Consider the following 72,089-nt stretch of genomic DNA (forward strand, 5'->3'; position numbering starts at 1 on the left):
ATCTGGGAAAGATTTTAATTCTCCCTTGCTGATGAAGCTTAATCTGGCAGAGTAGGTTATTCTTGGTTGAAATTGTTTATCTTTTAGGACTTTGAAGATAGGGCTCCAAGCTCTCCTAGCCTGCAGTGTTTCTGTAGATAAATCTGCTGCTTTTCTAATTGTTTTTCCATGGTAGGTGATCTGGTCTTTTTCTCTTGCTGCCTTTAGGAGTTTTTCTTTTATGCCTACTTTGTTTAGGCAAATTATTATGTGTCTAGGAGTTGGTTTTCTCATTTGTTGTCTTGCAGGGGTTCTCTGAATCTCTTGTGTTTGAGTTTTTTGCATCACTGATTAGATAAGGGAAGTTTTCTTGAATGATCTCATGGAAGATTTGTTCCAATGTGGTCTCTGTCTCTCTTTCTGCCTCAGGCAGACAAATTACTCTTAGGTTAGGCCTCTTGAGGTAATCGCTCATCGCTTGAAGGTTTTTTTTTTTCTGTCTTTTTGAGCTTGTTTTCTGTGTTTTCTGAGAGTTTGGGTTATTTCTACATTTTGGTCCTCAAGCTCTGAGATTCTTTCTTCTGCTTGGGTAATTCTGCTTTCCATGCTTTTCAGTTTATTGTTTATTTCATTCACAGTATTCTTTATTACTGTTATCTCAGATATCAGCTCCTTTCTAGTTTCTTCTTGAGTCTCCTCAGTTCTTTTTAATCTCTCCATTAATGTCTTGATGTCTACGTTTGTATTTTGAGACCAGTCATTCTGGGGGCTCTTCGCTGTTTGCATTCCAAAGTCAGTTTTCTCAGTGTCTGCCCTCCCAGGAATCTGGGAGAGACCCATATTCTTCTTTTGGTTTTTCTTCATTTGTGTAAATTTTTCTCTCTCGTCCCTTAGTGGATAAAGTTCCTGAGTTCTAATCTCCAGCCTCTCCTCTCTGTTTCTGTTGCAGGGAAATCTGTGATACTGGTCTCTATTCAGCGTATGGGAGGAGCTTTGTCTCCTGTTTAATGACATCATCATGGGAACCGAGGTGGAGGCTCTGATAGGTGGGTGGGGCGATGCGATGTAAATATGCCTTGAAAATGGTGGAGGTGGTGGTTTTACTTTCACTTTTAGGGATGCTCCTGTGGGTCTCTAGGCGGGACCAGCTGCACAGCTGGGCACTGGGTCCAGGGTGCCACCAGCAGGCTAGGGTGGAGGAGAAGGTTGGGCGTTCCCTCCTCTGGAGCTGGAAGCCTGTGATGGCACCCTATGCTGGCTTAGGGTTCTGCCCCCTTATACAGGTTTGTGGTCGCACATGCTGAGTGCCTCAGCCAGGGTGGGCCCGGGGCTTCAGATCTCCAAAGTTCCAGAAGGCAAGTGGTGGCTCTAGGTCCCTCCCAGGGCACTTTAGCCAGAAATGGGACTAGTATCTCTGAGGGGCAGGCTCTCAGAGCCCCCCTGCATGACCGGCAGCTTGGTGCTGGGTGCTGGTCATGATGATGTAGCCAGGGATGGAGCTGGGATCTGGGATTTGGGATTCCCCAGCCAGCCAGAATCACATATAGTGGAGCAGCTGCAGTCCGGCCGTGATGTCTGGCCCTGCATGGGACCAAAAGTCCCAGTGCGGCTGGAGTGGGCAGGGTGGTGCAGGAAGAGAAGTAATAGTCTTTTTGGGAACTCAGGTTCGGAGAAACTCATGGATACACCTATGCCATCGCCATCTTCAGGTCGCCACCTCTAAGATTCGTTTTTGCATAAGAAAACTTGGCATGCTTTGAAACCTCACTACACATTATGAAAGAAACTTGATAGTTTCTCATGTTTTGTAAAAATTCAATTGCTTCTTGGCCTTTTGGCTAAGATTAAGGATAAAATTTATATGACATTGTCAATAATACACTATGACACTGAAAGGAGCCTTTTTATATTACCCATTAAAAAAGTACTGACTGGGTTCCATGGCTCATGCTTGTGATCCCAGCACTTTAGGAAGCCAAGGTGGGAAGTTTGCTTGAGCCCAGGAATTTGAAACCAGGCAACATAGTGATACCTTGTCTCCACAAAAAAATTAGCCAGGCATGATGGCACGTGCCTGTAATCCCAGCTACTCAGGAGGCTGAGGTGGAAGAATCACTTGAGCCCAGGAGGTCAGGGCAGCAGTGAGCAGTAATTGTGCCTCTGCATTCCAGTCTGGAATGACAGGGTGACAGGCAATCTACTGCACTCATGAGTTAACTTTTCATTTTCTCTATAGAAAAAGATCTACCAAAATACTTCTAAGAGAAGTAAATGATCAAGAAGTATATAATATGCAACCAATAAACTATAGCAAAAAATCATGTAATTAATTAATGAAATGTATTATTTTCCTGAGTTTTGTAATGTGTTGCATTTATTATTTTTATTTTATATTTTTGTGTGATTCTTTTTCACATTCTAAATAAGCATTATTAGATATTTTGTATTATTATTCTTTAAAAGAATCATTCTCATTACATAAGCTTTAGGCACCAAACACTTTATTTTTCAACCTTATACAGCTGATAAACATCACACACTGGAGTATTTAATTTATAGACAGGATATTTTCTATTGGAAAGCTTTATGGGATCCCCAAATCAATCAAAACAAGGATATTGGAACACATATGCACAGTGCCTTACCCAGAGCTTGCATACAGAAAAGCAAAATAGATTTCATCTGTGATTAATATTAATAACACCTAAATATATGCAAATATCAAAAGCAGTCTTGAGTAATCAGAACTTTTCTGCCAGAGTGTCTAATACCAGTTTGTTTTCAGGCATTGCTGCTTCTGCTTCATTTTCCTCTTCATCTGGCACTAGTTCAGGGGCACTCATCTCTATTCAGTCATCTTCTGCTAATTCCTGTGGTGTAATGTCGACTAGGTTTGAATTTCCACAGTATCTTTATCTTGAAACTCTTCACCCTCACCTTTTTTGCCATCTTCACAGTTTCTTTTGTGATGTCCTTGATCTGCTCTGTGATAAGCCTAGTGAAGTCTGCATATCTAGACACAGTTTTCTTCAATTGGAATTTATTGTTTTAGATTTGATGGCTTTCATGAGATTTTCTTCAATGGATTAATTCTCTCCAGACTTTCATTTTGTTTTCTCTGTTGAGGTTCTCTTCATAGTGTCAACAGTTCTTTGTTTCTCTCTCTCTCTCTCTCTCTCTCTCTCTCTCTCTCTCTCTCTCCTTTCTTTCTTTCATGATGCTCAAGTTCATCTTTATTTTATTTTATTAAATTTTATTATAGAGATATGGGGTACAAGTGAGGATTAACTACATGAGAAGGCTACATGTCGGTGATCTTCACTCTCCCTGGTGGTGGACCAGGTACCCTTTGGGTTGTCACCCCACCCTCCTTCTTCCCTCCCTCCCATAGTAGTGCCCAGAGACTGATGATCTCTCCCTGTACTAGTGTGACTAATATTCAGGGTCTACTTTTGAGTGAAAAAAACGCAGTATTCAGCTCTTTGCTTCTATAATAGACCACTGAGTATGATGGTCTCCAACTCCATTCAGTTTGCTGCGAAATCATGATTTTGTTCTTTATGGCTACGTAACTCTATCATGTATATGTACCACATTTTCTTTTTCCAGTCCACTTTCGATAGGCAATAAGGTTGGTACCATTTTTTGCTATTGTGAACAGTGCTGCAATAAACATGCATGTGCAAGTGTCTTTTTGGTAGAGCAATTTATGTTCCTCTGGTATATTCCCAGGAGAGAAATTGCTGGATCATATGGAAGGTCAGTTTTTAGTTCTTTTAGGAATCACCACACTGCTTTTCATAGAGGTTGAACTAACTTGCACTCCCACTAACTTGTAGAAATATTCCCTTTTCTCCACATTGTCACCAGCATCTATTATTTTTTGATATATTAATGATAGACATCCTTACTGGTGTTAGATGGTATCTCATTGTACTCTTGATTTGCATTTCTCTGATGATTATGAGGCTGAGCATTTTTCATGTGTCTGTTGGCTGCTTGTACGCCATCTTTTGAGAAGTGTCAGTTCATGTCCTTTGCCCACTTTTTGATAGGGTTGTTTATTTTTTTCCCTTTCACTTCATTTGAGTTCTTTCTAGATCCTGGATGTTAGGCCTTTGTCAAATACATGATTTTCAAATATTTTTTCCCATTCTGTGTACTGTTTCTTTATTCTCTTGATTTCTTTTGCTGTGCAAAAGCTTTTCAATTTGATGAGTTCCCTCTTTTCTATCTTAGGTTTTATGGCATTCTCTTTTGGGAACTTGGTCAAGAATTCGTTGCCTGCTCCAATGTACATAAGGATGTTTTCTATGTTTTTTTCTAGGATCCTTATAGTTCGAGGTTTTACATGTAGGCCTTTTAATCCATTTTTAACTGATATTTTTATATGGTGATAGGTAGGGGTCCAGTTTCATTCTTTTGCCTGTGGTCAGCCACTTTTCTCAACAACATTTGCTAAATATAGTCTCTTTCCCCCATTGATTACTACTGGTGGTTTTGTTGAAGATGAGTTGGTTGAGAGATCATGTTTTTGCTTCTGGAATCTCTGTCCTGTTCCATTGGTCTATGTGCCTATTCCTGTACCAGTACCAGGTTGCTTTGGTTACTGCAGCCTTATAATATAAAGTTGGAAGTATGATACCTCCAGCTTTATTCCTTTTGCTGAGGACTGTTTTAGCTATTCATGGTCTATAAAGTACCATGTGCAACGAACCTTAAAAGGTGCTTATGATCCCTGATCTCGAGGCCAAATTAGAGACTTTGTGCCTGGGGAAATGTAGACTCCTTTGACACCTTCAATGCCAAACCCATGGATCTAGGTGGCCAGAGGCATAGTCCAATTTTTAAAAAATATATTTGAAAGGTAGCCCCATACTGGAAGGGTACTTCCCAACTTCAGTCAAAAGCTTCAACAGAACCAATCCAGCAAAAATGTTCCCCTTGTCCAGGCATTTTTGTTATACAACCAAAAACTAGCAGCTGGTGTTTATCTTTTCCTTTCAAAACTTGGGGATTAGCAACTTTATAGATAAAGGCAGTCTTATCATAAATTCAATTGCATTTGTACAAAACAGCAGAGTTACCCTATCCCTTCATTCCTTAGATTCTGGTGCTCACTTCTCTTCCTTACTAATAAGAGTCCTTTGTGGCATTGTTTTCCAGAAGAGACACTTTTAAATGCATCAAAAAAAAAAAAAAAAAAAAACTTTACAGACAGCTGGGCATGGTGTTCACTCCTGTAGCACTTTGGGAGGTATAGATGAGAGGAATTCCTGAGCCCAGGGGTTGGAGACCAGATTGGGAAACTTGACAAGAATTTCTCTCTACAATAAACCAAAAAATTAGCCAGGTATAGTGATGTGAACCTACAACTCCAGCTACTTGGAAAGCTAAGGCAGAATGATCTCCTGGGCCCAGTTCAAGGCTGTGGTAGCCATGAGCATACCACTGCACTCCAGCCTGAGTGACAGAGTGAGACACCAACTCAAACAAACAAACAAACAAACAAACGAAAACCCTGTTCAGGCAGGTGTCCTTTGTCTTCAGTGATTTTCTTAATGGTGTTTGGAAACGCCTTTGCTGCCTCTTGGATGTTAGAAGCTGCTTCTCCCGTTATCCTGACATTTTTAAAGCCAACCTCGCTCTAAAATTATCAAAAATATCTTTACTTGCTTCTAATTTTCCAGCTTTAGATTATATTCACCTTCTTTTTGCTTTAAGTTGCCATATAAAAACTTAGCTTTTTCCTCGAATCATCTTAGAATCTATAGATATCCCTTTCTTATAGTAATCCTGCACCCACCTGAGCTGCATTGTCTTTTTTTTTTTTTTAGTTTGAAAAATTATAGTTTATTTAGAAAGTAAATTAGAGAGAGAAAGAGAGACAGAGGATATTCACCTCCCTAAGGTATGGGAGGAGTCCAAAGCCAGGAAACATGGCCTGGCCAGTGCTCAAACAGCCACAAGGCCACACATGAGTTTAACAAATCAGTGGCCAAGCTTCATTTTCAATAAGAGATAAAAGGATATTTTGCAAAAAGTGAAAGGTTTTCCCACTTGCTGCTGTAGCTACATTTACAGCTTCATGAATTTCCTTGTGTTTTTTTTCCACAATGGCCTTTGCATTGGATTCATTTATCTTCCAATGGGCAACTACAGTTGCAGACTTCAGTCTACGATACGTATCAAGTCATTCAGCTTTTTCTTGTAATGTCACGACTTTCCTCTGCTTCTTGGAAGCACTTCCAACACCACTAGTGGCGCTTCCTATGGGTCCCATGGTGTCATTCAAGGTTTACAGTATTGCAGTGAAAAACACATGAGAACCGTGAGAGATCGGTGTTTACTGGGATACATAATTTACTGGAGAAAAGAATGGCTCACTTGGAAATGATTTGTATTATAAAGTGACATTTTAAGAGGATACTTACATTTGAGCTCACCACAATAGCAACAGGAGGTGGCTATGAAATTATTGGTGGCCGAGCTCAGTGGCTCAGCCTGTAATCCCAGCACTTTGGGAGGCCGAGGCGAGTAGATTGCCTGAACCCGTGAGTTCGAGACTAGCCCAGGCAAGTTGGCAAGACCTCATCTGTACAATAAATCAAAAAATAGCCAGGCACAGTAGCATGCGCCTGTAGTTCTAGCTACTTGGAAGGCTGAGGTGGAAGGATTGCTAGAGCCCAACCGGTCAACATTGGAGTGACAGTGAGCATGACATTGCACTCCAGGCTGGGTGACAGAGTGAGACTCCGACTCAACAAAAAATAAATTATTACAATAGTGTAATATGTACTGCAGTTAATTCCATGCAGTTATCTAAAACTGCATCTTTACATTTATTTACTCTTCATTGAGAATGGCTCTATGTACATTTTGAAAAATTTTAACTTTTTTTTTTTTCTTGAGTTGGAGTCTCGCTCTGTCGCCCAGACTGGAGTGCAGTGGCCACTCCCAGTCACAGCAGCCTCCACCTGCTGGGCTCCAGCGATCCTTCAGCCTCAGCCTTCCGAGTAGCCGGAACTAGAGGCGCGCGCTACCATGCCTGGCTGATTTTTTTGATTTATTGTAGAGATGAGGTCTCGCTGCCCAGGCGGGTCTCGAACCCACGGGCTCAGGCAATCCACTAACCTCGGCCTCCCAAAGGCGCGGGATTACAGGCTGAGCCACCGAGCCCGGCAAATTTTAACTTTTAAAATAAATGTGTGCATGGTAATAATTAATAACATGCACTAGTTCCTACACATATTTTATGCATTCTAGATGTAATGTTTCCTTATTTTTCTTTCAGTATTTCTAGGTTACACAATTTGCTTGCAAGTTTTTTCAAATTGTCACAAATCTCTAAAGATATTTTCAACATATTTATTGAAAACGCAATCCACATATAACTGGACCCATGAAGTTCAAACCATGCTGTTCAAGGGTCTATCATGTATGTTTAAAAGCTAGGAACCTTAAATATGAGATAAGTCCAGTTCAACTACTTATATCTAGCTTTTGTAACTCTGAACAAGAAATTTATAGGTGGGGCAAGCTCTTGGGGGTGGCAGAGGCGAAAGAGGTAGAGGAGGTGGAAGGGGAGGCAGGCACATTTGGGGTAACTTTATGGAGATGTAGTGTAATTTCTGTCTGATTTTTTGCTTTTTCATTTCTCTAAAAATGTTTCTATATGGCACCAATCCTCCTTCCACCATTTGCTTTAGTTTTAGTGTCAGTATTATAAAAGGGTGCATGTCATAAAATAAATCAAAAGCGGTCTCGAGTAATCAGAGCTCTTCTGCCAGACTGTCTAATGTCAGATTGCTTTCTGGCACTGCTGCTTCTACTTCATTTTCTTATTCATCTGGCACCGGTTCAGAAGCACGTCTCCATCCTATCATCTTCTGTTACTTTATCTGGTGTAGTGTCTATTAGGTTTTAATTTCTCCAACATTCTTATCTTGAAACCCTTCACCCTCAACTTTTTTCTTTATATCCACAGTCTCCACCTCTAATATTCAGAATTCCATCTCAATAATACTACCAAAGACTGGAGTTCTTTTAAACTTTTTTTTTGTTTTATCGTTGATAAGCTGACTTGCTCCTCAAGTGCAAGATGACCACAGCAGTTTTAAGTATCACATCAAGATGACTTCAGCAGTGTCTGTAATCACAATTACATTTTTGAAAAAGAGTTTTTTCAGTCTCACTCCTATACATTAAAAGAAGAAGAAGAAGAAGAAAGAGCTTCAAAATGTTGATGCCTTTGGTCTGAAAATTATATTTCTAGTCAATGGCTACATGATTAACTGAAAGCCATCTAATTTTTAAAGTTGATTGCACAGAATATAAATTCATCCATGAAATTATTACATATTTATTGAGTACTAGTATGTGTAATCACTACTCGAGACACCTGGAATATAACAGTGACCAAAGAAGACAAAAATCCTATCTTTATGGAATTTTTAGGGGACACAGATGCAGACAGTAAAAAAAAAAAAAAAAAAATATGCAAGTAAATATGTAATACATTAGATGCTGATGAATGCTAATAAATAATGAATCTGAGTGGATTGTGAGCCTGTGCAGTCCTTTGGAGAATATTCAAGATAAATAGTTTTTGTTAAGAGGATAAAACTGGGTTTTAAGTATGCCATATGAAAGGATCCAGAGGACAATCAGACAAGTGGATTGGAGTTTCAGGTAAGAGTATAGGAAGAGATACCGTTTTAGAAGCAAGAAACCCTGAAGTGCTTGTTGAAGCTTTTAGGATGTGAACCCCTAACACAAGAGAGTAGTGATTCAAGAAAGACAGAAAGGTTTTACATAAATGCCTTCTCTGGAGAGGGGTAAGGGAAAGAATACATTCTCTAGATGTTTGCAAGGGACTCACTATCCTTAGGGTAGCATGAGGTTCTAGTTAAGAAAGGAAGTAGACTTTCCAGGGTATTCTACCTAAATGAGCATCTGACACTCATTCAACCTACAGTATTCAACTTTGAAGATTTTTCCCAGTGACTGAATAGTCAGCAAACAAATATGCATTGCCTTCAGCAAGACAGTCTTGTGGCTTCTGTGGTGGAAGTTGTTTTTTCACATCAAAAAAACGAAATGTAATATTTGTAAGAGGTAGAATTGGAATGTGAGTATCGTTTATTTTTTAGAGCAGTTTAGGGCGCAGCAAAATTGAGAATATAGAGTTCCATACACCTGCTGCGTCTACACAAGGGTAGCCTCCTATACTGTCTGTATCCCCCACCAGAGTGGTGCCAGTTATTATGGTCAATGAACCTATACTGATCCATCAATATCACCCAAAGTTCACAGTTCACATTAGGGCTCATTTTTAGTGTTGTACATTCTATGGGTTTTGAAAATGCATAATGCCATGTATCCACCATTTTATTACTTACGGAATAGTTTCACTTTTTTCCCCCATGTTCTACCTTTTTTTCCCACCCCTCAGCCTCTGGCAACCACTATCCCTTTTATTGTTTTTATAGCTTGGGAAACAACTTTGTGTTTTTCAGAATGTTATTTTGTTATGATTCTACAATTGCAGCCTTTTCAGATAGGCTTCTTTCACTTAGTAATATGCATTTGAGATTCCTCTGTGTATTTTCTTAATTTCCCTTTTAGTGCTAAGCAATAGTCGATTGACTGGGTATACCACAGTTTATCCATTCACCTTCTGAAGTACATCTTGGTTGTTTCCAAGTTTTAAAATTAAGAATAAAGTTGCTGAAAACATCGTATGAAGCTTTTGTGTGAACATAAAGACATTTTCTACTCATTTTAGTAAATATCAAGATCATATGGTAAAACTATGCTTACTTCTGTTAAAAAAAAACTGCTTACCTGTCCTCCAAAGTGTCTGTGGTATTTTCTCCTTCCACCAGCAATGAAAGAGCATTTCTATTGTTCCATCTCCTTACCAGCATTTGATGTTAACAGTTTTCTGACCATTCTAATAGGTCTGTAGTAGTGTCACATTTGTGTTTCAATTTGCATTTCCCTGATGACACATGTTGTGAAGAATCTATTTCTATGTTTACTTACCATCTGTGGTAATGTCTCCCTTGGCAATGTGTCTGTTCAGGTATTTGACTCATTTTTTAATTGAGTCATTTATTTAATTAGGCTTATACCTAATATTTATTTTGGAGGGTACTATTGTAAATAGTAATTTGTTTTAAACTTCAAATTTTACCTATTACTGGTATATAGAAAAGTGATTGACTATTGAATGTTAGCCTTTTATGCTGTAGTATTGCTATAATCATTTATTAGTTCCAGGTGTTTTTTGATCAATTCTTAGGGATTTTCCACATAGATGATCTTAGTTTTTGCACACAAAGACAGTTTTATTTCTTTCATTACAGTCTATTTACCTTTTTTTTTTTTTTTTTTTTTTTTGTCTTATTGCACTAGCTGGGGCTTCCAGTATGATACTGCAAAGGAGTGATGACATGATGAGAAAGGAAAAACTTGCCTCGTCCCTGATATTTATGGGAAGGCTTCTAGTTCTTCCTTGTTAATTTTGATGTTAACCGTGTTATTTGTAGATGTTCCTTATCAAGTTGAAGAAGTTTCCCTCTATTTCTAGTTTGCTGTTTGTTTGAATCATGATTAGCATTGGATTTTGTCAAATGCTTTTTTCTGTATCAATTGATATGATCATGAGATTTTTCTTCTTTAGTTTGTTCATGTGATAGATTACAATTGATTTTTTAAATGTTAAATCAGTCATGCATACCTGGAATAAATCTGACTTAGTCATGCATGGCATATAATTATTTTTTATATGTTGGTGAACTGGATTACTGATATTTTGTTAAGTAGTTTTACATATATGTTCATGAGAGATATTGGTATGTTATGTTCTCTTCTTGTAATGCTTTTGTCTGATTTTGGTATTGGGATACTACTGGTCTCATAGAATGAATTAAAAAATATTCTTTCTGCTTCTACCTTCCAAAAGTGATTGTAGACAATTCATATGATGAGTTCTTTAAATGCTAAGTAGAATTCACTAGCAAACTCATCTGGGCCTGACTCTGTTTTGGAAGTTTATTAATTAGTGATTTAATTTCTTTAATAGATATAGGACAATTTGGGTTGTCTATTTCTTCTTGTGTGTATTTTGGCAGATTGAGTTTTCTAGAAATTTGTCTAGGTTATCAAATCTGTGGCCAAAGTGTTGGTCATAGTATTCTTTTATTATCCTTTTAATGTCCATGGAATCTGTCTCCCCTCTCATTTCTGATATTAGTTATTTGTGTCTTCTCTTTTTTCCCTAGCCTGACTAAAGACATCAACTTTATTGGGGTTTTAAAAAGAATGAGCTTTTAGTTTTTCAACATTTTTTTATTGATTTTACGTTTTCAATTTGATTGGTAACTACCATAACTTTTATTTATTTTCTTGTACTTACTATGGATTTAACTGTTCCCTTTTTTCCCCTAAAATGAAAACTTAGATTATGACTTTAGGTTTTTCTTCTTTTCTAATATATGCATCAATGTTGTAGATTTTCCTCTAAGCATTGCTTTCACTGGATTACACAAAATTTAAGTTGTATTTCTAATAAGCTTAAAATAGGTTTACATTTCTCTTGGGATTTCCTTTTGACCCAAGTATTATTTAGAAGTGTGCTGCGTTGTCTCAAAATGTGTGGAGGTTTTCTACCTATCTTTTTATTATTCATTTCTAGTTTAATTTTGTTGCAATCTGATAGCATACATTATTTAATTTTTATTTTATTTTATTTTTGAGATAGTCTTTTACAGTCACCTAGGCTAAAGTATAATGGCCCAATCATGACTTTCCACAGTCTTGAACTCCTGTACTCAAGCGATCTTTCTGCCTCAGCGTCCCAAATAACTGACAGTACAGACATGCAACACCACGCCTAGCTAACTTTTTTATTTTTTGTAAAGATGGAATCTCACTTTGTTGCCCTGGCTGGTCTGTCTCGAACTCCTGGACTCAAGCGATCTTCCTGCCTTGGCCTTCCAAAGTGCTGGGATTGCAGGCATGAACCACTGCACTCAGCCAAATTTTTATTATTTTAAATGTGTTAAAGTGTGTTGTATGACCCAAAATGTGATTTATCTTGGTATATGTTCCATGGAATCTAGGAAAGAATGTGAATTCCGCTATTATTGGATAAAGTAGTCTCCTTTCTTAGTATATCAATTGTTGTTTAGTGGCTATTCTAAAGTTTATAATGTACATTTACAACCAGTCCAATTCCACTTTCAAATAACACAATCCTGTTTCATGAATAGTGCAAGTTCCCTATTGTAACAAAACACTACTAATTATTTCCTCTCATTTTTGTATGATTACTGTCATTTAATTAATTTACACATAAGCTATAATACTTTAATAAATTATTGTTATTATTTTGAAAAAATTGTTATCTGCTACATCAATTAATAAGAAACAAACATTTTCATTCATCTACACTTATTCCTTCTCTAATGCTCTTTCTTTATGTTGATCCGCATTTATAATATATATATTTTTTCTTTCTCAAACTCTTCTTTTAGCAATTTTTGCAAAGCCGATCTACTGGACACAAATTTCCTCAATTTAGTTTGTGTGGAAAAGTCGTATTTCTCCTTCACTTTCGAAGGGCAATTTTGTAGGCTATAGAATTCTATTTGGTGAGTTTTTTTTTTTCTTCTCAATACTAAATATTTTACCCTACTCTTCTTGTTTGCATGGATTCTGAGAAAAAGTTGAATATAATTCCTATTTTTGTTCTTCTATGTTTATCTCTGGTTTCTTTTAAGACTCTTTTTATTTTAGGTTTTCTATAGTTTGAATATGATATGTCTAGTTGTAGTTTGTTTGTTTTTGGCATTTATTCTTCTTGGTGTTCGCCACACTTCCTGGACCTGTGATTTGATGCCTGACTTTAATTTGGGGGAAATTCTCAGTCATTATTGATAGTAATATGCTTCGTTCTTTCTCTCTTCATTATTTTGTTCTTCTCTTTTACATATACCTTTTATAGTTGTCTCACACGTCTTGGATATTTTGTTATGGCTTCTGTTTTCAATATTTTTTATTTGATTTTCAGTTTTTGAAGTTTCTATTGATATATCCTCAATCTCAAGAATTCTCTCCTCAACCATGTCCTGTCTACTTATTAATCCTTAATGGCATTCTTCATTTCTATTACAGTGTTGTTGTCGTCATTTTTCTGTAGCATTTATTTTTTATTATTTCTTGGAATTGCCATTTCTTGGCTTGTATTACCCATATCTTCTTGTGTGTTGTCCTAGCATAGTCGTGACTGTTGTTAAATTAATGGTATTATGATTCCAACATCTCTGCCATATTTGAGCTTGATTTTGTCTTTTCAAACTATGCTTTGCCTTTTAGTGTGCCTTCCAATATTTTGTTGAAAGACAAGCATAATGTGCTAGTGAAAGAAACTCAATAAGTGGTCATGTGACAGTAAAGGGCCAGGGGAGGTGAAGCATTCCACAGTACTATGAGTGAGCTCTTTCGGTGAGCTTGTACGTCTGAGCTCGTACCTTTACAAGTGCCTCTCATTTTACCTTTTCCTCATCTTAAATGGGACAGGATGACTGAAGAGTGCTGGAACCGAGTATTTCCCTTTTCTTCTGTAGATGTTTAAGAGAGAGCTGGAATCTTGTACTTCTCTTCCCCTTATGGAAGGCTAGAGCTAGCTGGATGCTGGTTCAGTTCAGCTAGACTTGCCTAGTTCAGTTAGCCTCTAATAAAATCTCGGTAGTTTGGGCTCTGATAAAATGGTTTCTCGTGATTACAGGCTTTGTTAAGAAAAACAGTATACTCTGGTGTATTTCAAGATGATTACTTTAAGAGCTGGGCAGGGCAGCTCATGCCCATAATCCCACCAATTTTGGAGACCAAAGTGAGAGGATCACTCGAAGCCAGTAGTTTAAGACCAGCATGACAACAAAGTGAGACCCACCTTTACAAAAAATTTTAAAATTAGCCAGGCATGATGGAACTACTCAGGAGACTGAGACAGGAGGACCTCTTGAGACCTGGAATTTGAGGTTATGGTGAGCTCAGCTAGAGCTTGTCTCTATTAAATACATAAATAAAATGTAGATAGATAGATACGGATATATTACTCTATCTGTCCATCTGCCAGAAGCCCAAGGGGATTTTCCTCTGATAGTCACTGTGAGGACCTAGCAGAACTCCAGGAAGTAAAATTCACAAAAGTGTAGGACCTTCTGGAGTTTTTGATTCTCAAACCTTCCAGCAATTAATCAATTACAATTCAGGTTTTCCTACCTGGGCACTGTTTCTCATGGAGGTTTAGCCTGTGCATTTCTGCTCTTCTCTGTATGAACTTTTGAATATTTGGAGTAGTGGTTTGCCTAGTCACTTCACTTCTTTGACAGTTCTATGAGTGTTGATTTTTTTCAGTTTGTTCATACTTTTACTTGTTAGAATGAAGTGGCAACCTCCAAGCTTCTTTACATGCCAGGTTAGAAACTGGAAGTCCTACGGTTAATATTTTGAGGATAGGTCTGTTCTCACCCTGCCCATTCCTGTTCACCCAGTTCACATTCTCTTGCCTTTCCTTCTCCCTTTGCGAGATTTCTAAGTCCAACACAAAGATTGTATTCAATCTAGTCTAGGTCATGTGAATATGCTAAACAATCATGAAACAATGGAAAAAATAGATAAATCCACCAAGGAATTAAGATATTTTAGAAAAAAAAATATCAGTTTTTTTTTTTTTTTGCAAAACTTAGAAATAGATTTTTTGGGTGTTTTTCGTTGGTTTATTTGAAAGAAATTCCTTTAATTTAAAAAAGTGTATGCTTTTGTTTAAATCCTCAAAACTATTATGAGTAGCTGGGAATGGTAAGTAATCAGAATTTACTACAGAACGAAAGCAGACAACTTTTATAAGTAGCATTTCTGCCCTTCAAGGAACAGATATACTCAGTTGCACAACCTTGCTAAATATCTCTTAAGAATAACTCTGATGCAAAATGACAAAACTCTTTGTTCAGCCAGCACGTCATAAATGAACAGGACATGGGGCAATCTCCACTCTCTACGTGAACCCCTAAACTCACCAAAGTAGGAAGGAAAGAAATGGAAAGGGGCTCCTCGCCTGACATAATAGATCTGAGCAACCTTTCATGTCTTAGTGGTTAAAACCCTGTTCAAAGAAATGTCTCTCTTTAAAATGTTTGTTTATAAGTTAAATATTGTACACAAAGAAAAGTTTATTTGGAATTTTGAACATTAAGAGTCTTTATTGTTCATTTTCTTTTAACTCACATGAATGGTTCATCACTTCAACTACTGCATATTTCAATCTTTTTCAATATATTCATGAAACTTAAATCTAAACTGAGCACTACAATGTGAATGTGTAAGAACATTGTAACATTAAACACAAAATCTGTCTGGCAATTTTTCCAGCACCTTAGAATAAAATAAGTTGACAAAAATTCAAGCAGCAGAAGGGGGCAGTAAAACTCAACAGAATACTCTGGATGATTTTTAATATTCTTTTGCTCTTCATACAGAGAATTTTCCAACAAATTTCAGAGGTTAATAAAAAATGTTGAACAGCAGATACACATATTTGCTTCAAATATACACAGAAACATTGAATATGTACAAACATGAGAGCTATAATTGTTACATAATCAAAACCTGCTTTTTTTTATGGTGCACAATAATCATAGTACTTTTCCATATAGAGCAGGTCTAGCCATCTTAATTTACTTTGGGACATTTAATATCTTTTCATGACCAGTATCACAAAATGGACTTATCTATTTTATTTTAGTGTCTCAATTTGTTAATATTTTCAAATAAATTATGCAATATTTTTTCCTTAAGCCCATATTTGGACTTCTTTTCAAAACCGTATCCATCCTTAAAGTCTCAGTTTCTCCTTGAACTCTTCTCTGATTTATAGGTACATTGAACTCTCTTCACTCTATCCTGTTGTGTAAGTTAGATGAAACAAAGTAATTTGACCAAATAGATATTTTTTCATTGAATTTCCACTATGAGACAGAGCTCAAATCCTTTGAGTTTCAAGTAGCTTAAATATGATTATTCTTCATGCCCTGTGTTTTCCTCACATTTGAATTCAGAATCTCTTTACAAACAACAGAGCACACTTCTATATAAAGTAGGTATACAATTAATATCTGATAAGGATAATGATGATGATGACTTCAAAATAAATTCAGGATTATAATGCACATGACATCTAACCTAAGCTAGAATTAGTAGCCCTAACTCTAAATTTAACTTGCTCATTTAAATTGAAACAGAAAATTGAAAGTATTAAAAAGAAAATTATCATGTTCTTAGTTAAAAATTCATAAAGGACTCAATACAATAAATGAGAGTACCCCAAATGAAATGATTAAATATGACCAGAGGAGATAAAGGTTTACTAGATAAAATAGAATTTTAGTCATTTGTGACTTATGTAGAATCAGATGTGTACAGTAAGCAGAATGTTTTTAAAAAAATTCAAGTGAGTATCTTTTTAAAAAAATTTTTCTGTAAGACTTCTACAAATTGAGGTTCTGGTGTAGCTTTATTTCAGGTTTTATGACATCCTTTTCCTTTAATGCTAAGAAGCTATGCCTTAACTGAATTTTCTATTCAGTTTCACTTCTTTGCTGCAATTATTTTTCTTGTATTTGCCCTCACATACCCTCACATTCATATATTCACTTGCCCACCACTAAAGACAGATATTAAACAAAAGCAAAAGAAAATGAAATCCAAACTCTCAAAATCTCCCTTCCATCTAATTAATTCCTCATCAAACTCTGTTCCTAACTGAGAACAGAAAATTAGCCCTAATAAACCCAGATCATTGAAAGGTAAGTGCAATGTTGTATTTTGATCTATCTTGAAAAAGTGGTCAGAAAAGACCCAAAAAAGGAAACTTTAAAACTCTAATTTCTTTTATTGGTATCTCCTTAGAAGAGCCAGTGGCCAAAATGATGAACACCACGCAACAGTGAAAGAAATGCATGAAGGCAGACGTTTTAGACATTTAGCGCCGCTGCCTCCCTTGCCCAGCAGAAGACAGGAAACTTTATACTGGTGATCCTGGAATTCAAATTAACTATTTACGAGGCAACAGTTTAGGAGCAGTATTGTGGAAGAAAATTTACCTTTTTTTTTCCGCTCCAAGAAACAAGGTGAGGGTGAGGGTGCGGAGAATAGTATTTCTTTTATGTATTTATTTCTTTAGACACCAGGTTTCGCCCAGTCTCCCAAGCTGGAGTGCAGTGACTCACCATAGCACACTGCAACCTCGAACTCCTGGCCTGAAGCGATCCTTCCGCAACAGCCTCACCAAGATCTAGGATTACAGGCACACAACTCTACGCCCGGCTGGAGAACAGGATTTCTTATATTAATTAGCAGAATAAACGTTAAAAGTTAAGGATGCGTGTGTGTGCGCTGCACACACAGAAGGTTAAGAGTCGTCACGACTCCCACCGCGCGCCCCCAAGCCGTAGAGCCCGGCGCGCGCGGGGATTCCCCGCGCTGTGGGATTTCGGGGGCCGCCCGGGTTTCCAGAGCGGAAGCCCAGTGTCCCTTTTCTCTCCTCGGTGTCCCTCCCAGGGTGATCAGCCCGGGCACCGGCTCTCAGAAGCGCTGGGGCAAAGACTGGGAGAGAGGAAGGGAATCTGGCGGAAACCTGGACGGGGGGGGGGGGGGGCGGGGGCGGAGGAATCCGGGAGGGACAGGGTGGATCAGAGGGGTGGAGGGACAGCCCGCTCTGCACGCACCTTGGGGCAGCTTCCCGGGTTTCCGATTTTCTCGTCTGCTTGGGGGAAGAAAAAAAAAAATCCTGCTCCCACTCGGGCTTACGCAATGTTTCATGGGGAGGGGGTTAAGGCGGAAAGAAGCCGTCATGTCGTCACATGGGCTTGGTGTTCAGACATAAAAGGAAGGTTCCCTCCGTTAGCGTCCAGTTGTCAAACGACTTGCTGCCAGGTCGGGAGCGCACTCGGACTCAGCAGCGCCGCCCTCCGCCCTGCAGCCAGATTCCCGCAGACGCGGCGCCTCGCCCGCCACGCGCCCGGCCACCGCGATGCTCGCCCGCGCCCTGCTGCTCAGCGCGGTCTTGGCGCTCAGCCACGCAGGTGGGTACCTGGCTCGGCGCCCTGGGGACTCCCCGCTTCCGCGCACGCTGGCATAGCTTCCACTCTGGACGCTCGGGTCCATCCTGGTGCCGAGACGACTCTCCCAAGAGAGAAATTGCGTGGCTTGGGAGAGAGCTTGGACCACTGGAGTCCCAAAGAACTCGGTGGACACTCCCGCCTTGCCCCAGGCTCAGCTCAGCAGGGACCGGCTGTTCTTTAACCGGTCTGGGACTCACTCTCATCTGCTCAATGGGGAGAGTGATACTGATGTGCAGATTGACATTATGATAAATAGAATCTGATCCATATATGTCAATCTTGGCGTGGGAAACCTCCTGGTAGGGAATAGAGGAAGTTGTTTTAAAAACTCTAGTCAGTGCTGTCCCCCTAGAAAAGCCCAGAATTACTTCTTAAGGGAAGCAAAATGTTTTGAAATTTTTCCTACATTTTGATTAATGTACTGGATCTATACATTTTAATTTTGAAAATGCTACTTATTCGGGCTTCTTTAAAATGCTAATTTGAACATACAAAAACTTACTAGGAAAAAACTTAGTAATATGATTTACTAAGTTGAATATTATTTCACCCATATTAGAGTAGGAAGTTTGAATTTCTATGTTTTAACTATTCTGTGAGGCAGGCTTTAAAACAATTATTTTCTTGACTCCCTATATATTTCCCGAATTTATCATTGTACAGTTGACTCATAGTTAGTAAAACAATTGAAGGTTTAAGTTAAGACTAAGACACTGAAGAATGATTTATATGCTGTTCTTGCTTTTCTTGTAGCAAATCCTTGCTGTTCCCACCCATGTCAAAACCAAGGTGTGTGTATGAGTGTAGGATTCGACCAGTATAAGTGCGACTGTACCCGGACGGGATTCTACGGTGAAAACTGTTCAACACGTAAGTTACCCTCAGGTGTCATCATTTGGAATGGAGTTAAATATAGTTTTACAGATTTATGTCTTAGAGTGATGCTCGCCCGCGCCCATTAACTTCTCCCTCCTTTGCTTCCTCTTCTTGCAGCTGAACTTCTGACAAGAATAAAATTACTCCTGAAACCCACTCCAAATACAGTGCACTACATACTTACCCACTTCAGGGGAGTCTGGAATATCGTCAATAACATTCCCTTCCTTCGACATGCAATTATGAGATATGTTTTGACATGTAAGTACAATTCTTTCTAAGGTTTTTAGCTTCCTCAAAGAAAAATGTGCTTTATAATCCTGTAGCTTACTTAACCTATTTCCAAGCTTGTCAAAAGAACTTTAAATATACATTTTTCAGTTTGCCTTCGATTTTAATGGCCCCAAATACTGACATTTAGTTCCATTCTGTTCATACAGTCAGAATTCTACTCACAGCTCTGCATATCTTTTCTAACCTGCACTGCTCTGGTCAATTTGCAGAGAGCATATGGTCCAATTGTTTATTGAATGCCCATGGACCACAGAATTGTTCTGAACATGTAGCATCCATTAATAAATGTTAATTTGAATTTGAATAGGAAGAAAATCACTTTCTGTAATTCTACAGTGTCATGCCCAGTCATTTCTGTCATAGGCCTCTTGAGTAGTGAGTAGATGGTTACCTGAAAAATTAGGATTGCTAGATCATAATTATCTTGTGTAAAGTGTATATATTTTATTAAAGATATATTTTAAGTGACAGATTTTAAAGCACAGTTGTTTTAAAATGAGTATCTTTGTTGGAGTTAAGTTCAATCTCTAATGCCACTTTCCACATTTTATAATAAAAATGATCACTGGTGTGTTTTGCATGTGGGAACAACTGAAGCATTTTTTTCCCTTGAAAATTTCAGCCAGAACAAACATGATTGAGACTGTACCAACTTACAATGCACACTATGGCTACAAAAACTGGGAGGCCTTCTCCAACCTTTCCTATTATACCAGAGTCCTTCCTCCTGTGCCTGAGGACTGCCCAACTCCCATGGGTGTGAAAGGTGAGTAAGACAAAGCCATCAGAGACTGCAAGAAGGATTGGATTACTCCCTAAGAAATCTGGCCTCAGGCTATGATTTATTTGTTAACAAAGGTAGTAGTTTTCCTTTATTGTGGATATCTATGGATATTTGTTTAAAATATGAATCTATGTAAACTATTCTGTGAAAGTAAATGAGCATCTTGGCATGTCTTAATACTTTCAAATTTTTTCATAAAAACTGAATTAATACCAATTAAAATAGATAAAATTATTCAGTATGAAGTTATTCGCCTATATCCTAGCACTGTCATTTATATTATGATCCTATTCACAAGTATACATGTCTTATAAATGAAGAATTCTTGGTACATTGATAGTCATTGTCTGCCTTCTTGAATATATAAATGAATTCTTATCTTAGTTTTCTCATTTTTTAGGGAAGAAGCAGCTTCCAGATTCAAAAGAGATTGTGGAAAAATTTCTTCTAAGAAGAGAGTTCATCCCTGATCCCCAAGGCACAAATGTGATGTTTGCATTCTTTGCCCAGCACTTCACACATCAGTTTTTCAAGACAGATCATAAGCAAGGACCAGCTTTCACCAAAGGACTGGGCCATGGGGTAAGACAGAGTTAAATCAGAATTATAGCAAGTCATAGTGATGTGCTAACATTTAAAGTAGGTAGATAGATAATAATTCATCCTCTTTTAAAAGAAAGTCTTATCTTCTATTTTAATTCACTGGTTTAGTAAAAATATATGCAGAGGCATGTACACACACATATATACATTCATATACATATATATACAGATATTATTATTTGTAATTTGTCCCCTATAGTTTTAGTTTAAAATATTAGCACTCCAAGACATATCTTCAAAAACATATTTGTACTCTGATTATGCTGTTTTCAATAGTATAAGGTGAGATTTTTGTAGCACTATTATATTTTGAATTTCAGTTACATAGCTTCAATTTATTGATAAGTTTTTTAATAAAGAATACCTTTTCTTATACTTTTTAAAGAATTAACATGTTTATAGTGAAGTGTATGCAATACTATAAGCACATTGTAGTATACTAATTCCTTTAAACACAGAGACACATAGTTTTGTAGCTTTAGTAATTTGTAATTCGAGTGTAGTATATAATAATTAATATGTACTAATTAGTAATTTGTAGCTATAAAAAAGTATGTCTTATTGAAAAATTTTAAAGAATGATAAATCATCAAATTATTTAGTGATAAAATATATGGTAGACACTTTATATAAAAACAACTTCGAAAGCAGCAAATTAAAATTTTTCATAATTTTCTAGGTGGACTTAAGTCATATTTATGGGGAAACTCTGGATAGACAACATAAACTGCGTCTTTTCAAGGATGGAAAGATGAAATATCAGGTATGTCTCTTTTGAATATTAAAGAATTAGCTGTGACTTACCACTTACACTTATATTTTAAAATCCCTAAAAATGTGTTTCTTAGCTGTTTAATTAACATTCATCTATTGTTGGTATTTTTTAGGTAATTGATGGAGAGGTGTATCCTCCCACAGTCAAAGATACTCAGGCTGAGATGATCTATCCCCCTCATGTCCCTGAACACATGCGGTTTGCTGTGGGGCAGGAGGTCTTTGGGCTGGTGCCTGGTCTGATGATGTATGCCACAATCTGGCTGCGGGAACACAACAGAGTGTGCGACGTGCTCAAACAGGAGCATCCAGAATGGGATGATGAGCAGTTGTTCCAGACAACCAGGCTAATACTGATAGGTAAGCAAGAGGAGATAATGATTTCAATGAGATCCCTTCCCCAGAGAAAACGAAGTAATTTTGAGTCACTTATGCCATGTGGCAAATGAAAAATCACACACACTATCTTAATTCAGTCTGTGAGTGTGACTGGTAGTATAATAACCTTTTGTTTTGATATTAACAAGGGAAAAAGAAGTGACGAAATAGGTAATTAGCAAAATTACCTTTGAATCGCTTAGAATTTTGTGATAAAAGAATTAATATTTTAATTATTTATTATGTGCAATTAGGAGAGACTATTAAGATTGTCATTGAGGACTATGTACAACACTTGAGCGGCTATCACTTCAAACTGAAGTTTGACCCAGAACTGCTTTTCAGCCAACAATTTCAGTACCAAAACCGTATTGCTGCTGAATTTAACACACTCTATCACTGGCATCCCCTTCTACCTGATACTTTTCAAATCGATGACCAGAAATACAACTATCAACAGTTTCTCTACAACAACTCGATATTATTGGAACATGGAGTTACCCAGTTTGTTGAATCATTCACCAGGCAAATTGCTGGCAGGGTAAGCATTATTATTAAAAAACTAATCAATAGATTAGTCAGTATAACTTTAGAATTTGTCACAGAATTTTTTTTTAACTTCTAAAAAAGAGTAATTAATTATATTACTAGAAAAAATTATTGAAATAAGTCTAACTTTTTTTGAAAAGTCTAAACTTTTAGTCTACTGTTGTCAAACAAATAGCAAATTGTATTCCTACCTTAAAAATAGATGTTTTCAAAAACTACCTATAGTCTTAAAGAAATACATATTTCAAACTGGAATACCAGCATCATTTCTGTAATTTAAAAAGGCAAATTAGTTCTAGACTACTGTCGCATTGAATTTTAAGCACAGCTCCTGTTGAAAGGTATGTAAGCGTTTGTCCAAGAAATGAAAATAGTCTCAACTGGTAGTGTCAGTCTTGCCTAATGGGTACCTGAGGAAAACTTTTAAAATAGAAATAGTAAATATCCCTAAAAATCTTGTTTCTCAATCGAATCTATTTTTCACAGGTTGCTGGTGGTAGGAATGTTCCACTTGCAGTACAAAAAGTATCAAAGGCTTCAATCGACCAGAGCAGAGAGATGAAATACCAGTCTTTTAATGAGTACCGCAAACGCTTTATGCTGAAGCCTTATGAATCATTTGAAGAACTTACAGGTGAGAAATAGTGTCTAAACTTCTTAAAAGAATCACAGGTCAAATGGAAACAACAGAGAAATTGAAAGCAAACTGAGCAAAGGAGGAAAACTATTGTTTATTTTGTTGTTTTACATTGGTTTTATCACCTTCACAGGTGAGAAGGAAATGGCTGCAGAATTGGAAGCCCTCTATGGTGACATTGATGCCATGGAGCTGTACCCTGCCCTTCTGGTAGAAAAGCCTCGTCCAGATGCCATATTTGGTGAGACCATGGTAGAACTTGGAGCACCATTCTCCTTGAGAGGACTTATGGGTAATGCTATATGTTCTCCTGCCTACTGGAAGCCGAGCACTTTTGGTGGAGAAGTAGGTTTTAAAATCATCAACACTGCCTCGATTCAGTCTCTCATTTGCAATAACGTGAAAGGCTGTCCCTTTACTTCATTCAATGTTCCGGATCCGCAGCTCATCAAAGCAGTGACCATTAACGCAAGTGCTTCCCGTTCTGGACTGGATGACATCAACCCTACAGTGCTGCTAAAGGAACGTTCGTCTGAACTGTAGAAGTCTAATGACTGTATTTATTTATTTATATGAACCATGCCTTTTAACTTAATTATTTAATAATATTTATATGAAACTCCTTATGTTACTGTATAACATCTGTAACAGAAGTCAGTACTCTTGTTGCAGAGAAAGGAGTCATACTTGTGAAGATTTTTGTCACTACTTTAAAGATTTTTTTTCAAGTTAAATAGAAAAAAGTTTTCTTTTTTTTTATAAATCAGGAAAAATGAGTTTTCACATTTTTACTTGAATTTCAATTTATAATATAAGAAAAAGGATGTTTGAACACAAATACTGTTCCAAGATGGCAAAATGCTGAAAGTTTCTATACTGTCAATATTTCCAATGTATCTTTCATGATGCTTTAGAAGCAGCTAATGTTTGGAATTCATAAGTATTTGGGGGCATCTTTCTGTCATCAAACAAACAAACAAAAAGCCACAAGTGCATTTTTAAATGAATGTCTAAATTGGACATTACCAATAATTTTTATTTTTTAAAAGCAGTATTGAAGCAATAGTTTGAAATTTCTAAATTAATAAGGTAAAATCACTTTTCAAAAACTTCTTTTATTTCCTAAACTAAACTTGTACCTATATCAATAAAAGAGGCTGTCTTGGATTTGAATCTTTAAATTAGTATAAATTATATTACAATTGCTTGTTAAAATAGTTCATAAGAGATGTTGCTTTTTCACCAGGAATGGAAACTCCATTTTCTGCAACTGTTAACTTCCTTTTAAATCAAAATGCCAAATATATAATGGTGGTGGAGCCACTGCAGACTTACCTTAAAATATTTTATTTTGAGAGATTCCATAATTTGTTTATATGACTGGTAACAAGTAAAATCTACAGCAGCAAATGAGTCTACATTTAAAATAAGGAATAACAAAGAAGAAAAGCAAACTGTCATTCCAATTTGGGTTTAAACTTTTGATAGAGACTTTATTTTATCCTTGTGCACTGCAGATCTGTATTTTGCTGTGAGATTAATGAATTACCATGCTATACTTGGATAACAGCCTGTTTTCTTAGATTTTCTGTTGTACAGTATGATTTAGCAGTCCATATCACACTGCAAAAAGTAGCCATGGCCTCATAAAATACCTCTTCAAAATGCAGAAATGCATTTCACACGTGAATTTTGTCTGAATCTTGATAAGCCAATTCAGCATATGCATTTGAATCAAGCCTGGCTACTTGCATGCTGCTCCTTTTATGTTCTTTTAGCCATTTTGCTAAGAGAAAATCTCTTCTGATCATTTTATTTCTTCTGTTTTGATTAACTGGTTTTAAGATCAGAGATCGTCTTTTTTTGGACTCTGTATTTTCTTACCTGAACAAGTTTTCAGGAAAACCTCAGCTCAGGACTAGGATTTAGCTCCTCTTAAGAAAAATAAACGGGAAGAAAAAAAAAAAAGGTCCCTTAAAAGAAAAGAAGTATACGCTTATTTTAAGTGCAGGGCAGAAAATTTTATTTATAACATTCTAATTATCTGTAGCCCAAGGAACCTACAAAGACGCTAGTGCCTCAGAAAGAACAGTGGGAGTTTTGTGACAGGAAGAATGTTACATTCCTATCTAATTATTGCCCTTTCTCAGTTAAAAACAAAACCAAACAATTTCTAAGAAGTTCCCAGCAATAATATTAATGTCGATAATTATAATACTTCTTTTCCACATCTCATTGTCAGCTGACATTTAATGGTACTGTATATTACTTAATTTATTAAGAATTGTTATTTATGTCTTATTAGGACGTTATTGTTATAAACTGTATTTAAGCCTACAATCATCGATTTTTTTTTTTTCATGATGTCTGAATCAATGAATCTTCTTTGGGATTACCTCTTTGAATTGTAATGTCAACAATCAAAAGAAGTGATTGTATTAAGATTTGTGAGCAAATGTTTAGAAGTCAAACTCTGGCTTATTGAGATTGTTTAAGGTTAGAATTTGTGTGTTTAGGAGTGACCTCTACGCCAGCCTACAGGGAACACCGTCTCATTAGCCTGACCCTGCCATAAGACTGACCTTTTATACATTTGTGAAGGAACTGTTGATGCTTCATTAACTTATTCAGCCATAATTTATTGAGAAAATATTCTGTACAAAGCACTGTGGGTTTTAATATTTTTAAATCAAACACTGATTACAGATAATGTTAGTATTTGTGTAAATGAAAAAATATGTCTTGAAAGAAAAGAGAGAAAATGAATAAATTTAATTAAAGAGAACTAACTCAGGATAATTTTTCTTTAAGATTTTAAGTTTAGAAATTTAAAGTTAATAAAGAAATAGTCAACATTAGAAATTTTTATATAAAAAATGATTAACTTCACTGGTTTTTCCCTGAAAGAAAAAAACTTAATTTGTTATTAACATCAACCTGCTAACTGAACCTGGGCATTTAGGTTGTGTATGTGAATGTTTCAGTGCCTCAGACAAATGTGTATTTAAATTATCTTGTGTAAAATATAATTATTGAAATAAATGTCTGTTTATTTTTATACTATTTAAAAATTGACAAATCTTTTCTGAAAATAAATTTTGACTGTTTCTATATATACCTTTGTCATCTAATGTATGATTTCTCTGAAGCATTATTTTTGAAGTCACCTGTTACCTTGTGTTCTATCTATTCAAACCTAAGCTGACCCTTAATGTAATTATTTTGGCCTTAGTTACACAGAGGTTTTCGAGAGTCACTATTTATAATCTCTTATTCACTGCAACACTTTTAAAAGGACAAAAATACACAAAACACAAAGAATATGACAAGTGTAACTGAGGAGGTACAAAATAAAAGAAAAGGAAGTTCAAACAGGAAGGAAATCATACCCAGTTGGACAAATCATTAATACTTGGCTACTCTTACACCCCTACTCTCAATAATTTATTGGTAATTTCAATATCTACATGGATTGCACATTTAGCATCTCCCCTGGCCTTTCTTCTTTTGCCTTCTCCATTCCAGTGGTGCCTTGTTCCGCCATATTTCTCATAATCACACACGCTTTGATTTCATCATCATTCATTACGGCACCTCTTTAAAAATGTTGATTTCTAGTATCTCCTGGCTCACCTTGAGTGCTCTCATTCCTCCATCAAACTCTCAGTTTCACTGAGCCTACTGATCCATCAACTCATCAATACACTTTTTATCACCACGTTTACCTTTTCATTTACTTCCTTATGCATCTAGTTCAGATTCCATTGTTCATCATTATAATCACTCCCTTGCTTCCTCCTTACTCTCTCTGTATTGTACCTAATTGGCACATCTTGATTAAATTCAGTCATTCTCCTAATCTGTTGTGTTTTTTTTTTTATTTAGCAGTAGCATTCATCGCAAATGTCTATAGTCTCTACTGAAAGTTCCCCCCCACCCCAACATGGCATGATTTGATAACTTCCTAGTCTTTTTCCCACCTTCACAGTGTTATTACTCAGTCTTCTCTCTCTTTTTTAAAGCTTCTTCTCCTTTATCTATAAGTTGAAATGTCTTGATCCCTTTTTTCTCTGTCTGAACTCTTCCAGGTAAACACATTTATGCTGAAAATCTAAAATAATGATCACTCCCAAATGTATATCTTCAGAACTAACCTCTAATTGTCATTTGACAACCTCTCCACCCAAAGTTGGAAATTTACTTATTTAACATTTTTTCCTCCCAGCACCATATACCCCAAATAATAATTATTCAAAGTAAAAGACATCATCATCCCCCTAGGACTTAAAAAAAACTCTTTCCTATGCTCCCATAGTGAATCCAACAGCAATCCTGTGGACCACAACCCACAAGCAAATTCTAGAACTGCCATCTTTTTCTCCAACTCCACTACTACCAACTTAGTCAATAATCTTTTAATTGGTGTTCTCTCTTAAATTCTTTCCTCAGTCAAAACCCTTCTCCTTATGGCAGCGAGAGTAGTGCTTTTTAAACATAAGTCAGATCATTTCTCTCTCATGTTTGAAATCTTCCAGTGGCTCCCTACTACAGGATGGATAAATATAAACTCTTTATCCTATTCTATGAAGATATCAATAATATATCATCTACCTATCTGATCTCAATTAGTACAATTCCCCATCTTTATTTATTTTGTACCAGACACATTGACTTTCTTGTGGTTTGCTCACTAACAGTAATTCTAAAGCTGGTGTCAGTATTTAGAATGTTTCTTTTGGAGATATTTACATGGCTGGACCCTTTTCAACATCCACATCTCAGCTCATGTCTCTTCTCTTCAGAAAAATCTTCCCTAAACACTCAAAATAAAGCAAATACTAAGACAGTTTCATTTTCTTTTTACCATTTATTTCTATCTGACATTTTCATGTTTGTATGCTGGCTATCTGTTTCCCCTTTCTAGAATTTTATGTCTATGAAAGCAAGGACCTTGTCTGTATTGTTCACTGCTCACAGTCCTGACATTTAAAAGGCATTAAAAATATGATTAATGAATAAGAATAAGCTTCATGAGAGAAGTGGAACATGTGGTCATTCTTGAAGAAAGAGTAAAATCAGAAACAGAGATAAAATAAAGATATTCATGGAAAAAAGCTTGGCAGTTTCTTCTACAACTAAAATTCCACCATGTGGTTTCTTTAATCCTCATCCAGACTGCCACAGTAGATTATCCCATAGTGGATACTCAACCCAAGCTGGAAAAATACAATTCTCTTTCCTAGGAATCTAGCAATTAGGATGGAGGTTCTAGTTCAGTCTGACAATGTTACAGTCAGTGATTATGCCTATATAATCTCATTGGTAAGTCAAAAAGTCTTTTCAACAAATGGTATAGGAATGATTAAACACTCACATGAAAGGAAAGAACATCAATGATACTTCACAACACTCACAAGTTAATTCAAAAGGTTCGTGTATTTACATATAAAAGCTAGAAATATAAATATTCTTTAAAAAATAGTACATCTTCATGAACCTGGAGTAGGCAAAGAATTTTAGATAAAATTCAGAAAGCACTAATCATAGAAGAAAAAAGAACAAAGTGGATTTCATAAAATTAACCAAATTGCTCATCAAAAGACTATATCAACAAAAACTGAATAGACAAGCCAGAATCATAGAAAATAGTCACAATATACATAGCTAACAAAGAAGTTGAATATAGAGTATGTAACTAACTCCAACTCAACAGCAAAAGACAAAAAAAAAAAAAAAAAAAACAGCAGACTTAAGCAGGAACTTTACAAAAAAAAAAATCAATGGCCAATAAGTACACAAAAATGTGTTTGATATCACATTTAGCACCAGAAAAAATACAAATTAAAACCACAGTGAGATACTACTACACACCTACTAGAATTATTAAGATTTAAAAGACCAACTGTGATGGTTAATTTTGTGTGTCAACTTGACTCTAGTGCCTATTTATTTGTTCAAACACCAGTCTAGATGCTGCTGTGAAGGTAGTTTTTAGATATCATTAACATTTAAATTAGTAAATGTTGAATAAAATATATTTCTCTACATAATGTAATCAGTTGAAGGTCTTAAGAACAAATACTAAGGTCTTTCAAAGGAGAAGAAATTCTTCTTAAGACTACTGTGGTTTAAATTCATGTTGAAACTTAATCCTCAATGCAAAAAAACAGCATTACTAGGTGTGTTTGTTGGGTGGTGATTAAGTCAGGAGGTCTCTATTCTCATGAATGGAATTCGTACCCTCTTAAAAAGGTCTTGAGGAAATGGGTTCCCTCTTTTCAGCTCTTCCACCATGCGAGGATGTAGAAAGTAGGCCCTCACAAGGCACACATCCTGCTGGCAACTTGATTTTGGAATTCTCAGCCACTAGAATTGTGAGAAATAAATTTTAATTGTTTGTAAATTACTCTGTCTTTGGTATTTTGTTATAGCAACATAAATAGACGTTCAGGCAACAGAAAATGCAAGAGCTGTGGAAGCATACCTACCTCTACCTAGATCTCGAAGAATGCCTCAGAAAGCCTTGTGGCCCAGGCAGAGAAATGTCATAGAGGTAGGACCACAAGATAGTTCTCACTAGGGAAATGCCCAGTGGAGTTCTGGGTTCAAGGCCACCACAAAGAGTTCCTACTAGAGCAATGTTTAATAGAGCATGGAAGCTGGGTCAAGACCTCAGAACCGTAGCACCACCAGATTGTGATCTTAGTGTGGGAGAGTGGCAGGGACCTGACTCCAACCCTTTAGAGCTACTGCGTGGACTGTGCCCAGAAAAACCATGAGAGTGGGGCCACCCAAGGCCTTGGAAGTCCAACACCGACCCCAATATGTTTGGGAGACATGATGCAAAGTCAAAGAAAATTATTCTCAATCCTCAAGATTTTATATTGTTTGTCTTATTGGGGTTTGAACTTACTTTGGACTTGTTACTTGTTTCTTCATTCCCGTTGCTCCCTTTTGGAATAGGACGGTCTATTCTCTGCCTAACCCACCATTGTATCTGGAAGCACATAACTTGTTGGATTTCACAGGCTCACAGTTGGAGGGCAATCTGTCTCCGGATGAATTGTATGGGAAGTCTCATTCATATCTGATTTAGATATTTAGATGAGACTTTGGACTTAGACTTTAAAGTTGGATGCTGGGATGAGTTAAGACTTTTAAGGGCTATTGGGATAAAATGAATGTGAATGTATTCTGGGTGACATGAATTTTGGGGGATTTGAGAAGACATGAATTTTGGGGGATTTGGGTGGAATGCTATGCTTTGAGTGATGGTATCTCCTCCAAAATGTATGGTAAACTCGATCCTCATAGCACCACTGAGAAGTGTGGCCTTTGAGAAGTGATTAAATCATGAGGGTTCTGCCCTTATGAATGACAGTAGCATACTTATAAAAATGTTTGAGGGTAAAAAGAATCTTATCTTGCCCTTTTATTCCTTCTGCTATGTGAGGACACAGTGTTGATCCTTCCAAAGGACACAACAACGTGCCATCCTGAAAATGGATACTGGGTCCTCACCAGGTCCCAAACCTGCACCTTAATCATAGACTTCTCAGCCTCCAAAAGTGTGAGAAATAAATTTTTGTTGTTTATAAATTACCCAGCGTGTGGTATTTTGTTATAGCAGCTCACATGTACTGATGTACTACAACGTAAAAGCCCAGGTTCCCAGACTGCTGACCTGCAGAATTAATACTCAGAATTATACCAACTCCTGCCTGAATTTTTCAGCCTGCTGTCCTGCCCGATTTCAGGCATCCTGATCCCACAATCCCTTAAAATAAATCTATATCTCCCCTATTCTCTCCCCCCTCCCCCGGAGAACCCTGAGTAATACACCAACAGTACCAAATGTTGGTAAAGATGTTAGAAAATGGAATTCTCATAAATTGCTGATGCATGTGTAAAACACTACAACCATTTTTGAAACCAATTTGGCAGTTTCATGTAAAATTAAACATAAACTTACCCTATGATCTAGCAATTATACCTATAGTTATTTATCTAAAAGAGATGAATATAGGTATATACAAATAGACTTATATAAGAATGTCCATAACCACTTTATTCATAATATCTAAAACCTGAAAGAAACGCAAAATTTCATCAACAAGAAAATGAATAAATTGTGATACATCCATACAGTGGAATACTACTCAACAATAATAGGGAAGGAACTGCTGATAAACACCACAAAATGGATGATCTAAATGACTTATATAGAGAAAAAGAAATCAGACACAAAAGAATACATACTGTGTAAGTCCATTTATGTAAACTTCTAAAAAAAGACAAAACTAACTATAAGGAAAGTAATCAATACTGATGGTTATGGAATGTGTGGGTGGCAGGATTGACTGAGAAGGTGCATAGATAAGCAAACAATATCGTCAGTGGTATGAATGGCATAGATACATTCTACTTTAAAAGTCCATTGAATTGGGCTGAGCATGATGTCTCACATCTCTAATTCCAGCACTTTGAGCCCAGGAGTTCAAGACCAGTCTAAGTGGCATAGCAAAACCCTGTCTCTAATAAAAATAAAAAACAAAACTATTGAATTATATACATAATTGCATGCATTTTACTTATATAAACTATACCCACATGAAAACATGATATTCTGGAACTAAATAGATATCACCAATGTTTTCTTAGTCAACATTTATCTTCTATATATATTTGGTATCTATTATGCTAATCCTTTTTCTCAAATTCTGTTTCATCTGGCCTGTATGACAGTCTTATGAAGAAAATATTATCATCATTACACTAATGCAGAAACTGAGGATTAGAACCATTGTGTAAATTGCCAAAGAACCCACAGAGCCTCAAATCTGTCTCTTTCAACCACAATGCATAGTATGGACAAACCTGGTCTTTTCTGAACATTTTAATGTTTGCACAAATATTTACCGGCTGAAAAAAAAATCTTGTTTTCACTTTGCTTGTTCACTTCCTGATGAGTATCACAATTATGTCATTGTATAACCTTATTGAAGACAATTGAATAAAAAGATGACATGACTTCCTCTAGACACTGGATACTTCGCTTGAAAACCTTTTGTAACAAGATACTCATCAACCATCAAACTACTTTATTTAACCGTTAGAACACAGCTACTATAGCAATGAAAATGATATTTATTTTCCTTTTTTCATGATGGTTTATTATTTAAATATGACTACTTTTTACACATTTAACTTATCTTGCACAACTTAACAAGTGAAAACAATAAAACATGAGCGCACGAGCACACACATACATACACACACACAACACACAATTACGCTTTCAATATTTAAAAAAAATAAAATAAAAAGAGGGTAGTGGGTTAAGATAAATACCAGTTTGGTAACTCATTCCATTTTTTAATATAGACAAAAGCACTACTTTGGAGAACACTCATTAAACACAATAGTCATTCAAAAGTGATCAGCATTATCTCAATGTAATGGTTGTAAACGCTTTATTTTTTAAATTTATTTACTTTTTTTTTTTTTTGAGTTGGAGTCTCACTCTGTCGCCCAGACTGGAGTGCAGAGGCCGCTCCCGGCCACTGCAGCCTCGACCTGCTGGGCTCCAGTGATCCTTCTGTCTCAGCCTTCCAAGTAGCTGGAATTACAGGCGCGCGCTACCACGCCCGGCTAATTTTTGATTTATTGTAGAGATGAGGTCTCGCCAAGTTGCCCAGGCGGGTCTCGAACCCGCAGGCTCGGGCAATTCACTCACCTGGGCCTTCCAAAGCGTGGGATTACAGGCTGAGCCACCGAGCCCAGCCTGTAAATGCTTTAAATTAAGGAGAACTTATTTCAGCATCCCATATAAATTTGCTTTAAAAAAAGGCTCAATTGCCTATGAGCTGAACTCATGGACACAACTTCAGATTATTATTTGATCAAATTAAGGACACAGGAATAATTAATAATTAACTTTTAGTTTACATCCCAATCAATTTCTTTCCTAGATTACTCATCAAAGAAATTAAATGGAAGCAGCTAAGATTTGAGCTGGTCCTATGCCTCAGCCTGTTTTGTTTCAGCTTCTCCTGCCTCTGTCTCTTCATGCTTGTGGACTGTCTGGATGGCATTCACCTGCCCTCTCAGGTTCCTTATCATTCCTAGTAAGCAATGTGGAAGCCTCATAGCGTGACTTCTCCCGGGCTATTACCCAATATCTGTTCATGACGACAACATTCATAAAATGCAGGGCGTAGTGTATTTTGCATGCTCTTGAAGGAGTGTCTTCCACTTCCATAGTACTCCTAGAGAAGCAAAGAAAGAGGCCTTTGAGTAAACAAATCTTACTCCTTGAGCAGAAAAACGTTAGAGATGATGCAGAGGACAGGAATGTGCCTTCACCCACACCCTGAAACCTACCAGTTAAAATGCAAATTTTCTCTAATATTATCATGATATATTTTATGTAGACATGACTTATAACTATTAAGTAATATTCTAGATATTGAGTTATCTAAAATGCTCTCTAAGTTGAAAAAACCCTGCTTCAAAGAGAGAGACAGAGTGGAGGCCTTTGAATGTGAAAAAAATAGTATAATTGTATTAAAGTTCCAATTTTGCGAAGTTTAACAGCAAATAGATTGATATGGCTTTTCCTTTTCTCATGTTAATTATCTTTATTCATTTAAAAGGTGACAGATATAAATATTCTTAATAAAGTGATTTACATAAATAAGTTAATTTAGAACAGGACTTAAAGGTATTTTACATTTAGAAATGTACAGCATTGCCTAAAATGGATAGTGATATCTTTATAAATTATAAGACAATTGAGGATATCTAGGTTCATTCAGATCTTACCAGTCAAGAACATGGCTTAAGACAAACACATGGACTTCGCAGCAACTTGGATGGATTTGGAGTTGATCATACTCAGTGATCTATCACAGAAACAAGGAACAGAATACTTTATGTTCTCACTTATAAACAGATCTTGAACAATTGTAATACCATAAGAAAGGAATTGGCAGTAGTGGGAAACTGTCAGGGGAGGGGGGTAGGATTGGCAGTTGAGGGAAACTGCTAGGGGAGGGAGGGGTATAACTCATCAACAAGGGTACCTCATAATCAACGTTTGTATACCTAACCCTGAATTGAACTTCACATCTTTATAATTAAAAAAAAGGAAAATAAAAAGAACATGACTTGGCATTCTCGATGATAATAGTATGGCAATGGACTGACTAGATGCTGGAGGCCAGAGCATAGGCTTTGGAGTTGGGCAAATCTGCAAACTGAGTGCAGACTCTGCCACTTCTTAGCAGTGTGATTAAAAGGAAATCCATATTCCTTACTTTAAAAGGTAAAATGCTGAGGCGGAAGTATTACCGGAGCCCAGGAGGTCGAGGCTGTGGTGGCCGGGAGCGGCCACTGCACCCCAGTCTGGGCGACGAAGTGAGACTCCAACTCAAAAAAAAAAAAAAATAGTAAAGTGATAACAGCAATGCCTATTGTATTTCTCTTCAGGATGCCATGCGATTTGAGGTAACTGTTTTTATTTTTTCTATTTCAAACTATAACTCAAGGCAAATGACTTTTCTAGTTCTTCATTTTCCCAATCGTATAATAAATAATATTGATAATAATGTTGCATTAAGAAAACAAATCAGAGAAAGTGGAAATAATTTGAGGATCTAATTCTAAAAAGCTGGAACATAAGAGACATCAAAAACTAAGAATCTCTCTGGGTTTCATTTTCTTCTGTTATATAGTGATAAATTCAGATAAGGTTACGCAATTCTTCTCACATTTGACTTTTAAATTAGTTTAATATCTATGTATCCCATGATAACACAGTTCTTTGTTTTTCAATCTGCTTAATGGATATAGAGACCGAGGACAAGAAGCTTTGCAGTTCAGGAAAGGTCTACCCTGTCATATGGGTAAAGGAAACATCACCTAGAGTGCTTTTCTGTTTGTTTGTTTTTAACTTGGTAGTTGTGAAAGGCAGAACAACATCCCTCTCAACCCAAAGTTGTCTAAGACCTAATGTCTGTAGCTTAGCATATGGTATATAACAACAGGGAATAAAGGCTGCAGCTGAAATTAAGTTTGCTAATAATCTGATTTAAAAACAAAGAGATTTTACTGGAGTATCGGTGTGGACCCAATGTAGTCTTAAGAGTCCTTATATATGGAAGAGAGAGACAGAAGAATCAGTGTAAAATGATGCAGTGTGAGAAGTACTTGACCAGCCATTGCTGGCTTTGAGAATAAAAAGGGGCCAGGGACAAGGAATGTGGAAACTCACTAGAAGCCAGAAAAGGTGGGGAAACTTATTCTCGTCTAGAATTTCCAGAAAGGAATGAATGCTAACAACATCTTGATTTTAGTGCAAAGAGATTCATGTTGAGCTTCTGAAGTACAGAACTATAAGATAAGAAACTGGTATTATTTTTAACCACTAAGTTTGAGAAGGTAATCTGTCACAGCAACAATAGGAATCTACAACAGTAGTTAATGAGGGCAAGGGAAGAACAGATTGAGAGTGGTGGGTCCCTCCTCCTAAAATGAGAAGTATCTATAAATTGCTCAGTATAGACGCATGCAATAAATCATATAAAATATCTTGAGCTCAGTTTTCTTCTACTATATGCTAATGTTATGGTCCCTTTTGGACCTGCTTTGGGTCTCCCACATAGTCTGGCAAAGCATGGACTTTTGCTTCCAGGCCTCTATTACTTATTTGTATTTGTCTCAGGTCTTGTGTTACATGTCTTAAGCACAGCCTTTAATCTCATATAAGTCATTATTGGATTTTGAAAATGTATTTTCCTTTTAAGAAATTTTCTCTGAAAATTCTGGCTATAGATTTGGCTAGTTTTCTTACATGTATGCACACTGTCTACTGTATCTCTGTTAGAATTAACTCTAGTCTATATTATATGTAGATTGAGGGAAGACTTTAAACAAAGATGTATACTTTCTGCTTGGAATGAAGATTAAAAAAAATGAAAACTTCAGCCAGGCTCGGTGGCTCAGCCTGGGAGGCTTTGGGAGGCTGAAGTGAGTGGATTGCCTGAACCCGCGGGTTTGAGACCCGCCTGGGCAACTTGGCAAGACCTCACCTCTACAATAAATCAAAAAAATTAGCCGGGTGTGGTCGTGCGCCTGTAGTTCCAGCTACTTGGAAGGCTGAGGCGGAAGGATTGCCAGAGCCCAGCAGGTAGAGGCTGCGGTGGCTGGGAGTGGCCACTGCACTCCAGTCTGGGTGACAGAGTGAGACTCCAATTCAAAAAAAAAATTTTTTTTAATGAAAGCTTCCATTGTCCACTTGCAAAATAAGTGCAACACCAAACTTCCTCTACTCCTCAACATAATGTCATCTCAGCATGAGGAAAAAAATGGGTTAGGCACATCGTGTCCAAACTCCTACAGCTTTGAAGAAATTCAGAAGAAAGTAAGTCCATTTGGGGATTATCACAGCATGAGGAAATGAAAAAAACAGTGATAACTATTATAGTTTTTAGAGTCAGAGAAATTTGTGTATACAATAAATTTACTTTTCTCCAATTTTTCCTTATCATTCTGTCTTTCACTAAGTCTTCATAATAGAATTGTGGTATTCATTTCTTTAACCTTAACATGAAGCCCAGTACTGGGAACATCTAGAATACTCTTCCCTGACTTTTGATTGAGTAGATAAACCATGTCTAGTATAAAAAGAGATTTGCAAGAGAAAAGGCTAAAGTCACTCCAGTAGTATGCAGAAAGTTATTGTTTAGTGGATGGACCCTTTTGTCCTATACTGCTTTGAGAGTCTGATAAAAATTATCTACCTAAAAAACACACATACATATACCAAGACATTGTCATAAAACTTCAAATATCTCATTAAGCCCTTAAACATGATCCAAGTTAAGAACCTAGGGTAGTGGATTCTCCTACAGTGAAAGGAAATTTTTAAAAAGACAAAAAAAACTTGGGAAAGACTTAACCACAAGGAAAGGGGATAATAATATAGAAAGAGTTTTCAGCTGAGACTCAAGTAACTAAGTTTTGCCATGAATTTACTTTATCAAACTATTTTAACGGTTTTGGTAGAAAACATCAGAGGAATTCTTAGTCATAATAATCTTTTTTTTTTTTTTTTTGAGTTGGAGTCTCACTCGGTCGCCCAGACTGGAGTGCAGTGGCCGCTCCCGGCCACCGCAGCCTCGACCTGCTGGGCTCCAGCGATCCTTCCGCCTCAGCCTTCCAAGTAGCCGGAATTACAGGCATACACTACCATGCCCAGCTGATTTTTTAAATTTATTGTAGAGATGAGGTCTCGCTGCCCAGGCGGGTCTCGAACCCGCAGGCTCAGGCAATCCACTCACCTCAGCCTCCCAAAGGCGCGCGATTACAGGCTGAGCCACCGAACCCGGCTAGTCATAATAATCTTTAGGTCTCTTTTAATCTAGAGTTTCTGTCATTCTGCCTGGATCTGCTTCTACTTTATAAAATGAGAGAGTTGATGTTATGGACTGAGTGTTTGTGTCCTAAATCCATATGTTGAGCCTCTAATCACCAGTGTGGCTATATCGGAGACGCAGCATCTAAGGAAGTAATTAAGTAATCAATGAAGTCATATATGTGGGGCCCTGATCTAACAGGATTAATGACCTTATAAGAAGAGACACCAGAGAGCCTGCTCTTTCTCTCTCTTCCCAAATATGCATGCTATGGTTTTCAACCCCTCAAAAACCATGTATTAGAAACTTGGTCCTCAATGCAGCAGTGTTGAGAGGTAAAACTTTTGGGAAGTGATTGGGTCATAAGGGAATCTGCCCTCATAAAAAGGACTAATCCATGAATGAATGAATGAGTGAGTGAGTGAATGAATGAATGAATTAGTAGGTTACTAAGGAACTGAGTTAGTTATCAGGAGAGTGTATATCTTTTAAATGCTGGTCTGGCTGCCTTTCATGAGCACCCTTATCACGTAATGCTCTGCACACCCTCAGGACTCTGCAGAGAGGGTCCAATAACAAGAAGGCCCTCACAAGATGCAGCTCCTAACTCTGCCTCCCTGGCCTTCAGAACTATAATAAATAAATTTATTTATTAATTACCCTGCCTCAAGTATTCAGTTATAGCAGCAGAAAACAACCTAAGCACACAAAGAAGAGAGCATGTGAGCACATGGGGAGGAGGCAGCCTTGTATGAGACAGGAAGAGTCTTCACCAGAAACTGTTTGTCAGCACCTTGATCTTGCACTTTTCTGCCTCTAGAACTGTAAGAAGTAAAATTTTGTTGTTTAAGCCACTTAGTCTGTGGTATTTTGTTATGGCAGTCCTAGCTGACTATCATATTTCAATTGGATAATCCCTAAGGTTCTAACAAGCATCATTTCTATTTCCATAACATCATGTATGTATCATTAGTCCAACTTGAGGAGAAGGCACTATAAGAAACAACTGTAGATGGGCATCGTTTGTAAAACAATTACTTGGTGTACCACACATTAGGCTGTCTATAATTAGTAGACTTTACTATCTCTTATTATACTTTTACCCATGAGAAAAAATATGCACTAGATAAATTAAAGATAATCACTTAAGGGAGAAGGACACATCATCTAAAATGCCATCCAATGTGTTGCCATAATACATTGTTCTAAATATAGCAATGCCAATCACTGTAACTCCTTGGCATTTGTCACCAAAAAGCTGAAGTGTTATGTGAGTAGTCAAACCTCGATTGGGATAGCCTAATGTCTTAAATTGAATCAAATATGATAGGCTGAAAAAAAGTTTATTTTTACAGAAAGTGCACCAATAACTGAACAAGGTTAACAAACTTTTCTTGAGTATCTTTTTTTCTAGACACTCTGGTAGACATTTTAAAATTATTTTTTTCTTCTTGCATTATAAAATAATACATCTAAAAATGAAAGATTTGGGCAGGTTTGGTGGCTCATGCCTGTGATCCCAGCACTTTGGGAGGCTGAGACGGGAGGATTGTTTAAGGCCAGGAGTTTGAAATCAGACTGGACAACATAGCAAAATCTCATCTCTACAAAATAAAATAAAATAGTAATAATAACAATAATAATAAAAGTTCTTTTATTGTAAAGCTATTTAAAACACATTCTTGAACTATGTGAACAATTTTGTCATAAAATGGTTTCAACAATTAATATGCTTGATTAATATATTTTCACCTCTCCATATTTTAAAAAAATTTTAGATTTAAAACTTTTCAATTCAATAACAAAAACTGTCCAGCTTCCTGAAGAAAGCAGGAAACTGAAAGTGTGTCTATATGCCTTGAGTATTTCCTATATTTCTCAAATTAAAACATTTTGTATGTAATTACTTTTATAGTGTAAAATATTGATAATTGTATAATATCTGTTTCCTTGCACAAATAAAAGAAAAAACATAATTTCTACAGTACTAACTATAAAATCAGATTCATAAGAATATAAAAATTATGTCAAATGTTTGTGACGTAAGTCATAACCGCACAAAAATAACTATTTAAAAAATCAAACAATGACACGTGACTCCTATTGCCTAGTGACAGAAAACACACCTTAAGTTTGTTGATAAGACTGATAAATTGTTAATGTATACATAACAAAATTGTAATGCCCACATACACAGTTTTATTTACAAATATGTATTACAATTACTTTTTGTTAGAAAAATGAGTTGAATATGAACTTTGCAGCAACAGGAACAAAGAACAGAGTACCACACGTTCTCACTCATAAATGAACCCTGAACATTTACCATAATACTATAAGAAAGAAATTGGCAGTAGCAGGATACTACCAGGGGGCAGGAGCGGGGGAAATACAACATCAATAAGGGTACCTGAACTCAAACCAGACAAAGTGAGGACCAAAGGGAGGCCCAAACTTTCCTGTACGATGACCACTTGTATACCTAATCCTGAATTGTACCGTACATCTTTAAAAGAAAAGAGAAAGAAATGAGTTTAGACTTTGTCTTGTTCTATTATAATAGTTTCAATACACATTATGTTATATATAAATTATTCATACTATAAACAAACACTTTTATAGTCTAAATTAATTGATTTAACCCCAATATTAGAGATAGGAAAAAACTCAAGTATTTTTTCTACTCTCACACACCACTCAATACAACTTTCCTGGGATCAGATTATCCTGCAACCAATAATGGGTGTCCTATAATTTAATTCAATTCTGACATTATACAGGCAAATAGCAGCAGTTCCCACATGTTAAGGGCTCAGTCTCACAAAGTTGCCTCCCAATTCAGAAATTAGTTGCAAACCCGAGATGCGAAACTGAGCTTCTGTCTAACCAGTTATAAATTGGGGTTCCCATGACGCCTCTTCTTGGGTTCGATTACTTTGTTAGAGCATCTTACATTCACCCATTTACTACAAATGATACTTTTAAGGATGCAAATAAACAGCCAGTTCAAGAGTTACACAGAGCAAGGTCTAGAAGGGACCTGAGCACAGGAGCTTCTGATCCCATGGAGCTGGGATACATCACCCTCCTGGTTACCAGACTTGAAGCTTTCCAAATCCTGTACTTTTGCAATTTTATGGAGGCGTCTTTTCACGGGTATGTCATTACATCATTGACCTTTGGTGATCAACTCAACCTTCAGTCCAGGAGGTTGGAGGGTGGAGTTGAAAGAACCAGTCCTCTAAAATCACCAAGACTTGTGCATACTGGAGACCGATGCCCATCCTGAAGCTGTCTAAGAGCATCCAGCCACCAGTCAGCTCATTAGCATACAAAGACCCACTTCTTACTCCAGGTATTTCAAGGGTTTTAGGAGTTGGGTGCTAAGAACCAGGAAAAAGAGACCAAATATATATTTCTTATTATATCACAATAACACAACTAACATGCTGCCAAAAATAATCTAATGTTGAATGCAATAATTAGGATGGATGAAAATGAAATGATAAACAAATAAACATCAAATAATACAAGTCTAAAAGAAACCAAGAAAAGAAAACAAAGAAAGAAAAAATATTATGCTAACCCTCATGTCTGGCAGAAATGTTTCAGAATTTTTTTTCTTTTTTGGTGAGAAAGTAGGAGTTTACTAAGAAGATAGAAAAGCTGCCACAGTGGAAGGGGACCAGAAAGACAGTTGTCCCAGAATATTTTTTCATAAATGGTTTTGAACAACCAAATTTCTGATAGCCTGAAGAATAGTGTGATAAATGACAGATTGTCCAGAAATAGTTGTTTCTTACAAAAGTTCCGAGTGAAAATCATCTACATAACAGTAAATATATGTATGTATTTATATATTTAATGAGATATGAAGGTATAACATATACCTTTAAAAAGTAAATATGTCTGTGATGCTTGACAGGGGATATCAATAGCCTTACTCCCACATAGCAGCCAGCATACAACAACAATAAAGTATAATCCAAGTTTTTGTGAGTCAAATTTATATCCTCTTTAACAGCCTACAAATTTTAAAAACCAAGGGTAGTGAAAAGAAATCCAAGTGTTAGTAATAAAGGTTATCTTGTAATACCTATCATATCTCATAAAACCTAAGATGTTATTAGTTCAATGTTACACCATTATCTTATGTACAACTAAGAAAGTGAGAACAAGTCAGTTAGTTATAAGAGGCTATCAATCAGAAGATAATACAAGTTTCTTTAATGTTAAAATGCAAACGTAAAATGTACACCTAAGAATCTGTGAAACAGTGTTACAAAATTCATACTTATTGTTTGAATTTCACTACCTGGAGAAATCACTTAAGGAAAAAGAAAGCAAGGGTCTAGAAATCTCATAAGATATGGATAAATGTGAAAGAAGCTTATGGTCTACTTGATGCCTCTAAATTACCGAAGAGACTATTAACAAAAGTACTCTGTGGGTAGTCAGAAAAAGGAGACCCAACAAACAAAATTGTGTTCATGTGGCTGCAATATTGTCGATACAGCTTTAGGATAAAATAGAACTCTAAAAAACTGGGGAATTATATTCCCAGAGCACTTGGTTAATATAAGTAAATTCCTCTGAATCTGTGAATCTATTCAGAAACTTAAACCAATATGTCATCAAGGAGAAAAATATAGCAACAATATTGAAAGGATACCAGAAGATTATTAAGTCTAATTTGCAAAGGCTAAAATAGTATTCTTTTAAAAAGGCATGTGTGTTTATGTGTGCGTACTGCATACAAAAATCAGTCTGAGTCTTTATTAATTTAGAGGACTAGATGTCAGCAGAATTGAAAGAGTTCTGGTAGCAAAAGGTCTTCTTTTAACTAGTTCAAGCAGTTAATTAAACTTCTTCAAATCATATTAGGTCCTGGATTCCATTAGGAAAAATCTGATATCTATAAAATACTGTAGAACTATGGAGCCAGAAGAAGAAATAAATTTTAGGATTAAGGGAGTTGTATACTAACAGATTATTTTTTATTATTTTTACTTCATGTTATGAGAGGAAAACAGTCCTAAAATCCACACTAATTGTTGGTGCTGATCATAAACATCCGTGGAGAGCCAGAACACAAGTTTGTTTTATTTTAATTGTTTTTTTAGGGGAGGTAGGAGAGAGTGTGAATGGTTTAGGTAAAGGGTGGGAGAGGAAACGTTTATTAGAAAGACATAAATAAAATTAGTTCTTAAGTAACTTCCTCTGAATGAATCTGACTAATCTTGTCAGTGCTTTCTTGGCTTCCCAGCAGTCTTTATCAAACCAGGAAGTGGGTCAGCCAGACCTGGGGCAGACGAGACAATTGGTTGGTACGTAAACAGTGGAAAGGCTGCTCCTGTAAATCAGTAGAGGACTTGTAAAAATTTCTTAGACTTAAGAGATTGCGTGTCACAGCTTACAGACTATCCCCACCTTTTCATGTTCCTTCACCCTGAATTCACTGATACAATTAGATATGCACAAACATTAAGAGGTGGAAATATTAAGGAACTGTCAGTTTAATAAGAAAGTGGAGATTTTTCAACACTAATTAAAATGTCTACTACATAAAGACCAGGTGCAGAGGGTCACGCCTGTAACTCTGGCACTTAGGGAGGATTGTTTGTGCCCAAAAACTCAAGATAAGCCTGGGCAACATATTGAGATCTCATCTCTAAAAAAAATAAAGAAAATGTAAAAATTAGCCATGTGTGGTGGTGCATGCCTGTAAATCCAGCAACTTGGGAGGCTGAAGAGGATAGATGACTTGAGTTCAGAAGTGGGAGGCTGAGGTGAGCCATAATCATGCCACTGCACTGCAGTCTGGGTGACGAAGTGAGACCCCAACTCGAAAGCAAAACAAAACAAACAAACAAAAAGGTCTACTACATAGATAAAGCTAAACAGGAAAATTACAGTTAGAGTAAATACAACATACCGAGCCTTTGTTAAAAACATGATTCCTCTTGGATTGATCCTAAGAGCTGTGTTTTTGAACAACAAGTTTTAGTTGCAGGTGAATAAGATCATATATTTCTTCAAATAAAGTAGTAAATCCTAGAGATGTGGTCTACGGACTTCCTAGTCTATGCTATCCTTGGACAAACTGTAAGGAGATATTGAAAACTGTGATACATGGTTCAAAGTCTTGCACTTCCACATCACCTTTGTCCAACTTTTAGGTTTCAGGGGCCGTGAAGACAACCTACTCAATGGCTTATGATTTTCAGTTCTACTCCAATCAACTACCATCCACCCCTTTCTTAGTCAGCCCTTATCATCATTCAGCACAATAATATCTCATAAAGTTTAATCCATCATCTTTCCACTGACCTCTGGACCAACAATTCTCTTCTTCCTTAATTCGTGCCACATTACACTACTATTTCATGTAAGTCTGGTCCCTTATTTCTCCATTTTTATCTCCATCAGTCAGTCTTCTTTTGACTTGTCTTTCTTCCCCATCATATATTCTCACTGTCTAATGATAACTAATACTAATATTACTAGTATCACTAAGTATTACTAAGTATTACTGTCTAATGATAAGTATTACTAATGTTTGGGTAAATAAGAACATTAAAATATTAGTCCAACTTGAAAAGAAATTTTATATTTTTTATATAGTCAAAATCAGATTTTTTTCCCAGCTTTGAGTTATAGTTGAAAAATAAAAATTACTTATTTGAGGTGTGCAATATGTTTGGTATGTGTATACATTATTAAATTATTACCACAATCCAGCTAATGAACACATCTGTCACCTCTCATAGTTTATGTGTGTGTGGTGAGAATATGCAAGATTTACTCTTCTAGTAATTTTCTTTTCTTTCTTTTTTTTTTTTGAATTGGAGTCTCACTCAGTCACCCAGACTGGAGTGCAGTGGCCGCTCCCGGCCACTGCAGCCTCGACCTGCTGGGCTCTGGCGATCCTTCCGCCTCAGCCTTCCAAGTAACTGGAACTACAGTCGTGCGATACCACGCCCGGCTAATTTTTTTTTTTTTTGATTTATTGTAGAGATGAGGTCTCGCCAAGTTGCCCAGGCGGGTCTTGAACCCGCGGGCTCAGGCAATCCACTCACCTCAGCCTCCCAAAGTGCGGGATTACAGGCTGAACCACCGGGCCTGGCTAGTAATTTTCAAGTATACAATATGTTATTATTGGCTGTAGTCGCATGCTATACAAAGGACCCATGGAATTTATTCATCTGGTGTAAGTGAAACTTATTTTTTGTAATTTTTAAAATCTGTTAAAATGTTCCTCACTCTAAAGTCTACATTCTATTCTAATTTTATAGTTTTGTATTTCACAATTAGGCCTTCCCTCCATCAGGTTGTTCACTTTTGTAAAAGTAGAGCAGGAGTGAAAATTCCTTTAGGAGCGCAGATCTGAGTGGCAGCGGGAAACACTGGTGACATGACTTAGGCAGATGGACCAAGATATGAGACTTCCCTACTCTCTGCAGCCATTCACTGCACACCCAATCCTCCCTCCCAGGCAGGAAACTATAGGCCTACACTCAGTAGAAGTTAAGTCTGATGAACTTTGGATTCCAGACAGCAGAAGGAAGGGATAAAGAGCAGGCCTGGAAACTAGAGGTGTAAGTGAATGTCTACATACTAAATGGTGAAATCTCAGCTAATCCCCTTGTTCAGAACAAGCAAATGTCCTCTAAATAAGAGATTGGAACCTTTATTTCTCGAGATAGTTGATAGCATTTGAGAGAAGTCTTTCAGATATTGTATTTTGGTGGGCAGAACAAAAAAACAGATCTGCCTGATCATTCTACAAAGATCAACTAGCAATTTGAGAAAAGCTTCTATCAGGAAAGAAAGACAAAAGCCACCACAAAAACTGAAATGGAAAAGAGATCATTCTGGAAATGTAAAAACACTTAGCAAAACCCCTACCTTAATTAATGTGTTCAGATGAGAAACTTTGCCATTTTTAAAGCAAAAGGTAATGATATGAAAATGATTCAATTATCAAATTGAAAAAGAATTTATGGAAACTAAACACATAGACTATCAGTAAATGAATAAATATGCTTAAGAAGCTAAACTCAAGGCAATCTTCTAGAAAGTAGAATTTTAAAAATGAGGAAATGGGAAAGAAAAAAAAGAATTAGAGATTTACGAGAGGATCAACTTCTAAAAACAACAAAATATAAAGGAATTTTGTTTGAATTTATATTTTGTCTAAATTATCAATAAAATGTCCCATAGTGAGAAAGAAGCTAATGAGTACCAGCCTAGAAAATGAAAACAGACCCAAAGCATAATGTCATGAAATTTCAGAACACTAGTGACAGAGAGCAGAACCTAAAAGTTTCCAGAAAAAGAATGGAAAGTAAGTTTCAATTAAAAGAATGAAAGCGAAATGGCCATGAACTTCACAGGAGCAGCACTAGACACCAGAATTGGTTGAAACAAATTCTGAGGAAAAACTATTTTCAAGATGAAATTCTATAGCTAGCCAAATTCTCAAATATGAGGTTAAAATTAGGCTTTTTCCAGGTATGCAAGGACTAAAAACAGAAAGTATTAAGACAAGGTGGGGAACCTCACAAATACTTTATAGAAAACTCTTGGAGGCTTGCTACTGTAAAATGAGAAAACAAGAAGAAGAAAATGGTGAGTCTTACTAAACAAAGTATTCAAAATAGCAGAGTGACAAAAGAAAGTCCCACAATGATGCTGAAGTTTAATGAACCATGATGAGAGATATTCAGTAGATTAGAAGCAAGAGGACAGAGGGCTTAGGGATTGAGTCTTCAGAAAAAATATCAGAATAAGGAATGATCTGACATGTTTGAGGTTTTGCAAAATAGTACTGGTAGCAATTTAATAGCATGACGGAATGTTTAAAAAAATGAAGAATAGGTTCAAAAAATAAGCAAAAAAAGGCAAAGTAAATTTGACTGAAGAGAAAATTAAATGTAGGCTAAAACAAGAAAAGTTAATTATGCTTTAAGTATAATTAAGTATACTGCTTGGTTCTGAGGCTAATATTTATATTATCATAACAATGTACACATTTGATTTAATCAACAGTTATGAAAATGTTATATGAGGATGATGGCAGAGGAGATGAATAAAAAGTGTAAGAGAGATAAAAACTTACCTGCATTACAGGACAGTAAAAGAAAATGTATAAAAAGAAATAGTATAAGCATGATATCTAGAAATAGGAAGATTAAGACCAGATGAAAAAACTAAGAACTAAAAGAGTTGTTTCTGGGGAGTCAAAATGGTTCACATCGGGTAACAGCTTCATTCTCCAAAAGATTTATTTGTGATTTGACAATCAAATTTTGTGCATTTTTAACTTTAATAAAATCATTCTTAAGGTTGAAATAAGTTAACTCCGCAAATCTTTCAACTCATAAAATGGTGAAACCTGAATATATTACTAGAGAAGTAACACAGAAAGACCAGGAAGAGGTTTTGGAGGGATGGTGTTGATTCCATTTGGAGCATGTTGACAGGTTGAAACGTGTGGACATGACACCAAAACTTAAGTCTGTAGATCATGTCTCTGATGTTCAGTCTCACACATTCAGTGATCTTCTGGTCATGTTTCCTTGGATATATTTTTCACCACCCCCTCAAGTCAGTCTCACCAAATTCCCACTGCCACAACATCCCACTTGTGTTATCTGTTTATTTTATCATCAACCTGTTCATCCCAGCTAGAAAACTGGCATCATTCTTGACTATTCCTTTTTATCCATTCTCAACAGGCATTTCCCAAGTTCTGCTTATATTATTATCTGAACATATTTTAATGTAAACCTTTATTCATGCTTACTTGCCCAATTCACCGTTTCGTCATTTAAATCTTGAATTGCAATTGTCACCTTACAGCTTCATCTCCCTTGATTCTACCCTTACTCTGGGTTGTTACAAAGCTTTCCTGAGTTTAATGACAATGAAGAGTTCTGTGTCCCCAATTTTTTTTCCCCACTGTGGACCGTCTTCCCTATGTGGAAAGAAAGACGACTGATGGTATTTCCTCGTTACATACTTCCACCTCTGAGACTCAAAAGAGAAAACCTCTTCTCTAGTTTCAATAAACATTCCAAAAGGAAAGCTTCTGGTTGATCTGGCTGGGGTCACATGTGGATAGAGAAATAAGTGAGTCACTCTGACAGGCCAGCTGCAGATCAGGTGCCCATCCCAACCGTGGGGAGAAAGTGCTTGCAGGAAGAGGAAGGGAGACAAGACAGACAAAACTTACACATGACATACAAAATCTCTGACACTTTGAAGACCACCTACTTCCCCAGGATTTATCTTGTCTTTCTCATTAATTTGGATTTCATGCTCCAGAAGTAGAGCATAGTAGTTCAGAGCATGAGTTTTTAGGCTAGCATATCTAGATTTGCATCTGAAAGTGACAATTTATTAATTATATGACTGAGTAATTTGTTTACTTCTCTAGTCTTAGTTGCTTAAATATAATAAATAATGGAACCAAAAGAAATGGTGCAAGTAAAACATACTAGGGGGATCTCAAAAAAACCCAGAATTATCTTTTGCCTCATAGTACAGGCTTCCCCTGCCAGGTTAGTGTTCTAGGAGACCATCAGCACCAGTCTACCAGCTAGAGTTGTTGTGATAGTCTGTGTTTGGGTTCAGTGATTTTTTTTTTTTTTTTTTTTTTTTTTTTTTTGGGGAGATGCTTTCGATGCATTTGCCCATTTCATGATGGGTGGTTTATGAGTGCACATGCCCACACCACACTGAGTGTTCAGCAGTTTTTTACCAAAATCAGCATGACCCCTAACCCCACTCTCCTCATTCACCCAATCTCACCCCAGTGACTTTTTTTGTTTTCCTGGATGAAAAAAGTCCTTAAAAAGAAAGGTTTTGCTGATGTGGAAGAGGTGAAATAAAAATGGCATAAGCACTAAAATGGCATAAGCACAAAATTGATGAGTTCAAAAACTGTTTTGAACAGTGGAAAAAGCATCTTGATAGGTGTATTGCAACTATCGGTGAGTACTTTGAAGATGACTGAAGTTTAAACATGTAAGAATAAATGCACAATTTTTAATAAATAAATTCCAGGGTTTTAGGAGGGTTCGCCCTCATATGTCATAGGGTGGCTGATGAGAGATTTTAGGAAGTTAATAAACAACACCTTTCTTTTCCTCCTTAAAATTTGTTTAATTTAGAGAGATGATCAAGAATCAGAAAGATGGAAATACTTTTAAAACCTGTAAGATCTTGTCTTTCTGCTCAAAACTGGGCAGAAATTCCCCATCTCATATAGGAAAAAAGCCAAAGTCATTGTAAACCCACAAGGCTCTGAAATTATCGTCCCCACTCCCCAAACCTCGGTTACCTCTTTCCTCAGCCCCTGCAGCTTCCCCTTTTCTCACTTTCACAGCCATACAGGCTGCATTACTCTTCTTCAAATGTTCAGGAAATCTCCCATCTCGGGTCCTTTGCCCTTGTTTTCCCACTGCCAAGAGCACTCTGGGTTCATGTGTTCACATGTCCTATTCCCCATTTAGGGAAGGAAATAGACATGGTCTCTGCCCTCATTGAGCTGATAGCCTGAGCGGAGGTGGGTATTACATGCATAAACAAATATGATGTGGTTATAAAGTGTGATGAGTGCTATGACTGCGAATATCTATACTCTGAAGGAGAAAATAGTAGGGTGGAAGTACTGAATTCAGAATGGTGGACAAGGGAAGGGCCCTAAAAGGAAGTGTCATTTGAGGTGAGAGTGGTATGCAAGTAACATAACCAGAAAATACAGACCACGTCCAAGAACCATTATCCAGACTAGCAGAGATGGAACAATAATGAACAGTCACCTGAGAGCACGATAGGCAAGTGGTCAGTGTCTGGCATATTCAGACACACCTGCTCACTGGCAGATGGAAGTTCAGGAACAGGAAATTCAGGGTATGTGGGAATCCAATGGAAAGGGAACTAGTCTAATAGGATTCGAGCATAAGCAAGAAGAAGACTGATTCAATGTTTTAGTGAGAGCTAATCACGGGACCTTCTTTCTCTGAGAAAATTGTTCTTGGAACAAAGTAGGGTTCTATCTCTACCTGTTCATCAAAATGGAAATAACAAGGGATGCCATTATTTGAGAATAATCTTAGCTATTTAAAAAATTATTTTTAAATAGTTCTTATTTCAAATAATTGTAGATTCAGAGAAAGTTGCAAAATAGTACATAGAGTCTGTCAGACTCTTTGTCTAGCTCTGCCTAATAGTGACAGCTTATGTAAATGCAGTATAATGTTAAAACAGGAAATTGACATTGGCACAATATTGCTAATTAGACTTCAGACCTTATTCAGTTTCCACTAGTTTCTATATGGAGTCACTTGTATGTGTCTGTGTGTGTATGTGTGTATGTGTGTGTGTGCTTCAATGCAATTTGAAAACATGTACAGATTCATGTAGTCACCATCACAATCAAGACACAAAACTGTGCCATCAGCATAAAACAACTCCTCATATTCCTCTTATATAGTCACACTTTTCCACCTCTGACCTTGTCTCCTGGCAGCTACTAATTTTTCTCCACCTTTACAAGTTTGGCATTTTGAGAATCATACAGTATATAACCTTTTGAGATGGGCTTTTTTTCCTATTACACATGATACCCTTGCAATCTATCCAAGTTGTTGTATCAATAGTTTATTCCTTTTTGTCTGTTGAGTAGTATTCCATTGTACCAGATACCCATCAGGAACATTTCAGTTATTTCACCTCAAAATTATTTTTAAAGTTTGCAAACCTCAGATCTTTCACTTTTACAAATAGCTTTCAATCTACCTAAACAGTGATTGGGTCACTGATTGAGAGTTGCTGGGCCAGAAGAATGTAGTTAGGGGTGGGTCAAGAAAGCCGTGACCATTTGTAATGAGCATCACATGGGATATCACTGAAAAATATATGACTTTGGGAGGGTAACTTTTAAAATTCCTTAAATACTAATTATATGATATATGATGATGATAGCTTAATTCTAAATTGCGTCAAGTCTCAGGAGGAAGGGGACCCAAGCTGGTGAACATGGTCCAATGAACTGTTACATAAGAGTAAAGAGGAGGGGTGACGGAAGAGACTGTGGAAATGGGCAGAACACCACCTTTCCTGTAATTTTGAAACAGGAAAGGTGACAACATAGGCATCATTTACACTTCCTCCTTCCCTCAGGTCACCAGTGGCTAGTCTCTTTCTGTCATCTCTATACCACTCCCCTTCAAGCCTGCACTTTATGCCTGGCAATGATCATTTCACTACTGATTCTACAAAGCTATATATGGAAAGAAGACCAAAAACAGTGATGTTCTGTATTAGAACAAATTCAGAAGAATGTGATATTCTTAAACCACCTAAGTTTCTATCCATTTGAAGTAAGCTTTGGCCTACCACAGGTAGATAATTGATCCTATCCAAACTTCAGTGACTACACCTGCAAAAGAGAAGAACCACTCAATCTTACCAAAGACTATGAAACAGGGCAAAGAGAATTCCTTGAATTGTCACTTTCCTTAGTACAACAAATAGTATTCTGCCAAAACATTTTATTGGAAAGAGATTTCATGAGTCCCTACGTGAACAAATATAAATTTTAGACAGTCTCTGCTCTCAATGGATTTGCAATTTAACTAGAGAAACAAGTGTATAAAACATGGAATATATGCAAATGGATTTATTCTAGCCATTAAAAATAAATAATTCTGAATTCATTGCCATTGTCTCAATAACTTTTCCCTCACTCTACCTTAATTTCCTACTCCCACAATCACCACCAAGATAGAGTCATTAAACCATTAAAGCAAACATTCTGCTCAGATTGCTTGTTGAAATACTCCCGGAGGTGCCAGTCTGGCTCTCCTTGGCTTCTCCAGGCCTTTACACATCTACTGTGTCTCATTTCTCTACCTCCCTTCAGACATTTGCCTTCTTCTTTTCCCGAATAAATACAAGTTTCCATCACTCCAGTAATTTTCTTGCCACAACCATAACCTTAACCTTGCTTGTCCCTCTTCCTAGCCTCTTTTAGTAGTTTTTATGGCAAATTTTTAGAAGAAACTACTTGCTCAACACCTTTTCTCCATACCTTAATCACAATTTCTGTACACTTTTTCCACATTTCCTTCACACTTTTTTTCACACTTTCTCTATGCTCACTCCATACTCACGTACCAGAATTTAACTGCAAAAGCTGCACAGGAGCAAAAACTGGTGCCCTTATAAATTCGTGAACACTAAATACAAATGTACCGTCAGTATTCCTGGTAATCCCACTGTGCTTCTATGGGCAACTCATTCTCTCCTTTCCAAGACTTTTTCACACCTCTCCTCTTCTCAAACTTCTATCCTAACCCCATTCTTTCCCCTACTCCCTGAAGATGGCCTACCTCCACTTAGCAGAGAAAATAGAGGCCAGCAGAGGTGAACTCCAACAAGTTCCTCCTGTCATACCTAGAAAATGTCCTGCTCTTGGACCCACTAAAGCTTCCTTCACTCCTGTTTCAGTAAAATGCCCTCCTTGTATTCAAGGTCTAGCCACAACCTGGGTCCTGCTCTCTTTTGAACCTTCTTGCTCTGAGGTTTTTACCATTTCCCCTCTAATCAGACCATCCTATCAGCACTTAAGCAGGCACGTTCATCTCAGAACAGAGTTCCTTTCTCAATGTCACTTCTCCTGTGGTTACCCTCCTTCTTTCCCCAGTTTACATGAAAAAATACACAACTGTTTATCGCAATGATTATAGTTTGTGCCATATAGCTCACATTGCTATTCACTAGTGTCATCCTCCCTCCCTATTCCTCTTCTAGCAAAAAGTTGCACCGTGTCTACTAAAGAAGTGGGCACATACCCCAAAGTTGACCAGGCATAGTCATGCTCTGGTCTCAGTGATTGGTCCTGCAACCTGTGTATCTCAAGGTCTGATAACCAAAACAGAAATCACACTGGGTATTTCAAAGAGAGAGGAATTAATCCAGGGACGTCTTTATATAAGTATTGGAAAGCAGAAAGGGCAAAAAGTAAATTAATAACTGCAGGAAGCAGCCATTAATTATGCCTTAGGGCTGGGAGCCAAAAGAAAGGGAATGAAGAGTAGAGACATATGCACTCACTGGAGGCTGTCCTGGAGACTTGGTGCTCCACGCTAGGGTATGAATTACTGAGGAGGATGCATGGCAAGACAGATGCTTGGACAGCCCAGGAGGTACAGCCAGCGGGTGACATGCAATAGAACAACTAGAATTCCAACTGCATACAGGTTAAAGCTGGAGGGTTGCTGATTCCCCTGAAGAGCACAGTAGAGTGGATGTTGAGAGTTCAGAGAGAAGTTGAAAACTGGAGCCACATTTCCTCTGCTGCTGGTGTGATGAGGTAGGAACTGAAAAAAGGGAAAAGATGGGCCATGATGGTGGCACTCACCTGTGGTCCCACTACCTGGGAGGCTGAGACAGGAGTATCACTTGAGACCATGGGTCCACATAGCGAGAATTAAAAATAGCTAGGCATGGTGGTGCACCTGTAGTCCCAGCTACTCAGGAGGTTAGGTAGGAGGATCGCTTCAGTCCAGAAAATAGAGGTTGCAGGAGCTGTGAGCACATCACTGCATTCCAGCCTGGGAGACACAGCCAGACCCTGTCTCTAAAATAATAATCTCAGTGCTTCTTCTTGTGGTTGGTTAAAAGAATAAATAAATAAGATATAATAATAATAAAATAAGTTTTTAAAGAGAGAATAATTCCTTCCACTTCCCTTCTAATGTCCTCTCATATTTCTCATTGACATAAACTATTAAGAAACCAGCTAATCAAGAAGTCTAAGAAATGCAGTCAACTGAGTCTCATCCCCATCATCACAGAGTATAAAAGCTGAAACTTTCAAATATGTCAATAGGTAAAACCTTGATCTATGACCCAAGCTGGATTTAGCTTGGAAATCCAGATCAATAAGAATCTTTTTATTCCTCTCCACTCATGCTTCCATGAGTATTGATCCAGTCACATGCAAATGCCTGACCAAAGATAACACCAGAAAGAATCAAGCAGGAATGAGAGTCCTAGCACTGTCAGTGCCCTCTTCAACATCTCTGATGTTCTAAAGAGAGATGGAGTAAGATCTCCAACAATATCCCCCCAGGGGTAGGCTCTATAAATAAAAGTTAGAGGATTTTTTTTAATCTGGCTCAGATTTGAGCACTAAAAAGAGAATCTTTTAATAATAAAATGTATGTTTTGATTATGTCAGTATGTGTGCTTGTTCGATGTAACATTTACTCCATTATCTTTGAAAAGGAGATTGGAGATGAAAAAAACAAGAAAAGAGTCAGAGAAGTTCTTGCCAGAGAGACAAGAGAGATGAAAACAATGTCCCAGAAGCCAAAGGCAGAGAGAGTTTCAAGAACTGGACAGTAATGTCCAATGTCACCAAATGAATTACCCAGAGTGAGTGATTAGGATAACATCCTGTTGGTGGACCCATGCTAAATTTTTGTAATAAACAGTTCATTGTATAACTCAACATCCCCAAAAATTTTTTCAATAAATACTTGCTAGATTCCTGGAGACCCCTGGTTTATAGTTTACAGAATTCATTTTCTTCTTCTTTATGATAAATCAAGTTCAGCACAGGATGTGCACCGTGGCTTGCACATGTTTTGTGCCCAGTGTAAAAGAAAAAAGAAATCAAGTAATAAAGTTAAAGCATGGTTACCTAACAGATAGCAGCCCAGTGCTATTGCCCAGAGAATACACAGAAAACAAGAACACAGCTCATCTCTTTTTCTGAAGGAAACTATTTGTTAGCCAGGGAGATCTTTATGATTTAAAATGAGAATCTCTGGCTCTTTAGCCAACTTCAGGAGAAGGTTATGAATTTTATCTTCTAAAGCAAGCATCCTGGAAATTATTATTTTGAAAATCAGAAAATATTCACTAGGTCATATTTCATACCCTGAGTATTAGTTTGCTAAGACTACCCTAACAAAATACCACAAAGCTTGGTGACTTGAAAAATAGAAATTAATTTTTTTACCATTCTGGAAGCTAGAATTCCAAGAATAAGGTGATAGCAAGTATGATTTTTTTTCCTTAGGCCTTTCTCCTTGACTTGCAGATGGCCATCTTCTTGCTGTGTCCTCAAATGGTCTTTCTTCTGTGCTCATTCTAGTCTGTGTCCTAATCTTCTCCTCTTATAAGGACATCAGTCCTGTTGGAAAAGGACCTACTCTAAAGATGTTCTTTATTTTCATTACTTCTTTAAAGACTCTATCTTTAAAAGTCATATTCTGAAGATTGGGGGGTAGGATGTCAATACACAAATTTGAGGGCACAATTCAGTCCATCATATTCTAAAAACCAATTCCATGCTATATAGAGATGTGTACAGTCAAGTGAGGATAATTTATAAAAGCAATGGATATTCTACACGAATGAATATAGGTTTCTCATTCACCAAGCAATTCATTTTTAAAGAAATTAGAAAAATCTCTTATTCTTTCAGGCTGAACTTGAAAATCTTTCCTAAGGGGAAATATAGTCTATCTAATAAACATTAGCACTTATGGTGGCATTCCCTTTACTTTTAACCAAGCTACCGGTTGACATGAATCTTCCGGGCGTAGGTCAGTTTCTCTGCTTTTCATGGCAACAGTTGGATGTGATACCTGCTGTCCTCATTCCAGTTCAGAGCCTTTAAAGAAAAGCCCTTGGGAGTATGTATATTGTTTACTTTTTATAGCCTTACATGGCAACAGGATTTGGTGTCTCCCTCATTTTGAAAGCTCTTTCCACGCCCCTCACCAGGCCTTCTTGGAGAAAAACATTTTCCACACAGTCTGCTCAAGTATCTTAGTAGCTGATTATACCTATATGTTTGTTTCCAAAATACTGCCTGTTACAACTTGCATAACTTGGAAGCAAGCATATCATCAAGCGAAAGTCTATATTTACATGAAAATTTGTCTCCTTTTCCTGCAGGCATCAAGTTTGCAGTGCCCTGCCCTTCTGAACCATTCACAGGTTTTGGAGGGGCAGGTAGAGCACATACTCACACATCACTGCCTTGGCTGAAGAACCAGCTGGTCTTAACGCTCCCCAAGGGAAATTGTGTGTCTTCTATTAGAAGGCAGGGAGGAAAGCCCTGTATCTCCTATTCTAGAAAATTCCTTTGGAGAACTGGGTGATGCTATAACCTGCCACATGGGATGATACTCTGCCTAGAAACAGTGAAAGTCAAACAAAGTATAAACAAAAATCCTCTTTATTAAAGGTAAATCACTATACTAATTAACATCAAATGTGAATGAGTATGCAGAAATTAACTCCAAGTCTAAGAAATCTATTTATAATTAATGTAATAAATATGATATTTTAGAATTTAGAACTAGGAAAGTATTATTTTTCTTTCTTTTTTAAAAAATCTGTCTTCCTTCTATCCATACCAGGAAAAGCATTTTTTTTAGGTTCTCTGTCGTCAGATAGGAAGTAAGTAAAGCAGGCTTTTCTGATTTCTACCATGCCCCTTAAAAGATTACAGTATTCTGTTTGTGCTCTGATAAATAAGGGATAAGAAGCCCTGTTGTAACTTACCATATTTTTTCCTTTTTTGTTTGTATGCCGGGAAGCTCTGAGATAAATGCAAAGTTCGACTACATAAATTATCATAGAATAAGTGCATTTTCCTTTCTCCCTTTGCTCTGATTTCCTGTTTTATTATTATTTGCCAAATATTTTTATCTACTTTTTAATTTTTCGAGTCAAAGTCTCACTTTATCACTCAGGTTGGGATACAGTGGCACAATCATGGTTCACCACAACCTTGACTTCCTCGGCTCTGGCGATCCTTCCACCTCAGCCTCTTGAGTAAATAAAAATGAAGATCATCCCAACAAGAAAAGTGACCTTTTATGAAAATCCTATAGAAGACTACAGTTAAACACATGCTTTCTTTTTATCTAATTCACCGTTGTTTCTTCCACATGGTCATTCATTATATTGTTCAAAAATGTACATTCAAAGAATCATCATTAAATCAATAATATTCAGTTGATATTATGATATGTGTAGTGCATTATGGAATAAAATCACATAGTTAATATGTAATGGTATACAGTAGTAGGGGGTGAAGCATGTGGGAACTCCTGAAGTTAGGAACTTGAAATTCATAACTCAAAAGTTTATTTAATAAGTCCTTCAAAGCCTGGGCAACAAAGTGAGAACCCATCTTTGTTAAAAAATATATGTATTTTAATTATCTGGGCATGGTGGTGCATGTCTGTAGCCCCAGTTATTTGGGAGCCTGAGGTGGGAAGATCACGTGGACCAAGAAGTTCAAGGCTGCAGTGAGCTGTGTTCGTATCACTGCAATCCAGCCTGAATGACAAAGTGTAATCCTGTCTCTAAAGAAAAAAGCAAACCCGTCAATTCCTTTACCATATTCTGCCTTTTTTTAACTTTTAAATTTTTTATTTTAAAGATGTGGGGTAAAACTCAGGTCTAGGTATACAAATATTCATTATGCAGACACCCTTGTTGATGAGGTATGGCCCCTCCTTCCCCAGGCAGATTCTACTGCCAATCCCACCTTCTTACCCGCCCCCACCCCTTCATATTCTACCTTTAAAGAAGATCTACTTTTCACCACAGTTTACTATAGACAGCACTACTAACCAACATCTTGGTATTAAAAAAATAATGCTTAGAATAGCTCTATCAAGGTCCAGAGTGCTAAAATTTTCCACGACTCCATTCTCCTATTAAAGGTGCACAATAACACTATTAAATTTGCTCAACTGTTATAAAATAAGTCAGAGTGAAGATAAAAACAGAAATATGTACATCAATGTAATTCATTGTTTGTAGGAATTAAATTTCAAGTCAAGAGAAGCCCAACTACTTCTAACTTTGAGTTAATAAATGAACCACACCTAGTATTGTGGAACAATAAAAAAGGAGCATTTTGTTAATTTTTTTTTTTTGAATTGAGTCTCACTCTGTCTCCCAGGCTGGAGTGCTCACCGCCACCCCAGGGCCGACCTGTTGGGCTCCAGCGATCCTTCCGCCTCAGCCTTCCAAGTAGCTGGAACTACAGGCACTTACTACCTGGCCGGCTAATTTTTTATTTTTATCGTAGAGACGAAGTCTCGCCAAGTTGCCCGGGCTAGTCTCAAACCCGCGGGTTCAGGCAATCCACTTGCCTTGGCCTCTCAAAGTGCTGGAATTACAGGCTTGAGCCATCGCGCCTGCCTGGCCTGCTGATATTTTAAAATAAAAGTTAATGTGTAATTTCAAAGATCAATTCAGAAATCTGGAATATGGTTTAACTCAGAGAATAATATCTATAAGAATGAATGGACTAAATATTCTTAAGAAATATACGTTTTATTCTGCCAAGCTTCTTTTAAATATAGAATAGCAATGAGTATGGATTTTTATGTATTTATAAATGCATAGAGTTTCAATATTTAATACTATATATTGAAAGAAAACTCATGCCTATACTCCCAGAGCTTTGGGAGGCCGAGGTGGGAATATTGCTTGAGCCTGGGAGTTCACAATCAGCCTGGGCAACACAGCAATATTCTATTTCCACAAAAAACAATTTTTAAAAAATTAGCCAGGAATGGTGATAAGTGTCTGTGATCCCAGTTACTTAAAAGGAGGCAGTAGGATTTCTTGAGTAGGATTTCCAAGAGTCTGAGGTTACAGTGAGCTATGATCACGCTACTGTGCTCCAGTCTGGGAGACAGAGTGAGACCCTGTCTCTTAAAATAAATAAATGAAAATAATAAAAAGTAAAATAAAACTCATAAACTTTAATACTAAGCACAACTAGAGGCAGAAGTGAAATTCAATAAGTTATCATTTTAATTAGGAAAGAAATGTATTTGCATATCCAAATAAGAGTCAATGCCTACCTCAGTATTTTCTCTCAATAAATTTATTTATTTTAAATTTATTTTATCAAAAAATTCATAAAAGTATATCTGCACTTAGCACCTTGTCAAATTTTCCTTGTACTATTGATGAAAACTTAAATCTAGAAACAAGATTTTTCTTTTTCTTTTTTTCCTTTTTTTAATAGAGATGGGACTTCACTGTGTTGACCAGGCTGATCTCAAACTTCTAGACTCTGATGATCCTCCTGTCTCAGTCTCTCAAAGTGCTAAGATTATAGCCATGAGCCACTGCACCTGGCCAAGACCTTTATTTTTTATCCAGTCATAATTTTCTTCCAAATGCCCAGATTAACATAATACTAAACACTAGTGTCATTTTGGACCTTGGAAGATGACATAACTGGTCAGTCCCTTAATTTCCTAATCTGTGAAATGGAAAAGTTAGTAATAACTACTTCATAAGGTTGTTTTGATAATTCAGTAAAATTGGACATATATAGCTATGACCACAGGGTCTGGTGTAGGCTAAATACTAGTGCTAGCTGATTACATTGCGGTTCTAATGAATATTGTGACAATAATCTTAACTTCACTATCCTGTCAAGCCTCTCTCTTGGAAGTATTACATTTAAAACCATCTCAGATATCAATTTCACTGGGCACGGTCCAGTTTCTCCCAATTAGTTCTTCTCCTCCGGTATCAGCCATGGGAATTCTGGGTAATATTCCAACAATGATGATGCTGGGGGGAAACCTAGCTTAAGTGTTCTTCTAATTCGTTTAGGCAAAAACCATTACCTTAGGGTGTGACTAACTTCAGGTTGGCCATTTGATACAAAAGACCAAAGAAATGAGTGTCTGTAGATACTAAGAAGGACAAAGAAAGAGTAGAATGAATAGGATCACCTATGGAGAAGATCCTTGAACAGTTTCTCTGATTCTTGCCTCATGGGGCAAGAGATAGAAGAGAGACTCACAACTAGGTGCAGGACTTTTTAATATAGAGCCCTATAACCCCATCCACAATGTGGTTCAGCAATGTCTAGAACTTGGCTTCAATCAGATCAGTATTCCCTTGTAAGATTAGTATTTCCTTAGAAGAAGGAAGAAGAAATTCTTCTCTACTTTGTTTCTCAAGCTGTGGTTTGTTGACTCTGTGAACCTATAAATTAAAGAGAAATAAAATATAGCTCTCCAACACATCCAGGGAAAATACTCAAAAATTATTGAAAAATAATAATAGAATTTTGAGGTCTTGACTTTAAAGCACTCTAGAAAAATATATTTTTATGAACTAGGTAAAAAAAAAAAAAAAAGGATAATATTTCTGAAACAATGACATCTCCCAGGATCCAGGAGCTCTGGATAATATACATAAGTAGACTTTTTTTTTAAGAGCTTGATTATTGGTTTAATTATTTTTGTCCTTTGTCTTTTTTTTTTCTTTTTTAAAAATTTTTCTTTCTTAAAGATGTAGGGTACAATTTGAAGTTAGGCACATAAATGCTTATTATGCGGGTACCCTTGTTCATAAGGTGTGCTCCCCCTCCCCTGGTAGTTTTCCACTACTGCCAATCCCATCCCGCCTTCCCTGGCAGTTTCCCACTACTGCCAATCCCTTTCTTACAGTGTTATAATACTTGTTCAAGGTCTGCTTATGAGTGAGAACATATGGTACTCTGTTCTTTGTTTCTGTGATAGATCACTGAGTATGATAGACTCTAAATCCATCCAGGTTGCTGTGAAGTCCATATGTGTGTCCTTTTTCATGGCTGCATAATATTCCACAGTGTATATGCACCACTTTTTAAAATCCAGTTAATAGGTTTAATTCTTAACCAATCAACCAAAATAGTGATTAATGATGAATAAATATTTTTACAAGGGGGGACCCAAAAAAACAAGATTTATTTATAAAAAATTGTGTATCAGGCCGGGCTTGGTAGCTCAACCTGTAATCTCAGCACTTTGGAAGGCCAAGGTGAGTGGACTGCCTGGGCTCGTGGGTTCAAGACCAACCCGGGCTACCTGGCAATACCTCGTCTCTACAATTTTTTGTAGAGACGAGGCTAATCAAAAAATTAGCCAGGTGTGGTAGCACACGCTTGTAGTTCCGGCTACTTAGAAGGCTGAGGCAGAAGGATTGCCGGAGCCCAGCAGGTCCTCGCTGGGATGGCAGTGAGCATGCCACTGCACTCCAGCCTGAGCGACAGAGTGAGACTCCAACTCAAAAAAAAACTGTGTATTAATTCTTACATATGTAAACGTCAGTCACCTTCAAAATACTCTTCGTTTGATGCAATACACCTATTGGGATGCTTCTTCCACTGCTCAAAAAAAAACTCAACAATTTTGATACCTTTTCGTTCTTCTGCCACTTGTTTTCACCTCTTTCACATTAGCAAAATGTTTCCTTTTGAGGACTGTTTTCATCCAGGGAAACAACAACGATGACAAAAAAAAATAGCTCAAGGCAAAATCAGGTGGATAGGGAGGGTGGAGCATGGGGGTCATGCAGTTTTTGGACCCAAGCTACTGAACACCAGGCAGTTGCACTTGTAAATCACCCATCATAAAATGGGCAAAAATGCTGAAAAAAATCTCCCCCCACCCCCCCAAATATTGTGGAAGTCGAACACAGGCTCTCAAAACCACATTAGCTGGGACACTGATGCTGATGGGTTCCTAGAACACTTATCTAGCAGGGAAAGATTGTCCTACAAGGGGCCCATCCTCCAAAAAATAATTCTGAGTTTTTTGGGGACTCCCTTTGTATATTCACGAATATGACAACTAAACCTTTCTTCTTTACCTTGCTAAATTCCTCACTAAGGGACCTGGAGAGACAGGCTTTTTTTTATTAACTATTTAATGTGATTTACTTTCCAACCTGGCTCTAGCATAACATCACGTAACAGATAAAGAAGGAAAATCAAAGTATTTTATGATCCTGTAAAAGTGTCTTTTGGGGACTCTGGGCACCTTTTAAAACACTTCTCTGTTCTCTCTACCACCCAAAAAGCTTCAGCTACACATCAAGAAACTTAGCTTCCTTATTATTCCTCAAACCTCCCATTTCCCTTACTGCTTTCAATATTTCTTACAAAACTCTAGCTGACTAATTGTCAGTCAGAAAATCTTTGAATCTACCTATAGCCTGATGGATCCTACTAGGAAAATGTCCCATCTTCCTGGACCCTGGAGTGAACCAATAAAAATCTCACATGTATTAATTCATGGTTTCTTGTAACTTCTGTCCTTCTAAACTGTATATAACCAAGCTATAATTTAACCCTGGAGGGCACACATTCTCAGGACCTTTTGGGAATGGTGTCACAGGCCTAACTCACTCACATTTGACTCAGAGTGATCAATCCTAAATATTTTCCAGCTTGGCATCTTTTTTCTTTTTTTTTCTTTTTGAGTTGGAGTCTCACTCTGTCACCTAGACTGGAGTGCAGTGGCCGCTCCGGGCCACGGCAGCCTGGACCTGCTGGGATCCGGCGATCCTTCCGCCTCAGCCTTCTGAGTAGCCGGAATTACAGGCATGCGCTACCACGCCTGGCTAATTTTTTTTTAAATTTTATTGTAGAAATGAGATCTCACCTGCCAGGCAGGTCTCGAACCCGCAGGCTCAGGTAATCCACTCACCTCAGCCTCCCAAAGGCATGGGATTACAGGCTGAGTGGCATCTTTTTTCAACAAACAAAGATCTTCTATGACAGCTTTGAAACCCAATAGACTGAGAGAAAAAATCAAATATTTGTGTGTGTGTGTGTGTGTGTGTGTGTGTGTGTGTGTGTGTGTGTGTGTGTGTGTGAAGCATAATGATCCCTGACGGTAACTAAGGCTATGAATGTAGCAAACAACCAAGCGGAAAAATATTTTTGAGGGTACTTGGTACTCTTACAAGCTTCTGATCACGCAACCACCTTACTGTCATACAAGTGATTCTTAAACGTATGCATAATTGGCAGTTTTACTCTAATTGTTTTTTGCTTTGAATATTAAATATATTTTCAAAATTCCTATAGACTGCAAAGCAAAGTACCAAAAATACTAGCCTAAGATTTTTCTGGTTTTAAACACAGAAAATAAAAACGTAAAATAAGAATGGAACCAAACATGTCTGCCCATTTTTTAATTAGTCTTTGTTGAAGTTGAATCATAGCAGTTTGTGAGCATTTCACAGATTTCTGGTATAAACCAAATATAAAATTCTAAGACCCCTAACCAGCTGAACAAACTCCATCTGAGCCAAGGGGAACCTGAAACACTAACTTTCAGATTCTGACAGGAAAGGAGGTTGGACTTGCCTCATTTTACCCCTCCCTTCTTCAAGTGTAGACATTACTGACTGGCATTAATGTTAAAGTACAAATCATAATGTTGACAAAACAGACCATGGACAAAAGATGCCAAATTTCAACCTGCCTGTGGTATAGAAACAGGCCTTATAGAAAATAAAAATATGTTACTCTCACATATATTTCTATAGCATATTTTGAAATAGTTCTGCAAAGCTGTCTCTTATGAGGAAACGTCTGCATCTACAGAGAATCTCCATGAACATAACCAGATCTTTCCCCTTGAGGCCTTTCAGGATTCAGGAGGGAGTAACTGTGAGTTTGATACCTTTTAAGCCTGAACAGAAGACATTTACCATCTATTTTCTCTAAGGGCTGCCACCTATGAGACTTCATCAATATAATAAGAACCTTGGTCTCTACAGCCCCCTTATCCTAACTCAGACATTCCTTTCTACTGATTTCAGGTCTTTAGACAGTAGCTTATCTCTCTCAACCAATTGTCAACTAAAGAATTCCTAAAACTCACCTAAGACTTTTAAACCTCCTCCCACACCCTGGTTAGAGATGTCTTACGTTTCACAGTCAAATCAATGTATAATTCACCTGTATTGATTTATGTTCTTGCCTGTAAAGTTCTGTCCTCCCAAATTATATAAAACTAAGATGAAACTAAGCTGTAATGCAATCACCCAGGACACATGCTCTCAGGACCTCTTGAGACTGTACTTTGGGCCATGGTTACTCATATTTAGGTTGGAATAAACTACTTTAAGTATTCTACAGTATTTGGCTTTTCATCAATACTAGAGATATTAGTTATATTTCAATTTTTGGTTTTCCAAAGCTTTTTTTTTTAACAGATTTTTATTTTTTTTAGGGCAGTTTTAGTTTCACAGCAAAGCTGAATGGAAGTTACAGAGATTTTTCCATATATCCCTAGCTTACATTCATGTATAGCCTTCCCTATTAACAAAATCACCCACTAGGGTGGTATATTTGTTACAAATAGATGTGCAAAGAGTTGTTAAAAATGTATCTAAAACCATAGGATGCACACCACCAAGAGTGAGCCTTAATGCAAACTATGAACTCTGGGTGATACTGTGTCAGTGTAAGTTTATCAATTTGTTCAGACAGTTTTAAACTAGATTTATATCATAAAAGAAAAATAAAATTGGCCCAGACTCCCTCATTCTTTCATCCATTCAAGACATGGCCCTCGAAAGACACAATCTGTGAAGCAAAGAATTGTTATGCGATAAGCTAATTCGCAGTGTAGATGAAGGTGTTATGGGAGTAGAGAAGCACTGAAAGCAAAAGGGATAGAAAAGATAGAAAGAATTAAAAAAAAAAAAAAAAAACAGAACACTTCATTTATCCACCCTTGCCAGAGGGGCACTAAACAGATCATTCCTTGCCTTTTGGAACAACTCAACCCTGCCCAGGTCTTTTTTTTTAAGTGCAACCAGTAGACAGACTGAAGAATCCCATCTGATGACTCAGTTATTATGCAATGACAGTGATTCACTTCTCTTCAGTCTACATTTTCTCTTGGGATGCCTTTTCCAATTCTGTTACCTAGACTGCCAACTTAATGTCAATGACTTACACGTTGTTATCTCTTGCCCATGTCTCTTTCCTGGCTACAGACACCTTTACCTAATTGACAACAGAATAGCTTCACCTGGTTTTTCAGAAGCATCTCAAACTCAACACATGCAAAGTTGAACTCATAGGCTTCCCCCTTAAGCTGATCGTCTTTGTATTTCTACAATTCATGAATTAACATCACGGTAGGATTTCATTTTAGATGATTCCTTCTTCCCAGTTCTCAATATTTAATGTTTCCCACTACACTATTTTTTTTCCTAAACATTTCCTTCTCTCAATTTTCATTGCCAAAGTTTAATGGCACACTAATTTTTTACAATGGATTGTTTTTTACTTACCTCCCTTCTCTATTTTAAAATGTACTCTTCAAATTAACTGTCAGTAATTTCCCCTTCAGAAACCAGAAAATCAGTTTCAAACTCCTTACTATGACTTATTTTCACCACTTGTTTGCTGCTTAATTTTCTAACTTCACCCCCAACAATTCTCTCCCTTGATTTTTTAAAAAATTTATCTTGTGATTTCTAGGCAAAAGGATTGTCAGCTTTCCAAACATTCCATACTTTGTCATGCCTCCATGCGTGCTTACAGTTTTCTTTCCACCTGGAATGACTTTTCCTCCACCTCTGCCACACCTCATACCCTCCCTTGCCCACCTGGTCCTCTTAGTCATACTTAAAGGCAGCTTTTCCACCTTCTCACTGAATCCTTCCCACATCTTTACCCCCTTACCCCAGGCAGAGTGATTAGCAATTCCCTTTTCCTTGGGAAGGAGCCAAAAGTATGAGTAGAAAAATCCCTTCTCTTTGAATGGAGATAGAATTTTGTGCCCAACAAATTGAATCTGATGGATTGACTGATTGATGATTGATTGATTGATTTCTCAAGTCTTTCTGTTCAGAACTAAAGGTGGAGAAGTTTTCTGACTTTCATTTTTCTGTGGGCTATCACTAATCACCCAATCCCTTCCTCAGTTATTTCTGACAGACACGTTATTTTTTTTAGAAATATTTGTATTACTGATTAAACTGAGTCAATTCTTATTCAGGCCTGAGAACCACTCTCTTTCTTCAAAATAATTGTGTCTGTTTCTTATTTTATTCTTTAGTTTGAATTTTATAGTTTAGATCACAGTGGTCAACCTTGTTTCCAAATTCCTAAAGACAGTTCACTGCGCTCTCACGTCCAATTTGCATTAGTGGTTCTGAATATTTTTGAAGTAGGGGTTCTATCATGGTGAGAGAGAGCTTGAGAGAGACAGAAAGAGAAAGAACATTGAATATCATCATATAAAACGCATGAAAGAGGAAATGCTCCAGTTGAAGCAGGAGCAGGAACAGGGAAATAAAGAACCCCAAGACCTGCCACCTTCTTGACCCTAATTCTTCTGGGGCTACACAGAATACACCATAGTAATACCTGAGGGTCTTTTTGCTTGACCAAACTGTTGCCAGGTGTATGCATATTTGCTTGTGTATGTATGTACATGAGTATGTGCATATATGTATGTATTCATGTATGTTTTTCATAGTCCTAATTCAGAAACTGGTAAGCATACTCTATTGATAAAACAGTACTCCTTTCAATAGCATCTTAAACAAATGTTATGATAAATTGGAGAGCTATTAATGATGGAAAAACTTAACAGGTTTAAAGGGCATAGATTGATTTAGAGATCTGTACATAGTTACTGTTCATTAAACTCTCCAAAGCAGCATACTTTCCAGTTCACATTCTGATTATAGATACTATTTACTGATTAATGTTGTTACATAACCACTCACGATACAAGAATTTACAAATGCAAGCAGGCTTCTATAATGGTTGTTCTTAATCATGTATGGATTATTAATTTATTGGAGAACTAGATAAAATCTATGAACAGTTCTCTCCAGAAAAACATTCACATTAAAAAAAAAAAAAACTCTTGAAATTTCATGAATATTTTCAGGGAATGACAAAGCCTCTGAAATAATTTAAAAATTATAGCAAACTATAAGAAACCTAAACGTTTCTATAGTAAGAAAAAAATCATCTACTGACTAAACGGGATTTCATAGTAAGCAGGAAAAAAGACAGTTTCTAATGGTGCTCTCAAAGATACTGATGCATTAAGTGATGACTTTAAGACTCAGTTATTATATCAGTAGAATATGCTAGACTAAGCTGCATTAACAAACAATCTGCAAATCTCAGTAGTTTAGTACAAGAGCAGTTTATTTCTTATTCATTGTTCAGTGCAGGTTTGTAGGGGTCTTTAGTTAGGATCACAGGCTGACATTTGTTATCATTGGGATAAAGAAAGCAAATGTGGTTTATTTCTGTTTGACAGTGACAATCATCATTTCCACTCAAATTCCGTAGGCCAAAATAAGGGATATGGCACATCTAAACTGAAAAGAGGTGGGAATGGATATCCTACCATGTATTCCAAAGGAGGAGAGTGAGGAAATAATGAATTTGCTATTGTCTTTACTTCAAGAGTTAGTTTTAGGGGTTATTCACTATTTCTGAGCTTCTGTGATTATGATTACCAATCTTATTCCTTTAGAAAGATCTCAAATTTTTCCTTGGAACAAGTGACCATGTCCAACTTTTAACTTTCATATACTTCCTAAAGATCCTCATCAAATATTATTTATGATAAAGTGCTGGTCCTACTATCCTATTATTAATATTCTAAATTCTTCTTTTGAGCTATAGATGTTTTGATTCAAACCTGCCAAACCTGGAAAATCAGTCCCATAGCATTAGGTAATTGTCAGTATTAAAATATGCTACTACAGTGCTGAGGGAGATGGCATACTCACTGTCAGTTTATGAAATAATTAAGTCAATTATGTAAAAAAAATCAGTGTTGTGTTTCCCATTTTCTACCATTCCAGTGGCATGCAGGCGCAGACAAATATTTAACTATCATCTCTTGCTGAGGCCACATCTGGTCTTTCAGTTCTTCCCATAGTGTAACCTTTTTGCACCAGCTTCAACTGGCCCATAATTGTCCGCATGCCTTTCTGCCTCATTAAACTGTAAGCTTATTTATACAAAAAATATTGCTTTTAATATACTTTATGTTTATATGTCTACTATTAACACAGGGTCCACCATAAATGAGTTCAGTAATTATAAATAAATTAATAAACAAATTAAAGAATACTCTTATTATTGTTACTATTTTTTATAGTAATGGCTACTATAATTGACAGGTAGCCAGGATTCTTAACTAATCTACTGAGTACATTTTATATTCTGGACTTTGTGCTAAGGGTTTTATGTGAATTACCTTCTCGAATCCCGATAACATCCTTTGGAGATTGATGTTATCTTGAAAAACTGACTCTGACTGGGTGAGGTGGCTCACACCTATAATCCCAGCACTTTGGGAGGCTGAGGTGAGAGGATTGGCTGAGCTCAGGGGTTCAAGACCACATATCTACAATAAATCAAAAAATTAGCCAGGTATGGTGGCATGCGCCTGTAGTTCCAGCTACTTGAAAGGCTTAGGTGGAAGGATCACCTGAGCCAGGCAGGTCGAAGTTGCAATAGCCGTGAGCATGCTACTACGCTTCAGCCTGGGTGACAGAGTAAGATTCTGACTCAAAAAAAAAAAAGAAAGAAAGAAAGAAAGAAAGAAAAGTTAACTCCACTATGTATCTGACATTCTATTTCCAATTAAATGGTGCTTGCTATAAGTTTAATTTTGTCCCATCTGCCAAATTTATGTTGAGATCTAAATCCTCACTATCTCAGAGTACAAACTTATTTGGAAACAGTCCTTGGATATGTGATTAGTTAAGTTAAAATTAGGTCAAACTGGAGTAAGGTGGGATCCTAATCCAATCTCACTTGTGTCCTTATAGAAAGGGGAAATTTGGACACAGACTCATATATAGGCAGCACGTCATGTAGAAACTGGAGTTATGCTGTAACTTGCCAAGAAACTACCAGGAACTAGGAAAGAGGCCTGAAACAGATTTCTCCTTAAAACCTTTGGAAGAAGCATGGTTTTGCCAACATCTTGATTTTGGAATTCTGGCCTCCTGGAATGTGTGACAATACATTCTGTTGTTGTAAGCCACCCCATTGTGGTACTTTGTGATGACAACCCTAGGAAACCAACACACACTCTCAGTATCTCCTCTTTCCCCTTTTACTAGTGACCGAAAGACTTTAATCAATATCACATCACTCCTTTTCACCAGGTTATTGATTCATGTTATAAGTATAGAATCAAATTTTAACTTTTTAAGAATCCTGTAACTTACTACATGCTTCTTTAATAAAACAAAGGACCTTTTCTATTTTCATGTATGGAAAAAACAGAAAGCATAAATGGGCAGATCCCAATCTCATGCCTCACCCTTCACACATTACCTGCATCTGAACATTACCTGCATCTGTTTCTTCCATGACAGGAGAAAAGGTGTTCTCTTTCCCAACTATATTAGGCAGAGTTCTACAGAGAAACAGAACAAGTAGAATGTATATAAATATACACATATATGAAGAGACTTCTTATGAAAATTGGCTTACATGCTTAAGGAGGCCACAAAGACGTGAAATGTCATCTGGAACCTGAAGACCCAGAAAAGCCAGTGATATAATTTAGTCTGTGCCAAAGACCTATGAAGCCAACAATGTAACTCCTAATGTGAAGTCAAGGGCCTGGGAGGCTGGGGGTGATAGAAACTGGTGTTCTCTCACAGTGTTACGGAGTTTCTGAGGCTAGTAAGATGAGAATAGATTTGAGAAATGTCGCACTTTTTTAAAAGGTTTTTTTTTTAAAGGGGAGAAAACCTCTTTAGCACTTAGTTTTTGTTTCATACTCTGTTTATTTTTCTGACATATTTGCTTTAGAAGTAATATGATAAAAGATCTGAAGGGAGGAATGGAAAGGTGCTAAATTATTAAATTGCATTATGAATGCTTATTTATTTAACATCATCTAATTAAATTTATTGGAAAAAGACTTGTTTCTACTCTCAGCTTTATTCTTTTTTTCTAAATTTTTTTTTTTTTTTTTTGAGTTGGAGTCTCACTCTGTCGTCCAGACTGGAGTGCAGTGGCCGCTCCCGGACACCGCAGCCTCGACCTGCTGGGCTCCGGCGATTCTTCCACCTCATCCTTCTAAGTAGCCGAAATTACAAGCATGTGCCACAACGCCCGGCTGATTTTTTGATTTATTGTAGAGATGAGGCCTCGCTGCCCAGGCGGGTCTCAAACCCGCGGGCTCAGGCAATCCACTCACCTCAGCCTCCCAAAGGCATAGGATTACAGGTTGAGCCACCGAGCCCAGCTCTGAATTTTTTTATTTTAAAATTGTGGGGCATAATTCAGGTTTAGGTATACAAATATTCACTGTGCAGGTACCCTTGTTGAGGAGGTGTGTCCTCCCTTCCCCAGGCAGTTTCCCACTACTGCCAATCCCACCTCCACACACCCCCCCAACCCTGCAGTTTCCTGCTACTATCAATCCTTTTTTTAAAGTAACACAATAGTTGTTCAAGGTCCACTTATGAGTGAGAACATGTGATATTCAGTTCTTTGTTTCTGTGAAAGATCACTCAGTAATATAGACTCTAAGTCCATCCAGGTTGCTGCGAAGTTCATGATTTTGTTCTTCTTTATGACTGCATATTTCATTGTGTATATGTACCACATTTTTTTAATCCAGTCTTTTGATGGGCAGCATATTCTTGCTGTTGTGAGCAATGCTGTGATAAACATACTTATGCGGGTATCTTTTTTATAGAGTGACCTGAGTTCTACCGGGTATATTCCCAGTAGGGGGATTGTGGGGTCACATGGAAGGTCGATTTTTAGAACTTTTAGGAATCACCACACTGATTTCCACAGAGGCTGTACTAGTTTACACTCCCATCAACAGTGTAGAAGTGTTCCCTTTTCACCACATCCTCTCCAGCATCTGCTATTTTGGGGATTATTGATGATGGTCATTCTGACTGGAGTTAGGTAGTATCTCAGTGTAGTGTTAATTTGCATCTCCTTGATGACTAGTGAGGCTGAACATTTTTTCATGTATCTGTTGGCTGCTCATGTGTCTTCTTTTGAGAAGTGTCTATTCATAACTTTAGCCCACTTCATAATGGGGCTATTTGATTTTTTCTTTTTAGAACATTTGAGTTCCTTGTAGATGCTTGGTGTTAGGCCTTTGGCAGACATGGAGTTGGCAAATATTTTTTTTCCAATCTGTGGGCTGTCTCCCCACTCTCTTGATGGTTTCTTTGGCTTTGCAGAAGCTTGTCAGTTTAATAAGGTCCCACTTGCCTGTCTTATCTCTTATGGCCTGGGCACTTCGGGTTTGATCAGGAATTGGTTGCCTGTTGCAATTTTCATAAGAGTGTCTCCTGCATTTTCTAAGGTTCTTATTGAGGATTTTACATTTAGGTCTCTGATCCATTTAGAGTTAATTTTTGTATATGGGGATATGAGGAGGTCCTGTTTCAATCTTCTGCATGTGGTTAGCCAGTTTTCCCAGTACCATTTACTGAATAGGTTCTCCTCTCCCCAGTGGTTGATGGTGGAGGCTTTGTCGAAGATGAGTAGGTTGAGAAATTAAGGTTTTGTTTCTGGAATCTCAATTCCATTTCATTGGTCTATATGCCTGTTGTTATGCCAATACCAGGCTGTTTTGATTATTGTAGCTTTACAATAAAGTTTAAAGTCTGGGAGTATGATACCTCCTGCTTTTTTTTTTTTATTCTTTTTTTGGCTGAGACTTGTTTTTGCTATTCATGGTCATTTATGTTTCCATATGAATTCCTGTATTGTTGCTTCCTGGTCTGAGAAGAATGTTGCTGGTAATTTGATGAGTATTGCTTTAAAGCTATAGTTTGCCTTCAGTAAAACGGGCATCTTAACAATGTTGATTCTTCCAATCCATGAGCATGGAATAATTTTCCACTTGTTTGTGTCATCCTTGATTTCTTTGAGCAGTGTTTTGTAGTTTTCATTGTAAAGGTCTTTCATATCTCTGGTTAGGAAGATGCCAAGGTATTTCTTTTTTTTTTTTTTTTTTTTTTGTGGCTATTGTGAATGGAATTGTGCTTTTTATTTGGGTTTCTTGTTCATCATTGGTGTATAAAAATTAAATTGTCTTTTGCACATTTATTTTATACCCTGAGACTGTTCCAAAGTCTTTTATTAGTGCAAGGAGGTTTTTGACATATTCTCTTGAGTTTTTGAGGTATACAATCATTTCATCTGCAAAGAGGGATAACTTGATTTCCAGTTTTCCTATGTGGATACACCCCTTATCGCCTTCTCTTCTCTGATTCTCTAGCTAGAACTTCCAAAACTATGTTAAACAGGAGGGGTGAGAGCAGGCATCCTTGTCTTGTTCCAGTTTTCAGGGGAAATGGTTCCAATTTCTGTCTGTCTAGCAGTATGCTTGCTGTGGGTTTCTCATAGATGGTTCTTACTATTTTGAGGTATGTTCCATCTATGCCTAAATCTTCGAGGGTTTTTATCAAGAAGGGGTGCTGGATTCTACCAAAAGCTTTTCCTGCACCTAATAATATAATCATGTGGTTTTTGTTTTTTCATCTGTTAATGTATTTAATTATGTTTATGATCTTACAAATGTTGAACCAGCCTTGCATCCCAGGGATGAAGCCTACTTGGTTGTGGTGGATGATTTTTGATATGTATTATTGAATCTGGTTTGGTGGGATCTTGTTGAGAATTTTAGCATCTATGTTCATCAAGAATATTGGCCTGTAGTTCTCTTTCTTTGCAGAATCTTTACCTGACTTGGGTA

At 37.0% G+C, this 72,089-nt stretch overlaps 1 protein-coding gene across 1 annotated transcript; it reads left to right on the forward strand.

Moving 5' to 3' along the window:
• Window positions 1–17,997: 17,997 nt before the first annotated feature.
• Window positions 17,998–26,155, forward strand: PTGS2 (prostaglandin-endoperoxide synthase 2). The gene is made up of 10 exons (XM_008072778.2): window positions 17,998–18,131; window positions 18,924–19,040; window positions 19,164–19,307; window positions 19,963–20,106; window positions 20,525–20,706; window positions 21,407–21,490; window positions 21,615–21,861; window positions 22,134–22,420; window positions 22,915–23,062; window positions 23,199–26,155. The coding sequence occupies exons 1-10, from the start codon at window positions 18,080–18,082 to the stop codon at window positions 23,606–23,608; spliced, it is 1,815 nt and encodes a 604-aa protein (XP_008070969.1). The 5' UTR covers window positions 17,998–18,079; the 3' UTR covers window positions 23,609–26,155.
• The last annotated feature ends 45,934 nt before the right edge of the window (window positions 26,156–72,089 follow it).

Source organism: Carlito syrichta, unplaced genomic scaffold (genome assembly GCF_000164805.1).
Source record: "Carlito syrichta isolate Samal-C Ts95f unplaced genomic scaffold, Tarsius_syrichta-2.0.1 Scaffold315407, whole genome shotgun sequence".
Taxonomy (NCBI): Eukaryota; Metazoa; Chordata; class Mammalia; order Primates; family Tarsiidae; genus Carlito; species Carlito syrichta.

Bases quoted from the DNA above. Each gene is read 5' to 3' on its own strand.
- PTGS2 (XM_008072778.2), top strand. From the start codon at position 18,080: ATGCTCGCCCGCGCCCTGCTGCTCAGCGCGGTCTTGGCGCTCAGCCAC. The intron at 19,308-19,962 runs GTAAGTACAATT...TGAAAATTTCAG, and splicing joins TATGAGATATGTTTTGACAT to CCAGAACAAACATGATTGAG. The intron at 22,421-22,914 runs GTAAGCATTATT...TATTTTTCACAG, and splicing joins CCAGGCAAATTGCTGGCAGG to GTTGCTGGTGGTAGGAATGT.